Source organism: Folsomia candida, unplaced genomic scaffold (genome assembly GCF_002217175.1).
Source record: "Folsomia candida strain VU population unplaced genomic scaffold, ASM221717v1 Fcan01_Sc011, whole genome shotgun sequence".
In the NCBI taxonomy this organism is placed as follows: Eukaryota; Metazoa; Arthropoda; class Collembola; order Entomobryomorpha; family Isotomidae; genus Folsomia; species Folsomia candida.
In genome coordinates this window covers 2,402,572-2,474,660 of record NW_019091203.1, presented here as the reverse complement: position 1 = coordinate 2,474,660, position 72,089 = coordinate 2,402,572, and the positions used below count along the sequence as shown (strand labels likewise).

Here is a 72,089-nt window from a genome sequence, read left to right as displayed (position 1 = left end):
TAAGGCATATGTGTAGGAACGTGTGTTTGTGCGTATTCATATTTATATGCATTTTTATCTAGTAAATCCTTAAATCCTCCCTTTAACTTGATTCATGCAGTGTGAAAATGGATCTATATTTTGATTCTAAAATGTAATTTTTTATGTGCATTTTTGAACGTGATTCTAAGTCGATTTTCAACTTAAATCATCGAATTTAGCCTAAAACCAGTGACCTAAAATACATTGACAAAATTTACGTCGCTTCTAACAGACAGTGCATGCATCCATCCATGCATCACAACAATGGATTTCTTCATTTTCAAAATTTACTTAATAAACACGTACATATGAAAGTACTTAGATACAGTTAATAAAAGTATTATTTGGACAGAGATGAGCAGGTTTTTCAAATGCTCATATTTTTACGGTTTCTTAGAAAGTTGGCCTAATTATTCATTTGACTTGACCCATATGTATGTGGTTATTTAAATCCATAAGCCTTTGATCAATATTTATTTCGAGACGGAAAATTTTAAGCATTTTCCAAGTAAAAGTGAAAAACTCACATCAAAGTATTATTTGGACACCGAGATGCTTTTGCAAATTCGCCACAATAATATACCCATCAATATTAAAATTTGAATGAATAATGCAAGAGATGTGTAAATCTTTACTCCAGCAGCTTTTCGCGCCTATATTCTCGGTTAGAGATCACCTGCAATCATCATTCCTAAAATACTGCGAGCCATTAGTAAATGTGGGGAAATTATTATCTCAAACCACCAAAACTATCTTCCAGAACCCATAATTGATGATAAAATTATTCACAACTGTAGTCCACAGTAATGTTTTGTCTCAAATTGCAAAGAAACCAGTAGAATTACCAGACAACCTGGAGATGCCCAGCCCACAAATCAAATATCGTTATGATTTCTACATGTTTCGAAACACTACCAAGAATTTCTGCACCAAAATTGGACCAAAACCTTCAATTTTTATGTGGAATAATAGTTTGCGATCAAAAAATCTTCAATCGAATCAAAAATCCAGGCTTTAAAGGCCGAACAGCAATAAAGAGCAAATTTATTTTAAGCTTTCTAAACTTTTTCTTCACTACGAATCTAACCACTCAAAGATTTTTCTTCACTACGAATCTAACCACTCAAAGATTTTAAAAAACTCTCTACCATTTAGTCAATCTCTCCGTATTAAAAAAATATGCTCTGAAGATGCAGAATGTCAAACTCAACTTAATGTTTTATATGAAAAATTTATACATAGAGGTTACCCGTTAAAAGTACTACTCGATGTAAAAAATAAAATAGACAACATTCCACGACGACAAATTTTAAAACCAAAAACCCAACTTGTAATCAGCTCATTATCTAAAAATAACCCAAACGTACTGTTACAATACCCCGATATAGTCATAAAAGATATAGATATCTCGAACAATGTTTACCTGGTCATGCCGTTTTATAAGAATATGTATGATTTTAAACAAACTATGATAAAATGTATATTGAATGAGAGGGACACAAGTTGTAATCCTGTCCATGCTAAAATTATATCTGAAATGAACTTTGTATTGGCATTTAAGAAAATCAACTCACTTGAACAATTCTGTAGATCCCGAAAGCAAGCAAGTCCAGTCAAATGAATTTAGTGAAAAAAGTGAAAAATGTAATTTAAAATCAACCATCATTAACAGAACGGTAATTACAACTTCAAATTTGCATTTGTAATTATATTTGTACATATGTAACAATAACTTTTCGTAACATTAACTCCTCAAAATAATTCCTAGCGACATCAATTAACAATTAAAAATCTAATTACAAATTCAGTTACGAATTCAATTAAAATTTATGTATTTTTATAAAGAAATTTTTATTTTTATGTACTAATTTAGACAAAAATATTTGTATTCTTTTAGCCTGATGAAGATAAAGCTAACTACGAAACCGGTCGCGTCTATTAAATAAACGGATTTGTCACAATGGTTGGATTTGTGTTCCCTTATTTATTCAAAGTATTCTTAACCTGTCCTAACCATAAAGGCCCCCAAAGTATGCAGAAAACCAAACGAGGAGTTGAATGTGCCAGGCGTCCGACTAAATTTGCATCAGCCCGGAGTTTCAGTTATGAGGTGTGGTTCGAAATCACGGTCGGGGACATGTTAGGTCCAAATAATCGACAGACTCGTGTCGAAAGAAGTCTACATGAGGATTCTAGGTTGAAAACTTGTCAAATATGCCACAACTTGTACAGAAATGAAGCTTTCATTTATGCTTTTTGTTCGTTTACATTTACCTATTCCGGATTTGTTGACTACCCTGACTTCACTTTTCCATTTTCAGACAGCAAATGGGCATTAGATGGTCCATACTATATTTCGGAATAATGCTCTGAGTAAAAATTGATTCTGGAAGACGGTTTTGGTGGTCGGAGATAATAATTTCCCCGAATTAATTATAGCTCGGAGTATTTTAGGAATGTTGATTGCAGGTGATCTCTAAACGAAAATAAAGGCGCGAAAAGCTTCTGAAGTAAAGGTTTAAACATGACCTTGCATTATTCATTCAAATTTTTATGTGATGGGTAGTGTATTGTGGCGAATTTTCAAAAGAATCTCGGTGTCCAAATAATACTTTGATGTGAGTTTTTGACTTCTGCTTGGAGAATGCTTAAAATTTTCCTTCTCAAAATAAATATTGATCAAAGGCTTATGGATTTAGATAATCACATACTTGTGTGTCAAGTCAAAAGAATAATTAAGCCAACTTTCTTAGAAATCATAAAAATATGAGCATTTGAAAAACCTGCTCATCACTGTCCAAATAACACTTTTATTAACTGTACATATGTCATATAAGATAAAAAATCGCTCGGAGATAAAAATGATGATAAAATATTGTTTTCGAGTTGTCGCACTAGCCAACCAGACTTAATTAAATAAATTTATACATAATGTAGTCACGTACTCCATGAAAACCAATTTTCTGAGCTGATAGAAATATGTATACACCATCTTAAATGAAAGTTTATAAATGAATACAAATGATTAAATACATCCAAGTTTCCATAGTTTAAATATGAAATTGATATTGCAAAAAACTATTAATTTTGACGGACTCATAAGACTGAAAATATTTAACATTTAGTCATGGAGATACTATCATCAATTCCATAAAGATAGTGTGTCTGTTCCTAATCTTAAGCATCTACTTAATTTTACATTTAATCATAGTTTTATCTAACTCGAAGCAGTACGTATACTGATACATATTTCTGATTAAATAGGTAAGTTACAATTAAATTTTTAAGTTCTGAAGAAAACCTTATGAACCCGCTGTTTCCGTCCGTTTTTCTGGATTTGGTATTTCTACATGTACTTATCAGTAGATACGTATTTATTATGGCACCTATTTAAGGAATACCTTAGCAACTTTAAATTCTGGCAATAAAATATAATAAATATGAAATATTTAAATTTCCATGAGGAATAAGGTAATAAAAATAGACAAATTGTGCCATGTAACCTTTTAGAATTTCTAGGGCCACACTTTTTTCACATAAACAGTACTGTTCATGTGAAACAGGAACTACGTACATAGTTCCTGTTTCGGGCAATGTGAAGTTACCTTCATACAATTTTATTGCATTCATTTTATTACAACGTCAAACCATCTTGTTTATTATTCACGAGGGCAATATCAGGTCTAAAACTGGTCAATATTTTCTTCATTATTTTAAAATGAACAAGTCTAAATTGTGTTTTGCTTGGTCTGCATTACAAAAAAATCTAAAAACGAAAAGAATGGATAAGCAAATTTTATCATATTTCCTTCACCCTTCCCTCTTAAGTGGGAGCACCTTAGATTCCCTGTCTTTTAATCAAAATCTGTACAAGTGGGCGTGGAAACGTCCTCTCGAATACAATCAAGTCCAAGAAAAATTCGAATTCAACCATAAACAAAGATATGTCTGGCGTCTTACGGAATTCATTTTTAATCCAGTCATAATTCTTGGCTTGTTCGTTTTTCTGCTGTCCGGACATTTTGATTCCAATTTAGAGACAACTTCCAATCTGTTCTTATCGTTGATGTACATTATCGCGATCGTGTACACCTTATCGGGATTATGCGTATCGATTGGCGAATCGTCATTTGGGACTGACGTACCGGCAGGATTTAAAAGAATGCTGGACTTGGAGGTGGACTTGAGATCTGGTATGTTCCACCTGTTTAGAAATTACTGTGTACCATTTCAGAATCAACAAAAACAAAAAGCGACAAAAACCTCGTTGTATATAATCCTGCAGAATATTTCTATAAGCTTTGTTCTGCAGGACTAATTTGCATAACTTTGCTTAGTTTTGCAAAGTTTTCTGCACACGTAAAGCTGTCTATAATTGTTTTAATCAGACACAAATTAAAATTAATAATTCGTTTGACACTTGCTAGAAATCCTGACCAAGTAGCTAATTAAGTATGAAAAGAGCTATGAACTACAAGTTGATCCAAAGGTCTAACAAAGTCGTTGTCATAAAAGCATCTGTTAGCTAATGGCTATTAGAAAATTTAACATTTAAAATTTAAACATCAATCTATTTAACCCAACCATTTCTATTTTATCTCTTCCATTTTTAGACATACTCTTCCTCCTCCAAAGACCTTCTCTTCCATCAACGACCAATCTTCTTATCTCTTTCGCCCTGCAAAACGCCGCCTTACTGCACATCTGCGCCGGTCCGGCCGCACCCTTTATGTTAATTTATTTAAGAGTTGATCCCTTAGATGTTATCTCTTTGACTTCAATCGTGCTAGGTTTCGATTCCCGCCTATTTCAAATATTAATCTTCATAACTAAATTCGTAATCTATTTCCTTATCGGGGTCGATATTGCGAGGAATATGTCTTACTTGATTCACTACCAGTTAATAATATTAACAAAATACGCCAATATTCTATCAATGTTAGGAAAAATTCCAAAAAAGGTGCGTAATTTTGGCGCATTTATTGAAAAATGGCAACATTTTTTCATAGTGTCACAAAACCTTGGGGGGGTTAATGATAACGCTATTTTCCTCATTATGTGGCACGCCCTAGTTTTGGAGGTTGTACTTCTATTCGTATCAATTTGGTTGTATCGTCACGTGCCCTTAATGATTTATCAGCTCGTGGTTACGACTGCGATAAATATTGCAACAATTATGAAAATATTCATCCCATTTTTCGCCAATTTGGGTGATAAGTCTACCTTGCTTTTGCACGAGTGGCGGGGAGTGCCGCATAATTCGAGGCATTTACAGAAAAAGTTTAGGTCCCTGAGACCAATCGTGTTTAAGGTGGCGTGTGACGATGTGGTTCTGTTTGTTATGGAGAAATCGTTGAAAACTTCGTATTTTAATGCGATTCTGAATTTTGTGATTACTGCGCTGCTAGCGTAAGTATTTTGCTAGAATTCCGGTGACTCTACCAGCTCCAGTGATCAGGTTTTTTTGGTGTTACTTTTTCGTGATGTAGTACCCAGGAGCTGGTGTTAGGTTATTTTCATGCGGTATCGTTTGATCACCGGCTGGTAGAGTCACTGGTTAACTTGAGGTAAGGTAAAGTTTATGCACGTACTTTTGATTATAATTAGTTTGTTTAACATGAAATTATGTAAGACTGGATTTATTTACTTTTTGAAGGATTAACATTTTTTTAGAAGTATCGCAATTATGAATAGTTAATAATTGGTTTCTATAAATAAATTTAGCCCAATACATTACCACTTCATTTATTGTACATTTCTTTATCAGAATTTTGTGGCCGAGTTGCCACCCACCGTTTAATCTGTGGGATTGCGAATACGTCTTCCACAAATTTGGAAAGTCTTGGGTATCCCATAAGAATCTCGGAATCAACACATTCTTCAAAAAATGCTAAATTGTGAGCGATATGTAAATCAGCCCAGGTGTATTTTTGTCCGAGTAAAAATTTTTCATTCGAGTCGGCCAAAATTTTCACAAATTTTGGAAAATAGTTGGGTACATGAACTTCCAAAAATTCCTGTTTCAATTTTGTTTTCTTGACTTGATCAACTTCACGAAAATAGGTGATTACAGAATCTAGAAAATCAATAGAGGTATTCATTACGAGTTCGTATTTTCCCTGCCCTTTCCAAAACACATTGCGCATTAATTGCTGCCCTTAGAAATTCCCAACTTAATTATCAAGCCAATCGTTTATGTGAACTTGCTAGCTCTGTTTATTTTCCAACGTTGATATAGGTGCAAACTCGTAATGAATACCCCCATTATTTTAATATTAATACAAACATTGCCAAAATTTCTAGACAAAAATAAGACTTCCCACATGCGCAGATGTTTACGAATTAGTAGATGTAATTTTCACCAAAATTTATTACTTACACCTTCTAAGATCCATCATTGCACTCACATACTCGTCACATTTCGCCGCATCCCACTCTGACGAACCGGCCAGGTGAAACTTTTCCCCTAAGAATTTGCAAATTGTGACCGATTCGGAAATTGTTTTACCGTTGACTTCCAGAATTGGGAGATGACCCCATGCATAATCTACAATTCAATGAACATTCAACATGTATTTACAAATATATTTATAATGGAAGTCTACCAGCGTTTGGCCCTCCGATGTTGACACAATTAGTGTTAATTAATAACCACACACTTAATTAATCTTAAATATGACCTTTGTTAGTTTTTTCTGTTTGCGAACACTGTAGAAATACTTTCTATTTTTTATCCAGCCCGAAATTCCTAATTTTTCAAAGTCGTAGGCGTACAAATTTAGGAATTGGTGATGATAATTTTTTACACGAGCTGAGACATTTGCCAATGCCCGGTAGTACACCATTTTGTACCCGTTCTTCAACAGTGAAGCAAATCCCGGATTGTCTTCCACCTTGGATGGGACGACGACCATACTAGTGAAGTAAGTCTCGTACACCGCCAAAGTTAAAATCATTGTCAGATGGATGACCCATTTTAGCCATGACTGCGTCCCAATTGCCTGCCTCAAGTGAATCCCAATCATGATAAATAAATTATTGATTAATGACATTTTTAAATTTCCCAGAAACTCGAATACTTCCATGTTATAATCGGATGCAGTAATTGCCATCGTGCAGGCCACCATGAAAAGCAAAAGTACGACCCAGACGTGCCATTTATATGGGGTGACCCATGCCCAAAATTGAATCGTACCAGGTTTTGAGGACCTTCCAAATTTGCAATATTTGAACCGTGATACGATAGCCTGTCTGAATTTAAGACTTCCTGTCGCGTTCCATTTTACCGTTCCGTTCATTAGTATCCTGTTTAAATGGAGTAGTCCACACTGATGGTCGGAAAATGATCGGATATTTCGGAACGTTACATTTAAGTTTGATGTCAGTACTTCTTGAACCATAAGGTATGGATGGCATGGGTTCTTGGGATTCCGCCAGATGGGGTATTGACATCCAGAAATGCGGTTCGTTCGAGGGGCGGGTGCCGTATAAATGTAGAAGAAGGTCTTTTTAGGGTCCAGCCTGTCCCGGAGGGTGAGATGATTTAATCGTACGATTTCCGACATTTTTGCATTTGCTATGAAACTAATCCAAGTTCTCCCGGAACAAAGATAACAATGAAAGCTCCACTCGATATTGGTAACTTTTCGATAAGATAAGGCAACAGCAAGGGAGAATATTCGGATAGAAATCGTTTTGTATTTGCACCCTGTTAATTTAGGAGGGGAAAATTGGCGTGGACGAAGCAGAATTACGGCAGACACGTAATCCGGACGATACGCGAATGTGCAGGTAAAAATGGCGGATTCAACTTTTTCCCAATCTGCGTTACTTTCTGGAGTAAAAACTACGTAAAGAGTGCACTTTGCGAGTGGTTCGCCCTTCTCCATTTTCTTGGGGTATCTATTAACTATCTTAATCTTGAGGACGGATTTTCTATTAGCCGCTAATAATTGGTCGACAAGTTCATTAAGAATTTTAGATTTGCGGCCGAAATGGTTCAAACTTAGCAAGCAAGGACCGAAATCTTTCAATTCCAGGGTTTGGCGTGCAGCAGTGATTGAGATCAGTATGAAGAGTGATAATATGGTAGAAGTATAGAGTTTGAAACTCATCTTGCAGGATATTCGATCTAAGGAAACTGGTGTTAAATCATTACTGACCGTAGTACAAATACTATTGTACCTACAAGATAAGACAGCATTATCCTTAAATGACGCTGTGGTGGTGAAAAATATTGCCACTCAGAAACACATTATTCCCAACCCTGAATTGAAAATTATTGTCAAACCAACGCCACCATGGGAGTACAGAGGATATACGAGAACCTCCCAGATTTCCAAACGGTGAACGTATGTAAGAAGAAAGACTACATTTTTAGCCCGTATTTTCAAGTTGCTAATTAAAAACTAAAACAACCCGGCAATTCCCGACATCATGCTGACTATACTAGCGACATTTCATGCTGTACCAGTATCCGAGGCTTAGTTTTCAAGGGTAAATTGCTAAATATACACGTATGTAAAAGTTATAGATTGACTTATCACTAATTTATGTATGAGCCGAGTTTCTCATAGATACCTAAGGCAACCAATACAAATACTTGTCATCCACATAACACATCAAAGAATCTGAAGCTTGCATGTTAACGTTAAAGAATAATATTCTTAGAATATTGTCTAATTTCGATAAGTAACATATTGCATTTAATTTCAATATATGGATTTATATAAGAATTTCGTGCATGTAAATTCCCTCATGTAGGGATACACTTACAATTCGATGACGCCAGCGGTCTCGCTCCGATTTTGATGAAACAACGATAATTCTGTAGCATTGGGTAAATAATTGAACACAGGTTTCGGGATTTTTTATAATGTTCAGTTTAAACAAAGTTATGATGGTATATTTAAGTGGCAATAATTGGTGGTACATAATTCGCATTTTTATCGTGACGTGTTTCTTTTTTTTGTTTTTGAGGAAGAAAAGTGCGAATTTTCGGCCACTAATACGATCATAACTTTGTTTAAACTGAGCATTATGAAAAATCGCGAAACATATGTTCAATTATTTACCTAATCAGAGCGAGACCGCTGCTGGCGTCGTCGCATTTTAAGTAAAACGTTGTTGAATCATGATCGAACGTGATACATATGTATGTAGATACATGTGCAATGTATGCTGGCTTATTTATTAACCCATAAGTTTGTCGGTTTCTTAAAATTCTCATTATATTTTTGTATGTACCACATAAGAAAAATTTCATCCTAAAACATGCAATTAACTATTAAACGTACTGAATAGTTTAATATAAGTCAAAATATATTCCTCCTCTCTCCCAATCCAGACAAGGTTCGATTGGTAAATAGATACACCCGTTAAATGTTTTTTATTGTTTCCAATACGGTTTCAATTGGGTCAAGTGGAAAGATGTTTTACAACAATAGTTTCTTGGTCTGGTGATTTTTCAGAAATGCATTAGAACAAAATAGGTCGGTTAGAATAATATGTAATGCTCTGAATCATTGTTAATACATTTATGTAAATATGTCACAATGGGATTATAGGTACATAGGTAGATATAGATATGGATGTGGGGGCGTGGCTCAATGCCGTGCCTTCGCCACAACTTGGGACGGTACTCCCAAATGAGACTTTTCGCATCGCTTGTGCCCTCCGTCTTGGATGTGACGTCTGCCACTCCCATAAATGTCCATGCGGAGCTACGGTCACATCAAGAGGCTACCATGGCCTAAGCTGCAAGAGTAGTGCGGGGCGTCATTCCCGCCATGCCGCAGCAAATGACGTGATTTGGCGAGCTCTTCGTTCCGCCGGAGCCCCCACTATTAAAGAGCCAGCCGGTTGCTCCCGGCCAGACGGGAAGCGCCCTGACGGACTGACATTGGTTCCTTGGGCAAGAGGGCGGCCCCTGGTATGGGACTTTACGTGTGTCGACACTTTTGGACCGTCTTACCTCCCCCAAACCTGTGTTCATCCTGGTGCAGCAGCCGAGAGGGCGGAGGACAGGAAGACAAAAAGCTACGAAGACCTTCTGGACAGATTCCTCTTTGTTCCCGTAGCCCTAGAAACAACTGGAGTATGGGGCAAGGAGGGCTTGTCCCTTACCAAAGAAATAGGGACAAAGTGAGTACTTCAACTCGCACGCTAACATTGACCAAATCATAGCTGTGCGTCCTCAAAAAAATTTCCGGGACTAATTTACACGTCATATTTCCATGAGCATTATCCAACTCCAACTTGGTACTTTCCAATTCCTGATTTCCTGAATGATATGCCGTATCCGTCATGACTTTCAGGCTTCGATTGCGCATGACTTGCATTTTGTCTTTCAGGTTTCCAACATTGTATAAATATCTCTTATTTTGTATCCAACCAGAAATTCCTAATTTGTCAAAGTCGTACCAATAGATATTTAAGAATTTATTGCGAGATTTTGCTACGTCACCCGAACCATTTCCTAGCGCTCGGTGAAACACGATTTTGTACCCGCTCTTCAACAACGAAACAAAACCCGGGTTGTCTTCAACCTTTGATGGAACGATGACCATGCTGGTGAAGTAGGTCTCATATACCGCCAGAGTTAAAATCATGGTGAGATGGATTACCAATTTTAGCTGGGATTGCGTCCCGCTTGCCTGTCTGAAGTTAATCCCGATCATAATAAATAAATTCGTGATTATGGACAGTTTTAAATTTCCTGAAAATTTCAAGCCAGATTCGGATGTAGAAATTGTCATCGTGGAGACCACCATGACCAGGAAAAGAACGAACCACACGTTCCATTTGTATGGAGTGACCCACGCCCAAAATTGGATTTTACCAGGTGTCTCAGACTTCCCAAATTTGCAATATCTAAACCGTGACACAAGAGCCCGTCTGAATTTGATACTTCCCGCCACATTCTGCGGTACTGAAACTTATGGGAAACTTCAAGTTTCTTAGCAAAAATAGCATTGCAATTCTGAACATGACGGTGACAGTGTTGGTTCTATCGGCGTCGTGACATGCGATCCACAAGTTCTAGGCCTTTCTTCAAGGATAAATTGCTAAATATATATGAAGTAAAGGGTATGGATTGACTTATCACTAATTTATGTATGAGTCGAGTCTCTTGCAGGTAAGTAAGGAAACTAATACTTGTCATCCATATACATAACACTACAAAGAGTATCAAGCAGGCATGTCACTGTTGAAGAACATGATTCCATTTATATAAGTAGCATTCTCCTTTAAATTTAAATATATGGATTTATATAATAATTTGTTGTGTGAAAATTTCCACATAAACTAGTTCTCTAAGCACAATTGTATTGATTCATCACCGAATGATTATTAATAAAGTAATAACAGGATTTACCATATATTTAGCAATGAGCAGCACCGTTGTGAGAATCAAAATTAATTTCAATATATGTATGCATTTATATAAGAATTTCGTGCCTGTAAATTCCCGCATGAAGGTATACGCTTAGCAAAATGTTGAATCTTCATCAAACGTAATGCATATGTAGATACATAACAAATCCTGGCTTATTTAACAACCCGTAAGTTTGAAGGTTTCTTAAAATTCGCATTATATTTTTGAATGTATCACATCAGAAAAATTTCATCCTAAAACAGGTAATTAACGATTACACATACAGAATAGTTTAGTATAGGTCATTATATATTCTTCTGCGCTCACCATCGAAAGTTCGGTTGGTACACACGTTGAATGCTTTTTTTACTATTTCCAATACGGTTTCAATGAGGTCAAGTATTTAGAAAGATGTTTTATATGTAACAATACTTTCTTGTTCTGTGCAAATGGTGATTTTTTGTAAAACTCACCACAACTAAATAGGTTTGTTAGACTAATATATCATTCCTTGAATCTAATGCATTTACCTACTTAAATATTTATATCGCGATTTTACTATAGGTCGGTAGGGAGCAATATGGTGTAAAGAAAAGGTACTAACAAGGTAGATAAATTTATTAATGCTCCAATCATGTGGCCACGGTCTTTATTACAATCATATATCAAAGAAGTTTCACATATTTGTTCTATGCGTAAACTAACGTTCAATCTGTTTTTTTGTAAGTTAAATTTCAAATAGCTTGGATCTGTGTATCTTCTCTTATATACATAATTTCATTGCTTAAATACTTGAACAAGCGTGTTTCCTTCAGATAATATTCTTACACACTTTTCCCCGATAAAGATTACTATGGCTACCCCCAAACAACCCCCACAGATGAGAAACAAGGTCCCCAAATTATCAAGTCGTATGAGGTCTTCCCATCGTAGAATTTCCGTTCTATCCACGAATAATCTTCGTCGACGTAATAACCTCCTCGTGGCACGCTTATTTTTCCCAATGTTAGGTATATGTATGCCTACGTAGATATGTATATGTAATTAGTTATGAATCTGTACATCACTCCATCTTTAACTCTCCACTAATAAATACTCTCCTCTGTCTCCTCTCACTGCGTACCACTTATTTATGTATAATCATATATACATAACATTGGTGGACCGTAGAGTACTTTCTTTCGCTCCTCCCACTCACAATGGATTTTAAAATTTTCAAAATTCTTCGCAAGACATATCACCTACCAAATTTGCTACGACTGCGACGACTAAGCAGCTTGACCACCGCCCCTTAGAGCTTGTCATTTTGCTTCCGATAGGGAAACTTCCCAAATCTCTCTTCTCAAAACCTTGCGTAAACTATGTGATTTTCCTGTGAAACTTTTTTTTGTGAATTTTCGTCATCTGGTCTGTAAATTGGATTATCCTCCCGGATGCTATCAGGTCTGTAAATTGGTTCTAAACCACCCTGAAAATATTCCCCCATTCTTAAAATTTCCAAATCTCCAGTCCAAAATTTACATTTCATAATTCGAGCAAATATGCTAAATTCAAAATTCCGTTATTTGTTTTAAACACGTCAAAAAAATATATGCAAAATTGTCCTTCAAAATTGTTAAAAAATCGTAAAAATACTGTAAAAAAAATTCCCTTTAATTTCTGAAAAATTTTGATCAAAATTCGTTCAAAATTTATCAAACTTTCTGCAAAATATTTGCAAAAATGTCATTTTTATTCATTTCGTCTGGAAAATTGTCCCAATTCTTTATCAAATTTTGTTGCAAAAATGTAATCTGATTCACCTTGTCTCAAAATTCTGCTGAACTTTTATGCTCGATCTGCGTTGTCACCACTTTCCCAGGCTGAGAATGAAATATAACGCCTTGAGATTAATGTTTGTAATGAGCAACGTCTACATATTATTTGCGTGTTCAAGTATGGAAATCCACATTGTACATAGTTCCCCTTTTTTAACGAGTCACGGTTATGGGTCACCCACACAAAACCCTGCGTCTTCGAGTTGTCCGGTTATGGGTCACCCAGAGAAAACCCTCACAAGTCTGCGTATTTATGTATCTCCGATGTCCCGATGGACCACATACCACGACCATAAAAATGTATTTTTCTTTGTTCATCGTTTTGTCCCAATCTGCAAGTTTTACCACCACCACGCCTGAGATGACACAATTCCACCACCGATTGCGAGCCATACCATCTTCTCAAGTTCCAGCCCTGCAAAATTACTGCGTCATTCGATATGTGTATTAAATTGTTCAATGTTATTCATGCAAAAATCTTTGTTCATGTTTATTTTTCGGAGTCATTTCGTATTTCATTTTCCATTTTTCCATGAATCCTAAATATGTATGTATGTATGTCCAACAAAAATTCAAATTTCTCACTAAAATTGCCAAAAAAAAATTGCTGAAATTGTTAGTTTGCAAACCTACACACTCTTTCAGACTATTTTTCAGGAGAAAAATTTTTTCGTGAGAGGGTAGTGTTAGGTATATGTATGCCTACGTAGATATGTATATGTAATTAGTTATGAAAATGTACTAACTCCAGCCTTAACTCTCTTCCAATAAATACTCTCCTCTGTCTCCTCTCACTGTGTACCACTTATTTATGTATAATCATATATACATAACACCAATTAACAAATTGTTCGACATTCTCGTCCAGAAATTGGAAAACCCGCCTTCACGTATGCCCCCAAGCAGATTAACTACTTCTACTCGTATGCTGACATGGGCTAAATCATAGCTGTGCGTTCTAAGAAAAATTTCTGGAACCAATTTACACGTCATATTTCCGTGGGAGTTGTCCATCTCGAAAATTGTATTTAGCAGCTCTTGGATATCTGAATGTTCTGAGGTGTCGGTCATAACTTTCAGGCTTAGATTCTGCATCACATCCATTTTTTCTTTCTGGTTTCGAACATTGTACAGATACTTCTTATTTTTTATCCAGTCAGAAATTCCTAATTTTTCAAAGTCCTACGCGTACATATTTAAAAATTTATTGCTAGATGCATTAACGGAGCCATTTCCAAGCGCCCGATAAAACACAATTTTGTATCCGTTCTTTAACAATGAAACAAAACCCGGGTTGTCTTCTACCTTTGATGGAACTACGACCATACTAGTGAAGTAGGTTTCATACACCGCCAAGGTTAAAATCATGGTGAGATGCATAACCCATTTTAGCCCGGACTGCGTCCCACTCGCCTGCCTAAAGTAGATCCCGATAATTATGAATAAATTTGTGAATAAGGTTATTTTTACATTTTCGGCTACTCCCGTGTTAGATGCGGATGCAGTAATTGCCATCGTGGAGACCACCATAACCAGGATAAGCATGACCCAGACGTGCAACTTGTAAGGTGTTACCTAAGCCCAAAATTGGATTTTACCAGACTGTAAAGATTTTCCAAATTTGCAATATCTAAACCGAGATACGATAGCTTGTCTTAATTTGAGACTTCCTGTTGCGTTCCGCACTACTGCGCCACTTGTAAGTATCACGTTTAAATGTAGTAATCCACAAATATTGTCTGACGATTTCTTGATATTTCGGAACGTTACATTTAATTGGGATGTAAGTACGTCTTGAACCATCTGGTTTGGATGACATGGTTTCTTCGGGATCCACCAGATGGAATACTGACATTCAATAATTCGCTTCCTTGGAGGTGCGGGAACGGTCTCAATGTAAAAGAAAGTCTTTTCCTGGTCAAACTTGTCCCTGAGTGTAAGATGATTTAGCCGCACAAAGTCAGACATTTTTCCCTTTGCCGCAACACCAATCCAACTTTTACCCGAACAAAAATAGCAATAAAAGCTCCACTCGATATTCGTAATTTTGCGATGATATGATAAGGTAACCGCGAGGGAAAATATCCGAATCGAAATCCTTTTGTATGCACAGCCGGTTAATTTTGGTTTTGAAAATTGACGTAGTCGGAACAGGATTATGGACGACGCGTAATCTGAACGATAAGCGAATGTGCTGGCCAAAATTGACTTTTCAATTTTCATCCAACCTGCGTTATTTTTTCGAATGAAAATTACGTATAGAGTGCACTTTGCGAGTGGTTCTGCCTCTTCGATTTTAGGGGGATATAGGCTAAAAATACTAATCTTCAAAATAGATAGCCTATTGGCTCCTAATACTTGGTCGATAAGGTCGTTAAAGATTTGAGATTTGTTACCGAAATGGTTCAGACTTATTAAACAAGGAGCAAAATCTTCGAAGCCTAGTATTTGACGTGCATCCGTTATGGAAATAAATAACAAAAGTAGTAATGTGGTAAACATATCAAATTTGTAACACATTTTGCCGGATATATTGATAAAATATTAGAAAACTAATCATTACCGGCCGGAGTACATGTATTACTCTACTTTCAATCTGATAATGAGCATTATCTTTTACAATATTGTGGTAGTCAAAAATTTGCCAATCAGAAGCACAATCCTACCAATTGGGTACGAATTTACTACTACATAAATCAGTAAGTTTCTGATATGTGACTTCTAGATTTCTAGCTGTGAACGTTTCAGGAAAATTGGCATATTTTGTCCGATTTTTAAAGTTGCTTAATAAAAATCGCCCTGCAATTCTCAACAGTGTTAGTTCTACCGGCGTAGTGTCATGCGATCCCCAAGTTCTAGGACTTTCTTCAAGGATAAATTGCTAAATATAGACGTAAATCTTATGGATTGACTTATCACTAATTTATGTATGAGTCGAGTTTCTTGCAGTAAGGCAACCAATACATTCTTATCACCCATATACATAACACTACAAAAAATATGAAGCATGCATGCATGTCACGGTTTAAGAACATGATTTCATTTATATAAGTAACATTCTCCTTTTAATTTAAATATATGCATTTATATAATAATTTGTTGGGTGGAAATTTCCACATAAATGTACGCTCTAAGCACAGTTGTATTGAATCATCACCGAATGGGTATTAATAAAGTAATGACGGGCACTGCCATATAGTAATGAGCTGCACCGTTGTGATAATGAAAATTCATCACTCAGTAACATAATATTACCAGTCGCGGAGGAAGTTGTTACCAAATCTAAATATACCAGAACGAGATTTATTTGTAACTTCACCATATTTTTACAGCGTAGAATAAGCAGATTCCATAATATCTTTATTTTTGAAAAAAAGTGCTTGTAACGAGTTTTAATATAGCATACATATTTGCATAAAATCGTGTCTTGTGTGTACACAAATGTCCATGTATGATTTTATATATGTATGAAATTACCCATAACCGCATTGAACTTGATGGATACACGTGTGTAGTACAACGGCAGAATAAGTACATATCTTAGCATTATCATTGTCTTGAAAATAAATATATAATTGTATATAACATGCATACTTTGATGATAAAAGATAACAGGTCCTAATTTACCTAAAATACATCAGTACTTGTTACAATTTGCCAACTTCTTAAGGTTGTTACTATTGCAATTATTTACTTGTGTAAATATTTGCACAATTGTGTTTATTCCACATAATATTGATTACACACTTCTCCCCAATAAAAACTGCTACTGCTATCCCCAAACAACCCCCACAGATGAGAAACAAGCTCCCAAAATTATTAAGCCGTATGAGATCCGCCCATCTCAAAATTTCCGTTTCATCTACGAATATTCTTCGTCGACGCAGCACCATCCTCGTAATCCGCTCATTTTTTCTAATCAATAAATTACTCCACGTCCTCATCCAGAAATTAGTAAGCCCACCTTCACGAATGCTTCCCAGCAAAGCAAGTACTTCAACTCGTACACTGATATGGATCAAATCATAGCTGTGCGTTCTCAAAAAAATTTCCGGAACCAATTTACACGTCATATTCCCATGCGAATTATCCATCTCCAAAATTGAATTGACCCATTCTCGATTATCTGAATGATGCGACGCGTCCATCATTACTTTCAAGCTTTGATTGTACATCGCCTCCTTTTTTTCGTTTAGGTTTCGCACGTGGTAAAAATACTTCCTATTATTTATCCAGCCAATAATCCCCAATTTTTTAAAATCGTACGCGTAGATATTTAGGAACTTGTTGTGAGAATTGTTTATGCCAATCGAGCCATTTCCTACCTCACGATAAGAACCGATTCTGTACCCGCTCTTCAGCAATGAAACAAAACCCGGGTTGTCTTCAATCTTGATTGGCACCACGACCATACTTGTGAAGTAGGTCTCGTACACCGCCAAGGTTAAAATCATGGTGAGATGGATGACCCATTTTAAACCGGACTTTGTCCCGCTCGCTTGCCTCAATATAATCCCGATCATAATAAATAAATTTGCAATTACGGACATTTTCGAATTTCTTGGAAAGTCGTTTTCCATTTTAGATTCGGATGCACTAATTGCCATGGTGGAGGCCACCATGACCAGGATAAGTACTACCCAGGCATGTTTTTTGTAGGGAGAAAGCCACGCCCAAAATTGGATTTGACCAGATTTTACAGACGTTCTAAATTTACAGTATTTGAACCGTGATACGATAGCCTGTCTGAAATTGAGACTTCCTGTTGCATTCCTTATTAGTGATTCTGATTCTTTTGTTATTAACGTGTTTAAATTGAGTAATCCACACTGGCCGTCAGAAAATTTCCGGATATATAGGAATTTATAGGATATATAGATATTTCCGGATATATACGTTTAGGAGTAGAAGGTCACTACTTGTCGGGCCCCGATTTCGATCTCCTTTGGATATGTTGTAGTACTACATGAGTGTAGAAAAAGTGAAGGAGGGTTAGACTCCATGAGCCCATTTACGCCCGCCACACCCCCTCAAAGGCGCCCAAACCCCCAGAGTTGCCGCACTAAAATCCTCGCCAAAAATCGAGTTTTGGTCAGATTTTCAAGAAATTTACATTTTTGTGATCCCAGATAGTTGCTCTATCATATCCAATAGCAGACTCAACTTTTTTGAAATTTTCAATATTTTCGAAGATTTTCTGACCAAGGGTATGTATTGAAAAAATTCGTGTGGCGGGCGTGTGGCGGGCGTAAATGGGCTCATGGAGTCTAACCCTCCTTCACTTATTCTAGACTCATGTAGTACTACAACATATCCAAAGGAGATCGAAATCGGGGCCCGACAAGTAGTGACCTTCTACTCCTTAGTTGGGATGTCAGCACGTCTTGAACCATTTGGTTTGGATGACATGGGTTTATTGGGATCCGCCAGATGGAATATTGGCATCCAGAAACTCGTCGAATTGTTGATGTCGGTGTGGCATGAATGTGAAAGAAGGACTTTTTAGGGTCTAGCCTGTCTCTAAGGGTGAGATGATTTAATTGTACAAATACCGAAATTTTTAATTTTCCTAAAAAATCAATCCAGGTTTTTCTAGAACAAAAATGGCAGTAAAAGCTCCACCCGATATTCGTAACTTTGCCGTTGGATAAGGTAACAGAAAGGGAAAATATTCGGCCAACGTCTGAGGCTTATTCTTCAAGGGCAAATTGCTAAATATATATGTATTGATTGACTTATCACTAATTTATGTATGAGTCGAGTTTCCTATAAAGTAAGACGACCAATACTTGTCATCCATGCAATCCACCGAAGAATGTGAAGTTTTCATGTCACCTTTAGGAACTTGATCCCATTTGCGTAAAGAACATTCTCCTTTTAATTTCAGTATATGCATTTATATAAGAATTTGTTGCGTGTAAATTTGCACCTGAACGTACATACAGTTTTAGCAAAATAGTGTTGAATCATTACCGACCAGACTGAATATTTGCATAGCTTCACCGGGACTGTGATAGCTAGCATTACCGGATATTCATGAAATACTGAGGGTATTCATTGAGGGATTTCACGTCAAGTTCATAACCTACGTAACTGGTTAGGTTTGTAAGTTTACACACTCTTGGCGTGAGTTGACTTTGCAATCATGTTGGTAAACATTTTTTAGTAAAGAAATATCGTATATGAAACGCCATCAAAATGTTGCCTTTACTGTTGCTTTACCTAACTTTACCCTAGCTTACACCAAATGAAATGCAATTATCTTAATCTTTTTTTGCTGAAATATCAGTTTTTCAGGAATTATAAACCCATTTCATTGGTTTTTTCATAAAGTCATTGACGCGACACAATCACAAAAAATTTATAATGGGCAATAAAAGACAATTTCAACTTTCAACCCAAAATGAAAATATCAAACACCTTATTTACGAACCAAGCACATGCTTTTGAAGTGGGTAAATGTCGGAAGGGTTCATAAATCGATTTTTCTTAGAAATGTGTCTAAAAGTTCCCAAAAGTTTGTAAAAAGTTTACAAACCTTGCGCAGTTACCATGGTTACAAACTTTGACGTGAATGAGTTCCCTCAATATAAGTAAATAAATTATTTTCATTAGGTAATATTACGTTCCAATAAGATATTGGGTCAAGACGCCGAACTACTCTCATACTACCTTGAACCCACATGGAAATGCGGACTGGACCATGTGCTAAAGTTTGCCAAAACTTATCTCCTTCTGCACAATATACATATGTATGTATGTCAAGAATCAACTTCAACTCGTATTCTCTCCAGTAATAACAGGCTCTCTTTTTTTGTTGCATATGGTTTTGCCTTCAATTTTTTATCATGATTAATACAAACTCATGGACAATGCAGGGTCATTCAGTATGTGGCTTCAGATCACATTATCCCAGGCTATCCATCCAAATCGTGTGAATACACAGATACTTTTTTAAAATGTATTATTGTTAATTTGTGTATTAATAATTCATTGATATAGTTGATCTGGAAATTTGAATGCTTCTGGCGAAATATGTGGGCCAAATTCATACGTATGTATTTAGATAATGAATGAAGAACAAGGTCAGCAGTAATTTTTATAATTCCCAAATGAAAAAGTTAATGCCAGTTTATTTGAAATTAAAATCTGGAATTTCGGATTTTCATTTAGTTCAATTTAACTATATATGAATATATGCATATATAGTTAAATTTACCCGGGTATTTGGCCTGAACCGGGTAAGTGCATGACCTTAGACTATACGCATTTTGCAGAACAAGGCCGTAGCTAATTTTTAAAATTAGTCAGATGAAAGAGTTAGTGCAGGTTTTTGAGAAATTTAAATAGGAAGTTTCGGATTTTCATATTCATTATGTACAGTCAATGGAACAAGTATTGGCAACACCCACACAAGCTAAATAAAATTGGTGTGAGTGTTTCAGAGGCCAAAAAGTGTTGGCACCCTCTAACTTAAAAAATCATTGAGCAATGAAACGACAATTTTACAGCGACGAAGTGCTTCTAGTATTACGTGGCACGTCCCCTCGAAGCAATAAGAGCAGAAATAGGCTGTGGAATTTATTCGACAAGTTCCTATATAACGTTTTTTTATATGGTTGCCCACAGAAACCCCACTTCATTAGGGTCAATTTGGTATATCACTCTTAAATTTCAAAAATGGATAAGGGTAGAAGAAGCTTGTTTGAAAGGGAGCTGTTAGCAAAACGAGTGATGGAGTTCTACAACACGACAGCCAACCGAGACTCCAAGGTGACCTGGAACTTTTTTAAGCAGGAAGGAATTCCAAGTTCAAATGTGTATTCCTACATAAACAAGTTCAAGGATTCCGAAAATGTGCAATTCAAGAAGCCAGCTGGTCGTCCGGCGAAGCTAGCGACCACTCGAGTGAAAAATAGAATTGAAAAAATTTTCAAAACCAAGCCATCAACGTCAGTAGCTGTAGCTGCCAGGAAAGTCAAAATTTCCAAAAGCTACCTGGGGGAAATTAAGGTCCATAAATTAGGAATCAAAGCAAGGACCAAAAAACCTGCACCAAATTACAAGCCCGTACAAGAAAGTCGGATCAAGGATTGCTGTCAAAAATTGTTGAAGAAAATGCGTGGAAAAGTAGTGATCCTGGATGACGAAACGTATGTTCCGGTTGACCCTTCAAATCTTCCAGGGCGTCATTTTTTTCATAGCTCGGATCCCTCTGAAGTGGCTTATGAAGAAAAAGTACGAAAAAAAGACAAATTTCCAAAGAAATATTGCATTTGGCAATGCATCTCCAGTCACGGACATGTATCAGACCCGGTAGTTCTCGAAGGGAATATCAATCAAGATATTTATCTGAAAAATTGCGTCAAGGCTGGATTGGAAGCATTTATTAATAGGTTTCACAAAAATGATAAAGTTTTGTTTTGGCCTGACCTCGCCACTTGTCACTATGCAAAGAAAGTGACCGAGTACCTCAGAAAGAAAAATATTGATTTCGTACCAAAATATATCAACCCACCTAATGTACCCCAACTCCGCCCAATCGAAAAATTCTGGGCACGTTCTAAGTCAGTATACTCCCGGCTTCAAGATGTGCCTGACACCTTTCGAAAATTCAAAGGACGATGGAAGAAAATCACCTCGGAAGTGGCAAAAACTTCGGGAAAAAATTTAATGAAAAATCTTCGCAAGAAAATCGAACTAGTCGCCAACGGGGGTGTGGCGGCCTTAGCTATTAATTAAATTATGTAGGTACGTATTTGGTATTATACATATGCAAAAAGTTTAAAATTCCGATAACTCATTGTGATTTTATGACCACATTTTCAGACCATTCCCATTCATTCCCGGACGTTCTTTAGCTTGTGTTGGTGTTGCCAATACTTGTTCCATTGACTGTACATACATACGTACTTTCACCCACATACATAGGTATTTCGCAAGAACCGTTCAAATTTCCAGATTTCAATAAATTATTAATAAAGAAATTAATAATAATAAATTTTAAAAACATATATTCACACAATTTGGATGGAGAGTCAAGATACAGAATGACTCTGCATTGTCCATGAGTTTGTATTATTCATGATAAAAACTTGAATGCAAAACCATGCAACAAAAAAGAGTCTGTTATTACTGGAGAGAATACGAGCCGTTAATTCTTGATACACATATGCACATATATTGTGCAGAAGGAGATGTATTCATGCCCACAAGTTTTGGCAAACTTTAGCACATGGTCCGCATATCCATGTTCAAGGTTCAAGGTTGTATTTATGCGGCATTTATAAAACCACCCCCACCCCGACCCCCATCCACCCCCACAATTTTTATGGGGCAACGTGAGATACCTTGGGGCAAAGTGAGATTCTATTTCATATTGGGGTATCGTTCGTAATTAGCGAGCGAAGCGAGCAGGTTAGGTTAGATCAACTAGGTACGCGGAAAGCCTGGAAGGCTGAGCTAGCAAACCTAGCTAGCTAGGCTAGATAGAACCTAGGTAGCTTGGGTAGCTAGAACCTAGGTAGCTAGGCTAGATATAGCCTATATAGCCTAGGTAGCTAGGCTAGATAGAACCTAGGTAGCTAGGCTAGATAGAACCTAGGTAGCTAGGCTAGATAGAACCTAGGTAGCTAGGCTAGATATAGCCTATATAGCCTAGGTAGCTAGGCTAGATAGAACCTAGGTAGCTAGGCTAGATATAGCCTATATAGCCTAGGTAGCTAGGCTAGATAGAACCTAGGTAGCTAGGCTAGATAGAACCTAGGTAGCTCTGGGGGTGGATGGGGGTGGGGGTGGATTTGGGTGGGGGTGGGGTGGTTTTGTAAATGCCGGTATTTATGAGAGTAGTTCGGGTTCATGGCACAATATTTTATTGGAACGTGATATTAATGCAAACAATTAACTTTTATTGACTTCTCTACCTGGCAACCGGTCTTGCGTGTTTAAAAAGTAAAAATTGTTGTATATTTTTTTATATTTATTACAAAGTTTCTTCATATAAAAGAGAGTATATTGGAGGAGAATTGTAGTACCATTGTGCTGGATGGGGTAACAAGATAGATATAAATTTCGTTTAGTTTTGCTTGAATTTGGGTTGGCCAGAAACTCTACATACAATGTTAAATGCTCTGATAATCTTTACGATTTGTGTCATACTCCTAATCTACTACTTGGTAAAGTGTGACAATGGTAAAGCAGAGCCTCCAGGTAATTACGAACTTTTTTAATTAAGAATTTATTTAATGAAATGAAAGTTGTATATCTATTTGATTTTTTTTGGCTCAGGACCTAAACCGTTAGCATTTCTAGGGAATTTTCTAGACTTGGCGAGAGCGTCAGGAAATGTACTTGAAGTATTTGGGAAACTGGCTGAAAAATATGGGGAAATTTACACGTAGAAAATGGGTTCGAAAAAATTTGGTACGTTGAAAATCAAGGGAAAGCAGTACATTGTTTAGAATTATTCATACATGTTCAAAAAATATTTATTCATTCAAAGTTCATTCATTCATAATTTGTAAAAAATATTAATTAATTATTCAACATTTATTCATTATTCATTTCGTTCAAAATTCACAGCATTAAATATATAAATTTTTCAACTTTCCCTTCATATTAAGCATTAAGAAAAAAATGAATGATGAAAAAAATATTCTTTCATTATTCATTCACAGGAATTGAATAGATACTCATTGAATATTTATTTATTAAAAAATCAGAATAAAATATTCATTCAATTTTTAAATATTGAATGAATAATTTATTCTTTCATCATTAAATGAATGAATGTGAACATGTATGGAATTATTAGTAGGATTGCTTCTAATTAACGAAAAAAATTGTTCCTAGTTGTGCTGACTTCGAGGGAAGCCATGCAATCGATTCTGTCAAACGAAGCAGCCTTAGGCCGTGACGTCACTGGCATCTTTGCAGATCGCTGTGGCCACCAGAATCTGGGAATTACCATGTCGGAGGGGGAAATTTGGGAGAAAACGAGAACCTGGACTTTTAAGACGTTAAGCAAACTAGGATGTGGAAATGCGCGCAATATGGAAAATTATATCCGAGTAGGACTGAATATTACTACACTGTAAATAATTCTGTACACTCTTAATAATCCGGTAAAGTCACGCAGGTAATGATTTCTCGGTAATAAATTTGGTAATAATATTTTACCACGTGGTAAAATTCGTTACCATGATGGTAAACGTTTATGACCAACCCATCACCACATGCATGGTACAACTTATCATTACTACCTTGGTAGAGTCATATACTTGTGCTTTTCGGTAATGATCATTACCAGATTATTTACAGTGTAATAGATATTACCAAAGTGGTGACTATATGTGACTCTATCGCCATGTTAATATATTACGTATCAGAGGTCAACGCCGCCGATTATGCGCCGCCGCGCCGCCAGACGCCCAACCGTTTTGACGCGCCGCCGCCGCCGCAAAAATCTGGTCGGCGCGCCGGCGCCAATATTCGGCCGCCGATTTACATTTAAATCTGATGAATTTTTTAATTTAGTGTATTTTGTAATATTTTTTTTAACGTTTTTAAAAATTTTAACAGTTTGTTAAGTTTAATTTTTGTGTAATTTTGAAACTTGATATTTTAAAAATTTTCGTATTGAAATTTACCAGATCACATTTACGATACCATCAAATTCAAGTTGACTACTAGACGTTCCAGGCAAGAAATAGGGGCAAAGACTTATTACCTAGTTTAAACAACTAAAATAGGGATGCATCATAAAATTATGTAAGAACTGTTACAACCAACTGCGTGAAATGAAAAAGCCGTGATCTTTGATACAGTTTTTATGACCACCTCTGGTAAAAATATAACATGTTCAATTTTTCTCTAAACCTGTCTAAAGTGCATGAAGAAACAGTTAATGAAAAGATACACTCTCCAAGAAATATTGCAAATTTTAGATTATTAGCAATATGCTAATTTAGCGTTTTTCAGATCCTTCCTATTTATCGTATATACGTTTAGTAATTTATGTAGGCGCCGCCGAAGAAATTTTATCACCGCGCCGCGGCGCGGCGCCGCCGACCAATATACATTTTCACGCCGCCGCCGCCGCGTAAACCGTCGGCGTTGACCTCTGTTACGTATGTGTTACCACCTAATAATAAGTAAATTTATTATCACGTACATCGGTAATACCTGCTACCATGGGGTGACACGTATAATCAGACTGATTACAATTGACCACTAGTCGATAACAAATTTATTACCATCATGGTAAAGTCGTATAGGTACCGCTGGTAATAGCGCTTGTTACCAGTTTATTTAGAGTGTACAGGGTGGTTTAAATGTCACGTTACAATAGAAAATTTTTCAATAGGAAAAATTTGTAAATTTCCGTTAGTTACGGATTTGGAATTGAGATTTTTATTAATTTTTATCAAAACTTATGGAACACTGATGACAAAATTCTTAAAATATTGAATTTCAGAGGCAAAATTTCCGTAACTAATTGAGATTTGCGAATTTTTCCTATTGAAAAAATTTCTATTGTAACATGACATTTAAACTAAATACAACTCGTTGTGCAGGATCTAAACATTTACCTAAATATTGCAGATGGCCTCTGAATCAATATTTGCACAGATTGACGACAGTATTATGGCCCGAGTTGACATTGAGGTGGACAAAATCTTTCAGAAATCCATCCTGTCCATGACGTGGTTAATGATTGTTGGCAAACTTTCACCCGAGGATGGTCCAGACATCGAGCTTTTGTCCGACAAGGGGAGAGCCTTCATGGAAAGTAGCTTTTTTGGGGCAGGCATCACTAACGTGTTCCCCATCTTGAGATTCATATTTCCCCATTGGCTGGGCTACAATGTGCAAATGGATTTTTTTACAACGTGCAATAAAATTGCAAAGGTGAGAACGATTTTTGAGATTCGAAAACGTATCGTTTTTCTAAACTTATGACAAAATCGTAAAAAAATTATGAAATTAAAATTCTTGAACCTGTTCGTAATAATTTTTATTATTTTCAGAATCTGTTCTTGGAAGGAAAGGCGAAACAGGATTTACACAGGACTCCAGAAGAGGCAAAAAATTTTGTGGATTTATTTTCACAAAATTGTAACAGTGATCCGAAAACCTTTAATTGTACAAAAATACAGATACATATTTAGTTATGTATGTATTTAGATAATTGATGGTAAATATTTAGCTTACTTAACTTAAATTTTTTCAGGTGAAAACTTCCAACTAATTTTTCAAGACTTACTTCTTGGCAGCACGGATACGACGAGTTCCCACATGGAAGCTGCATTTTTACACCTTGTTACATTTCCAGAAATACAGGAAAAAATTTATCGTGAAATACTCCAGGTTTCAGGGGAAGGAAAACCTCTAAATTTTTCGGATAGGAACTCGTAATCAAAATAATTTACTAAATGTAAGTAAGCATTCTCACAGGTGTGATTTAATTTTACAAATTTTTGTTCAGTATGCCGTATATCCAAGCTTTTCTCCACGAGACGCATCGAATGTCACGAATTGCTCAAAATTTGGGGCCACGTCGAGTCTTGAGAGATCTGAAGTATAAAGAGTTTACAATCAAAAAGGTTGTCCAACAATATATATAAATGCTCTAACAGACCTCTAATTTCAAAAAGTGAAGATGATCCTTAATTCTAAAAATATCAATGTGCAAATTTTTAATTTTTAAACGACCTAGTGCAAAAAAAAGTGCAAAAAATATTATAAACCGACATGTATTTAAATATATAATCGAGCCAACACGATCTAAAAGAAAACTTATGCTTGCACCCATGTCCATTGACAGATTTTTTCATGCACTTAGGTCTTACTAAAATTATAAATCTGCACATGGGACTTCTTAGAATTAAAGGTCTTCTGAATTTAGGTCTTGTCAGAATGACGAGTTGCGTGTTTCTTAAATATGCATTTTTGATTTGGTTGTAAGATATATTTAATTGTGTAGGACACCGTGATTCTTCCAGATACTCGGTTATACTGTGAAGACAAAATAATTTGGCAAGATCCTGAAAATTTTAGACCCGAGCGGTTCAATAATTCTGATGGGGAACTTGTGAATACGGAAAAGATGATTACATTTTCATTTGGTAAGTACTGTTACAGTTAACTAATTGCGAATCAAATTACCCGTAAAGTAAGTTGGATGCTCATTAAGCTGGGGGTAATTGATAACCTAATACCTACATTTGGGACACTGATGTGAAATACCATATGAATTTTTCACAGTCGTAACATGTTAAAATTTCGCAAGATTCGCAATTGCAGAAATATTAAATATTTCTGCAATTAGTATTTATTTGCATTTACAGGTAAACGAGCTTGTCCAGGGGAAAGGCAGGCCAATATTTTGTCCTTTCTTCTACTGACTTCGATACTCCAAAGGTACAAGTTAAGCCTTCCCGAAGGTGAAACTAAACCCAGGCTGGACATGAAACTTGGTTTTTCGCAAAGGCCATACCCCTTCAAGATTCGATGCACTTGGAGGAAGGAATTCGTGAGGGATTATTTGCAGTAACGAAATCGTTAATTATATTAACATAAGCTTAATAACTATGGGAAAATACAGTATGTAACAAAATTGTACATTCAACGACAAATTTTTTATTTCCAATGAAAGATAAAATGAAGGATAAAAAAAACTTATGTCTGGTGATTGTTAGTATTGCACAAAAGTTTCGTCACATTTGATTCCTGCATTCATTTTTTGTAGGTCATAATTGACGGTGTCCATACTAAATAGGTAAGCTTCGGCAGCTGGATTTTAGATTTCTGAATTTCCATCAAAAATTATTCACATGGCATGAAATTAGTGTAATAGAAGAAAAAGTTTGAAAAAAGTTGCCCCCGACCATCCGCTATGGCCATTTTTGTGAGTTTGGGTAGGGGTCCGTAGTACAGAGATTTCTCCGTCATCTTTTGAGTTAGGAAGGTGAAATTTCGGAATCCACACCCTCTTGAGTGTCTCTAGGCGGGATTTTTCGGCGTTAAGGTCTCATGCCCAAGATGACCTTAAAACAGGTCACTTTTCGCCACCTCGATTTTCCCATGTTGTTATAAGTACAACGTCAAGTCTCACATAGCCCCATAAATGGGGTACCGTGAGAAAGGTCTCGGCAAGTGGATTAAGAATATATATAGTTTGTGGGGTCTGTTAGCACCCCCTGAGTATTTTGGCGCCGATGAGTATTATTGACTTTTCGTCGGTATTTTGCTATGTTAAGTCTCAATCTACTGCTGTGTTAAATTTTGTATACCAAAACTTGTAACATTCTTTGGTTTTTGGGAAATCAGGGGGTGTTCCCAGACCCCACAAAGTATATATATTCTGAATCCACTTGCCAAGACCTTTCTAACGATACCCCATTTATGGGGCTACGTGAGACTTGACATTGCACTTATAAAAAGATGGGAAAATCGAGGTGGCTAACAGTGACCCGTTTTAAGGTCATTTTCCACCTAAGACCTAAACGCCGAAAAATGCCGCCTAGAGACACTCAAGACGGTGTAGAATTCGAAACTTCAGCTTCCTAAGTCCAAAGATGACGCAGAAATCTCTGTACTACGAACCCTCCCCAAAACCATAAAAATTACCATAGCGGATGGTTGGGGCAACTTTTTTTCAAAATTTTTCTTCAATTACTCTAATTTCATGGCCTAGGACCTATTTTGGATGGAAATTCAAAAATAAAAAATCCAGCTGCCAAAGCTTACCTATTTAGTATGGACACCGTCAATTACGTGACACTTAACTTAACCGACCAGTTCATAAATTTATATATCCACATACATCTGTACGAATCTTGGCCGTCATCCATTTCAATATATGTACATAAACATGAATGGTAGGGTGAGTTGTAAATGCGTATATCTTTTCCGTACTTTCAACCCCTCAGCCGTGGCAACCCTTTCACAATATATTAGATGGTGACTTTTCCCCCTGCGTACTCTCGTGACTCACTCGGATTTGTTTGATCCAAGTCAATGCACTGGAAAATACGTCAGTATGTACTTATGATTCAGCTGTACCCCAGTATACATTTCTACTTCCTTTGAGATAGCTGACCGGAAGTAAATAAACCTACAGAATACATAGATAGCCATGCAGGACGGCGAGTTGTTGGTAATCCAATTGCTCAAGACATGTCACACTTGTTATGAGACAGAAGAGTTTGTGAGTAAAATTGGAAAAAAGGTTTATCACCTGGTTTGCTTGCTTCACTACATCCCAGAACAAAAGGTACGTTCATAAATATTTAATTCCATATTATTAAAACGAATGCGAACAGTGTAGAACTTGGTGCTAAGTTGTTACCAAATTTAAAAATTTTCCACTTTCACTTGATCATTTTAAGACGGCAGTTTTAATATCGTTAAGAGATATATTCAATAACACCATGTTTTTTCGCACTACAACGAGTTTTAAGTTTAATGGATTAAAATTTTCGTAATTTTTTGTACATGAAGAATCCGTAATAATACTGGGGGGGGTGCATTTGTAGTTTTCGAGATCGGTGCCAAAATGTACGAATTTTTTGCAAAGTTTGAATTTTGCCTCAAACTCATCCAAATTTGGTTTAATATGACTGGAAATGATTTATAAATTTATTTTGAACCAGAACTTGACAAATTCTGACCCCACTTTTCCAACTTGTGTCATTTACTATCGATACTGCTAACGATTAAATACCTATTTTGTATTTTCATCACTGGGTGCAGTACGTCATTGCAAATTCCACCGTTTTCTCAGACCAAGAGAGCAACGTGGGCGAGAAGGTTCAAGTTATCACTATTGACGGCGTGGGAATTGCCAAGCACGGAGCACATTGTTCCATCCGGTGTGATAACGGTGGCCATGGAAAGTTTTATTTGCAGCCCTTAAACGTAAGCTATAGATACAAATACCTATATTATTCATATTCAAATATCTACGTATGCTGTGATTTGAGTGGTTTACTATATTTGCCGCGACACATTGAGACTGGAATATTTTCAAAGCAAAATATAATTGCACGAAATCGGGATACAATTCTTTCAAGTTCTGACTCACAATGGAGGTCTCCCAGCGTATGCCCTCCGATCTGGACCAAACTAGTGTCAAATGATCACAAATATAATCAGGATGAAATTTGCAAATAGAACTATCTGCCAATCCTCAAGTTTAACGGAGATATTTGCATAAAAATGGGAGAAGATGCACCCCCAAGGCTGGCATATTTTACATTTTCCCAATTTACTGTGCATTTTTTCCGCTCTTTATGCAAATATCTCTGCGAAATCTGGCAGATAGTTCCATTTCGTATTAATTATATTTGTGATCGATTGACGCTAGTTTGGTTCAAATCTGTGTGCATACGTTGGGAGACCCCCATTGTCAGAGCAACAAAATTTAATTACAAGTTGTAGAGTGTGGTTACAAAAGATGGAAGCGCGTTTGCAAAGTTAGGATGGTGTGATTTTGTTTTTTATCTGTCACGCGAAAATAAATATAAAATGGAAAAAAATAATCATTAAATATTTTCTTATGGACGAAAAAAATTAAAATAACACCAAGTTTGTAAGCCTAAAAATTATCGATTTTTAGATGCATTAAAATCTCCATATTGTAAAAAACTCACTTAAACTCACTAAAAAACTTAAAAAGGAGGATTAACAGGTTTCAAAATATCCGTTTGAATAAATGGAAGAAATGAAAGTTGAGACATAACAATTCAAACTCAAAACCCGCATATTATACCACCTTAAAATAACAGTAACAAATTACGATTGTAGCTGGTCATCAGTATATTTTACATCCTCCTCTAAATCCAGTTTTTTGATTGCATTCGAAGTTATCACTACGAAAATTTCAATTTTTGACCAATCAAACAGCGGATTGGGAGTAGGAGTTGAGTTAAAGTTGACTTGAATAATGGGGCCAGTGATATATGTTAGTTCTCGAATCATAATTTGTGATTGTTCCAGGGTTACCGTGTTTTTATTAACAAGGAAAAAATTAATGGTCAAAGAAGGCTCAGATTTGGCGACACAATTTTCTTTGGATACATACCTCATGGGCCAGGCATGCAAGGAAGGAGACGGGGACGTAATGCAGGTAGTAAGATTGCCCCGATTTAATTTTTATAAGGTTCTCTAAACTATTTCATTTCTATTAGTGCTTGGATATCACAACCATCACATGACCCTCCTATTTAAGGTTGAATTTTTTAAACATTATTTTATGAAAAAAAAACGCATTCTCATAAACTTAAGCTTTTCTCTAACCGATTGTGCAGAAACGACAACTCATGGAAACTTACATCTTCCGGAGCACTTACATCTCTCGGAGCTTAAAAATACACCGGGGAAATCCTTACACACCTAATCCTGTCATCATTAAACATATTTCTCGTTATTTAGCCGTCCCAGATTTAAAATGTGCGCGTCTCACTTGCAAACTCTGGAACACAGTGGTCGGTCTTATCTTGAGAAAGCGAACACATGCAAGTTTTCATATTTCTGAATTTTACAATGTTCCAACCCAGTCGTTGAGATTCTTCTCTTATGTAGCAGATCGAGTCAACTTACCGAACTTGTACATATTTGTTGAGAGCTTTATCGATCCAAAAACGGAGACTAGATTTTTACAAAATTTTGTATCCTTTGTTGCCCTCAAGGAACATAAATTTACAAAACTTACCCTCCACACCGACATCAACTTGTGTAATGGGAATATGCTCTTTAAAATTTTAGAATTCCTCGCCCCAAACTTAGTCGAGCTCTGTGTAGGTTTATACCTTAGGTCGGAAGAGAATGGAGGTAATGTAACCCTGCCAATGATAACTAACCTTCAATTCCCATTATTGAGGCGCCTAGCAATTTCCGTGTCGTACACAGATGATCCACCCAATGACTCTAATTATCCCTTAATTAAAAGGTGGACCTACGAGTTGATCTCCGTCCTGGCATACAATTCCAACTTGGTGTCGGTGGAGTCACAAGCTGGCCTCATTTTGCACTCAATGGTGGCAATCCCTGTATCACGATGGGCTTGCCTAAACGAAATTATCCTGTCCGCAGTGGGCGAGGGCGACTTGGAAATTCTTGCCCGGTGGCCATACCCCTTGAAGAAATTGAGTCTGGGTGAACTACTTGGAATAATGAAGCCAATATCTTACTCCACCTACGACCCACTTCAGCCCGAAGGTGAACTTGCAACCACTTGTAATAGCGTTATAGCCAAATTTAAGGACATGTTACGGAAAATGTCTGTAACTTTGGAAGAGTTGCAGTTTAAATTAGACGCCCCCTTGTCCCGCACGGGTCCATTTGTATTTATCCGAATCCCCGTAATGCGGTCATTAAGGAAATTAAATATTGAAGCTGATGCAAGGCTTTCGTATGAGGATGGCGAGGGAATTCCTCAAGTAGGCATCAAGTTCTGCGTGGAAAATTGTGGCAGTGAGGAAGAAAGAGATAGTGTCATTTATGCAGAGCAGTTCCCATCTTTGCAGAGTTTAGGACTAAGGCTTAATTTGGGCAGAGGTACGGCTCCACTGTTGGAACAGTTTTTTCCTCAGAATTCAGTTATTTTTAAATCATTGGTGCAACTAGAGATAACCGATGGATTAAGGGATATTGAGGATAAACAGTTTCCCATAATTATGGCAAGGGCTGCAGTAATGTTTCCTAACGTGCATGCCAATCTTCTGGAGAGAGTGAGGATAGAAAATTGCATATAAATAATATGCAGGTCTTGGTTGGTATTAACCATTTGAACGTATTTATTTATGTCTTCTATCCTAAATATCTAATAATTGTTTATTATTACTATTAGCACATAATTATTAGCTCATATTATGAGTGTATGGCAGATTGCACATAATGTTCATACATAGTGGGGAACCCTCAAGTGTTACTGAGATGAAGCTCCATAGACGATTTCCATGAGCTATTGCCGGTGCAAAACATTTTGTTTTATTTCATTGTGTTTTAGCTCAAACACCTGTTCACCTGGATTAAACAATTCGATTTGGTCAGTTTTTTAAATTTTAATGACCCCCTCCTTCTAATGGCATGAGCGAAAGCACTATTTTTTCGACAAAAGTTGTCAACTTTCTCCCTCCATTATGAGGCAACCAAACGCCCCGTGCTGGAAAACTTCGCATGAACATTCCCAAGAGCACACTTTAGGGTCTTTCTGAAACGCTAAGCCCTACCGTCCTCCATGACCTGAAAATGTCATGAGGTCAACTTGCAAAGTTGACTCATCCATCACCATTATTGAAATAGCTCTCATTTCATTAATACTGGACAGATTTTCTTCATATTTGGCAAAACCTGATCTGAGATTGTGTCCGAGACTGTATGTCACCCCGAAATTTTGCAGATTATAAGTTTGAAATTTTACAAGTGAATGTTATCCTCATGCCAATCTTCGCGTTTCGCAGATTGAGTAACATACACAATTTAAGAAAAAAGTTTGCGAGATTTTGCGAGACTTGTGTTGTGCGTCTCCAATATTAGTACGGATTATTCATGTACATAAAATTACACACATTTTAAGCTATCTACTGAACTTGAAAAGCGTACGGGCACGAAAAACCACGATCTCATTGTACATATATCTATTTTAATAAAGTTATGTAAGTTATGCATTTGTATAATAAACATGAGGTAATTGTGTTGTACATATTCCTGCTATTCCTTCTTCCCTATGAATTGCGCCATAAGAATATGACTTCCTGGAAATTGTTATCTCATACAATATTGACCTTTTTTCTTACGCCGCCTTTTATACAGGATTGCAGATGTCCAAGGCTAAATAATGGCGTTCCGCTTCTAACTTTATTGTGTGCACTTTCATACCCACGAACTTTATTGCCATACATAATTTCTCCGCATAATGGGGTCCGCCTTTTAATGCAACGGTTTTTAACCCCTCGCATTCAACTAACAATGCACATGTCAGACATGTTTCGCACGGATCTTCTTAAAACTAGCACTAAAATATCAGGGAACTAAACACAAACAATAGTTAATATCACTTTTGAGCACTTCTGCAGAATTCGCGAAATGGCGAAGGTTTTAAGTTGGCGAAAACGCGTATTTTCATCATGCGAAACTATACGGAATTCACCTCTCCGCTTTCCGATTTTCTTCGTCAGGTCATCCGTTTTCACCTTGACTCAAAATTGAATTAATTAATTTCCAAACCAAGTTCTTATCCGATTTTTAATCTGTGGCTTTTAGATAATTTTTTAACACCTCTTAATATTTTAAATGGATTCAGCTTCTTATACGTCGAAATTATTTTTCAAAATTGGTTCAGTATATTGGATTCGATATTTTTATTTCTTTCGCGTTGCGTGTCTTTAAAGATTTTGATGACCAAAATCTCATGAATTTGTGCCTATCACACATAGGAAACTTGGCATATTTGTTTTTTATGGTCAAATAAGTTTACAAATAAAAATATGCAGTGTGAAAGAAATTTAAAGAAAATCGAATCCACTATTTTGAATACCAATTCTTTAAAAAAAATTCCACTGATGACAACTTAATTTTTGTTTTAAATATTAAGAGGTGTTAAAAAATTATGTAGAAGCCAATATAAAAAACCGGATTAGAACTTGATTTTGAAATTAATTAGTTCAATTTTGAGTGAAGGTGAAAACGGATGACCTAACGAAGAAAAGCGCACGAGAAAATCGGAAAGCGGAGAGGTGAACTCCGTATAGTTTCGCATGGTGAAAATACGCGTTTTCGCCAACTTAAAACCTTCGCCATTTCGCGAATTCTGCAGAAGTGCTCAAATGTGATACTAACTATTGCTTGTGTTTAGTTCCTTGATATTTTAGTGCTAGTTTTAAGAAGATCCGTGCGAAACATGTCTGACATGTGCATTGTAAGGAGGAGAGAATCTCTACATGTCTCTCTCAGATCTTGATGTCTTTTGCATATGTGGTAGCCATATGCGAATGTATGCTAGCCCTAATGTGGTTTGATGCTAAGGCCACATTTTCATCTGCCACACCCCCCCAAAGGTGTGAAAACCACAGAAATTGTCAACTTAAAAAAATCCGCCAAAAATCCAATTTTGCTCGAATTTTGATAAAATTTAAATATTCGTGATCCCCAATACATGTGTGATCATATCGAGTAGCAATCTAAGCATTTTTAAAATTTGGAATTTTTTTGAATAATTCATAAGCAGTGGAATATCTAAAAATTTTGAAAATTTTAAAAAAGTCGAGATTGCTGCTGGATATGATCACACAAGTATCTGGGATCACAAAAATGTAACTTTCATCAAAATCCGCAAAATTGGAATTTTGGAGGATTTCTTAAGTTAGCAATTTTTGTGGTTTTTGAAAGTAAAAATGATCTCGCTGAAAGATATTTTTAGACTGATGGTGATTTTTATTAAACAACTTGGTTTTAAGGTTTTGACAGTACATAGGAGACATTCATACATATGTAATAATATGTGGTCAGAAGTGACCATACAAACTACGCAGAGTTATGCTCAAACGAAGTGTCCCTTCTAATGAGGTATAAAAACAAAAGGACCCTTTTAATCCCTTGTCCTGGGAAAAAGGTTGGAAAATGCTCAGTCCTCATAAAAGTCGACAAACTTAAAAATTGATAAATATGGAAAACTTTGTTAACATGCATATTTTAACATCCTCCCTCAATTTTTAAAGTTCAATATCGGCAGTTTCCACTGGATTTGCCCTAACCGAAATTACATTTGGCCGGCTTTTCAGAAAAAGGAAAACACAAAGACTGGCTTGAGCAACTATTATTAGTATGCAAAGGGTTAAGATCCATTCCATTGTTGACCAGGCTGGTTCATTGCTTGTGTGGTAGTGGATTGACCCTCCTTCGTCAGTGGAACCATTGATCATCAGACTGGTCCAGTTGAAACTAGGCTGCAAGTGCCAGTTGGCTTTCATCGTGAATAGTGGGTCGACTACCTCTTGGTGAACAAGGCTGGATTCAGTTCCTGAAAATTCAATATCATGTATTTTAAAATTAGCATTCATTGGAAGGATGAACACGCTAGCAGGGCATTGTTGCAGCTTCCTCTCAATGGTAATATTGGACCCAGGGCAGTAGATATGATATTGTCCATGGTGTAGTTTGATTTGTACAAAATCCCATGGTTCAGCAAGGTTCTTGTCATAACAGTGGTCTATGTCAAAGTGATTGGAGTTCTTTGTTTTCGCTGTTTGCGTGCATCCTCGAGTGGGCGAAACAATTAGGTCGGGGGTTGTAGGCTCCTTAACATTGATGGAGTATACGCAGTCATCTTTCGTAGAAAGGATGGCATTATGGGGTCCCTTGTACTTTAGAACGCAGGTTTCATTCTTCCTTTCAACTTTGAGACCGAAGGAGTCTGCCTCGATGAGTTGCAAATCTTTGTTAATTTCAGTTGCTGTGAAGTCCACATACAGCTTGGTTCTGTCATCTGATATTTCGCACTTTTGAGATTGTGCGAAGCTGACTATCATGAGGCGACTGGTAAGGTAGGCAATTGCGAAATTGGTGTCAATGGATTTGAGTTCGTCGTGATCAAGCTGATGTAGCTGAAGCTGTTCTAGTGTAGCATTTAGGCTAACCTTAAGCTTCTCAATCTCTCTTTCCGATATTTCCACGCGACGTTCCAATTCATCCAGCATCTCTCTTTGTTCCGCTACTGTTCCTTGCAAAGCAGAGATTCTTCCAGTTTGAACAAACGAATTGATTGCTCCACCAACTGATAAGCCGGCTACAAGGACAGTCACACCAATTATTACTCCAACTGCAAGTAATGGGAGGACTCTCTTCACGTATTTCCAAGTCCCATTTTTCTTATGACTTTCAATCTCATCTTGCATTGCCTTTATCCATTCTTCCTTCTCTTTAGACTCAACGGCTTCTTTATAAGTTGAAGGTTCTTTGTCTGCATAAATGGCATGAGCTTGATATCTATCTGGTTTCTTAATTTTAGCTCTGTCTCTTAAATTGCGAGTGGTTCCTGATTTTTTACTTGTTTCAGGCAAGACAACACGTGTCGTCCCTTGCGATGGAATGCGAGCCGTGTAGTCTCCTTTTTCAGTTTTAACTTGGACTTCTAATTCGTCACCCATTTTCTCGTTGTCAGGTTGTACTGGCTGTGGGTCAACTTGATCAGGCTGTGGGTCCTCGGGATCGTATTTCTCCTCGTCCGTCCATTCTGCATCATCTTGTGCATCATCTTGTGCATCATCTTTTGCATCATCTTTTTCAGATTTGGATTCATCAGGTTCATCTCTTTCTTCTTCGCCATGTATCATTACTGTCGGTTCAAAAGCTTCTTCGTGGAAAGATACATTTCTTGCCTCAACCACTTGTCCGGACTCAGGGTCGTAAAGACGATATTTCTTGCTCTCTGATGCATACCCACACAGGATAAGTCGCTCTCCCTTTGCTCCCCAGACCGTCCTTTTCTGGGCTGGTATATGTGCAAATGCTACGCTACCAAAGACTCTCAAATGACGGAGTGAAGGTTTCTTGCCAAATATTGCCTCAAATGCGGTTATATTTGGACTTTGCTTGTCCAGTATTCGGTTGTGGACGTAGACGGTGGTGGCAACGGCTTCAGCCCATAAAGATTCGGGTAATTTAGCTGCCAGCAGAATAGTTCGAGCACAGTCTTTTAAAGTTCTTATTTCACGTTCGGACCTCCCATTCATTTCTGGATTGTAGCTGACGGTTGTTTCATGAATTATTCCCCGGTCTCTGAAGTATGATGCCAAAGTAGAATTACAGAATTCTCCACCATTGTCTGAACGGCATATCTTGACCTTTCTTCCTGTTTGATTTTCCATAAATTCAATGTAGCATTTGATACGATCCTTGGCTTCGTCTTTGCTCTTGAGAAAATATACAGTGCGGAAGCCAGTAGCATCGTCTTTCAAGAGTAAGAAATATTGAGCTCCTCCCAGGGATGCAACAGACATTTTTCCGGCTAAGTCCATATGGACCATTTCTCCTGGTTTTATCGTTGCATTTCTTGTTGCGGCTGGAAATGGCTTTCGAGATTGCTTCCCAATCTCACAGTCTTCACACATAATTTTATGTAACACGGCCTCCAGGTCAATTCCACGAACTGCGTCTTTCTTGATGGAGTCCACCACATAGTTCATATTAATGTGTGTCAAGCGTTGATGCCATAGTTTAGCATTAGTCACGGGATGCATGTATGCAATTATGCAGCAATAATTTGTGAAGTGGGACGAAACTTCATGACATACATATCATTCTTGAACTCGGCAATTGGCCCCTTAAACCGTCCATCCTGATAAAATGTTGCTCCATTCTTGTCACGGATGATGGAGTACCCTTTCTTAGCCATTGATCCCTCAGAAAAAAGGTTGACAGCCCCTTGTATGTACAACACGTTATCTATGGTGCATTCCTCCCATATGCCGTTGATGTAAGCGTCAAGTGTCACTGTCCCTTTTCCTAGTGCTTGTGTAGCCCTTTTGTCCGTTAGGAAGACTGACTTGGGAGTGTCAAACTCTTCATATCTTGTAAACCATGCCTTATCTCCACAGACATGCTGGTTAGCTCCAGAATCGCTTAGCCACACTTGTTCAGTCACGGGTGCTTGCATGGGGGTTTGTATTGCATTTAGCATGAACGCTTTCCCAGGGCTTCTATTGGCTTGTGCGGGATTATCTGAAGGTTTATTGCTCTGATTTTGTGGATTACTCCTGCATTCCCTTTTCCAGTGGCCCTTTTTCCCACACCCATGGCAGGTTGTTGCCTTTTTCAACTCTTCAATGCTCTGTTTCTTCTTGCCTTTCTTCTGGTCATGGGTCAAGAATGCCTTTGCTGCATCTTGATTGGTTGCTGCTGGTTTGGATTCCTTCCTCTCCAACTCCTCCTTCTTCAGACGGGCAAGTAGCATTATCATGCTCTGGTCCTTATCCGGAACGCTGTCCCATGCCTTTTTGAAGGCATTATACTCCTCGTCGGGGAGACTTGAGACAACCTTTGTGATAATGGATGCTTCAGGCATGACGACTCCCATTTCATTTAGTCTTCTGCCCAGCTCTTCCACCTCTGCAAATGCTTCAATGACTGACTCTTGCCAATTTTGTAATTGAAGAATCTAGCCATGGTATGTTGCTTGTTAAGCGAGCTTGAATCTGAATTGATGCTTTTCAGCTTGTCAAACATTGCTTTTGATGTAGCGCAGTCATAAATATGATTTGTTTGAGTGGCACTGAGAGTGGGGACAATGATGGATTGTGCTTGTATATCCTTCTTATCCCATGCTGGCTGTTGTGCTTCATCTGCAGGTCGTTGGGTAGTGCCGTTGACCACTTCCCACAGGGACAAAACTTTGTTAACATGCATATTTTAACAGTTTTCGCATCATTGAGGGGGCATGGCCGGCGTAAATGTGGCCATGGCATCAAACTACAATAGGGTTATCTTATCAAATATCCAAGGGGCATCAAAATTTGAGAAGGGCATGTAGAGCGTCTCTCCTCGTAAACAAAAGCGACAGTAACAAAGGATTCTTTGGGTAGACTTCTGACTTGTAACTTTTTTCAACCTTTTCTTTTAATGCAATAGAACCAACCATTACGGATCGCTTCAGTGAAGACCAATAAAACCGGTATATCAATACTCGTGTAAAAAAGGCAGCGTAATTTTGGGTAAACCAAGGCTGGAATGTGGTGTCAGCTTTCCCATCAGCTTTAGCGACCCACATATTTCCATCTGCCCAGCAAGTAAGACTATTTAAGGCTTTGTCTCACGAGACGAGGAGAAATTGGTGTTGGGGTATTTTCCCAGTCTCAACCTTCCCTCTAGCTTTGCAGAATACATTGAATCACCCATCTGGAAACTTCGCATCGACCCTGTGGGGGTGGCGGGGGAGGAGTCGACATCAAGGTTCATAATGGTGGAATGTGTTGCATTTTTCCAAAAAATTGAAAAAACAAAAAAGCAAAAATTTGAAAAAATACAATCAAACGAACAAAGAAAAATGCAACACATTCCACTATTATGAACCCTGATGTCGACTCCCCCCAGGGTCGATACGAAGTTTTGACATTGGTGATTCAATGTATTCTGCAAAGCTGGAGGGAAGGTTGAGACTGGGAAAATGCCCCAACACCGATTTCTCCTCCTCTCGTCAGGGACACGGTTAAGTTGCCTTTATTCAACCACACGACCACATTATCACACCGACAGTCACCAAGGCACGAACCTCAAACAGCACGGGGATAACTTTTTACTTACCAGTCACCCAGATTTTACGAGGTTGAGATCGAAAATTTGGTAAAACTAGTGCAAAGTTCTGGAAATTTATGTGTTTGTGCAACCAGTTTAAAGTAGAGAACAAACTTTGGTCACGAAATAAGGATTGATAAATATTTCCCTACTCTGTAATCAAGTCAACGACGATATTTTCACTGGCACATTGTTTGCGTAAGTATCTGAATATTTTCATAAATAATTTTATCTATTCTGGGGAAATCAGCAGGTCGTTCATCGAATTATCAATATGAAATCTAAAATAAAAGTTAAATCTGCAAGCATCTACACGCTCAAATATATTACGTACAGTTTTATATCAAATTTAGAGGCAGAGACGTGAGATTTTTAGCATAAGCACCAAACGTCAAAGGACAAGACGATTTCAAATATGCACGCTGTAGTTCACACCCTTCAAGGTCAAACGGTCATGAAATGTCATCTAAAATATAGTTTGTATACATATGCCAATTTGAACTTAAATTAAACCCGAATTCAATGGTGACCTCCATTTTAACCTTAAAGTTCACAAAAGGTGACATAATGGCCATTGAGAGTTAAATTTGATAAATTGGTCATAATTGTTGAAAAAACATTCGGCATTTAAATTTTAAGAGATTTGAACGGAAAAACACAATATTATGGTGTTCAGGTTGAGGACACCACACTACTTTCACCCCTTGGTTACATTCGCTTTGATAAACATAAAACGCGAAAATCGATATAACTTTTTAACGGTGAAACATTTTGTAAATATCTTGGCGGTATCATGAACTAATAATCAGTAGACACAAACAACCACACCCACTTCCTGCCAAGGGGATGTGGAATTGAGGCAAAATGAGAAAACATGCTAGTTTCATCCCTTGGTTACATGCGTTTGTAGCTGTCTTTCTATTTTCGCATCCCATTTTTATATACATACTCATTTCGTAATTTTATATTTATTTCAATAATACTTTACTGCCTTCTTTCAGATAACGGAATTCTGTGTAGAAAATGAACCCACCCAACAAACAATGGACTATCGAATCCCTGCATCCGTCGCAGATGGCTGACGAAGACAAAGAGAAGCTAGCGGACATGGAAGGCCAGTTTTCTAAGTGGGACGTGGATCCCAAATGGGCCAATTTGTTAAGGTACATATTTTGTTTACTCTATGATTTTGTTCGTTTAATAACATATTGATTGAGTTGTTACGACTGACATTCATGAAGCATAACAGACAAACTATACATATGTACAACCTTAAGAAAATCTGGTTTAAATATTTTCGACATGGACACATTTGCACCCGGTGTAAAATTTCCTAAAGCTGGGGCAAAATGACGCAAAGTATATCAGAGGTCGACGCCGACAAATTTTCATCAGCGTAGGGAGCGCGGCGCGCCGTCGCAATGCTAAAGGAGTAGGAACTCTAATTTGTCGGCTGCTGCGGCGCGTAAAATAAACCGGCGTTCGGTGACGCGGCGGCGTACGATCGGCGGCGTCGACCTCTGAAGTTTATGTGGTTACACCGTAAACGTTTTCCTAAAATTTTTTAACTACTGTTCGTCCACTATTAATAGTCGCAATTTCTTGGAAAATTTTCTGAGAGGTTATTTGGTTGCTAATTGAAAAATAAATAATCTGCCAGGTAACCTTTCATAATTTTTTGCGACTAATAATACTGGATGAACAGTAGGCATAATTATTTATGATCTCCAAGCCACATTTTCACAACTACATATAATAAATTAACTTTCCTTTATATATTTTAACTAACAGCCAATTTAAGAAGGACTCCATCGTTTCCTGCGGTAACTGCGGCCTTAATGAGACCGAGCTTGGCGGCGGGGTGAAACTGAAACGATGCTCAAGGTGCAAGCTGATCGGTTACTGTTCCGCCTCGTGTCAAAGAGAAGACTGGGAAAGTAAACACCGACAAACCTGCTGTGTTCCCCGTCTCTCCGGTGAGGCCCAAGTACAATACGACGCCGCTTTGAACAACCTCTGTCAAACATTTGGCCAGCAGTTGGACTCCAGAAAAGGGAAGCAACCACAAAATGCACCTGAAACGAAGGTAATAGCACTGAACCTTATCATTTACACTCTAAGAAACCCGGTAACAAAGTTATTACCAGGCGGAGTATCTATGTGACTCTACGGCATGGTAATTAATGTATTATTGAGTGGTAGAAAATTAGTTACCAACTGGGAATATTTTCAAATTTCGCGACCGGGGTTATTACCGGTTTAGTAACAAAATGTCTACCACTCAGTAATTAATTAATTACCATGCGGTAGAGTCACATAGATATTCTGCCTGGTAATTACTTAGTTACCGGGTTTCTTAGAGTGTATATTATTCAATTTTGCACGTAATAACGAAATCATGTAACAGAATTGCATAAGGACCATTTTATAATATGTTCTAGATAATGCACGCAATTCAAATACAGGATGCAACCCATCCAAGGTCGACGGTGAACCCTGATTTGTTACGAATGCACAGACTTAAGGATCCAACTTGGAAAGTTATTTGTCTGACAATTACAGTATGCCGGAGCTATCCCAGGTATTGATTAATAGTACTCTCCCTGCATAGGTAGCTTCACATGTGCATCGGGTACAATTGGTTATTGCTTTGAATGCACTTTCATCCCACATAAAACCCAACAGCATGAGGGCTATCCATATATTATGTCATCAAAAATTCAACGTAAACATTAAGGGATAGGGAATTTTAACATGAGACAGGTAGGAAGACCTAAACCATCCACCCACTAAAATTATGACGTAATATATGGACGAGATTTGACTTAAATTAAATTAATAAAATTTATAATTTAACGCGCCACTTATTTAGCTGAAATTAACCACTTGATAAGATGAGACCTCCCACCGGCTGAACTTCCCACTATTTATGATGAACCACTTAATTAGCTAGTGGTTGCCACTTAATTAGATTAGGATTGATCAATACAAACTTATTATTCTAACAGTCGGTTTTTACATGAAAATTAATACGCGTCCAATACCAAATGCTGATACTTCTATCTTTCCGATGCATAAATCACACTATAATTATTTGTATTTACCCCTTAGATGGGTTAACATCGGGCTCACACCGGAAGTCAAACCCTACACGCTTCCGCTCGCAATTCTTCTCGAACGGCGTAACCCTGACGCCAAAGTAATTTGGATCCTCGACCCAACCAACGCACATTTTCACGAGGACCCCACAATTCCATGGAAGTCGAAAATATTCGTAGATGTCGGAGAGGAGCTGATGGCAAATGTGGGCTACATGACGACGTGCGTATGTTCTTCCGGTAAAGGTCAAACCTGCACCTGCGCGGAGGGCTGGAGGATTGACTTCATTCGATGTAAAGAACTGCCCCTCCACAAATGTAGTTATCCCGCAATCGTCGACCTGGAATACCCAAAAGATGCCGGGACATCCTTGATTTATCATTTTAAACAATTTTTAAATAACGAAGGATTCCTGGAAGGACAGAAGGAGGCTGTGCAAACTTACTTTACGGGGGACATATTAGATCAAACGTATAACGAAGTGATGGCAACCGTCGGGAAGGATAAGAAGGGCAATGGCGCGGCGAAGATACCGGTGTTCGAGTATGTGAAAAGTTCAAATATTTACTACATTCAAATTTGTCAAATCAACACCGCCGATGTCAATGTATGACTTAACCGCCTTGGTTACAATTTTGATTCCGAGTGGTAATGAAATTTTTCCGTCGGGTCGTAACATTATAACTAGCGGTATAAACGTCATCATAACTCGGATTCAACATTTTAACCAAGGCGGTTAAGTCATATATTTATTGACACGAGCGGATTTGACAAATTTTTGTTTGGAGTGTAATTTAATTTCTCTCCAAAATCACTTTAGTGACCCTCCTAATAACGCAGTTGTCACCTCTTAAAGTGATAGATTTTCCCTGATGTTAATTTTAATAAGATTATAAGCTCTTTTGAACAACTTTTAATGTTTTTAATTAAAAATATAGATCAGCCAAATTGTCATCCGTTGACAACTGCGCCATGTGTGGAAAGCACAATGCCGGATTGAAGGCAGGGCTGAAACGATGCGCCCGATGCAAGAAGGTCCGATACTGTTCGTATGACTGTCAGAAGTGGGATTGGCGAAGACACAAAAGCTCCTGCATTCCAGCCCCGGCAAATTTGGGGGATGGCGTGGGTCTCCTGCCACCCGTAACTGTTGGTTATAATGACGGGATTACCTTCGAATATAGAGGAATGGAGAAAATACCCAAATTACAGAAACGCAAAGCGAAAAATTAAATTATTTGTGTGGCAGGAAATCAGGTCTAGATACAATTGTTCGCAAATAATTGTAACGTCCTTCCACCGTATGTACAAAATGTTGATGATTATTTGCCTTAATTTTAAATATTTTTCCAGGCAAAACCTCGGTTTTAAAAAATTTCATAATTTTTCGAATTTTTACGCGAATTCAAAAATTTGAATCTCTTCAGAATGACTTATCTGACTTATCAAAAATTCCATTGTCGTGAAATTCGAATTTTAGAATTTTTTGGTTGCTTTTGAAATTTTGCAAATGTACGAACCCCTACATATAGAGTTTTATATTTTCTAAAAATTTGCAATTGGATTTTTAATACATCAAGTACATGTATTTGAACAGACATGTTTTCGAATTTTTGAATTCGTGCTCAAATTCTAAAAGTTGTGGAATATTTTAAAATCGAGGTTTTGGCTGGAAAAATGTTTAACGCGCGCGCTCAATTTAGCGCATTATGAAAAATGCAAAAATACAGGTATATAGGCTTATTTTTTGTGCTGAACAAAATAAAAGTTCTCTCAATAAAATCTGACTTGTACAAGTGGAAGACTTGCATTGTGAGTGGATATCACCAAAATTTTGTCATCATTTCCTAAAAGTGACCATTGTTTTTGTGTACTCTTCATTAGATTAAATGCTATTTTATTATTATTTCGACATTTCGACATATTCAGTTGTTTCATTATTAACAATTTTTAATAATTATCGAGATCTTGATAAATCTATAATCTATGTATGGAATTTTTATCCCAATAAAATCTAATGCATTCACGGTTGAATAAACAGTAATTATAGTATGGTAGCCTTCTATTAAAAAATCAAATTCATATAGAAAAGATAAGTGTATATAATTTTGCCTTGTAATAAAATAAATTTAAATGATGAACCGTATTAGAACTCAATAAAATTATTACATCTATATTAGAATTTAAGAATGTAACTCTGCCAGATGACGTCTGGTGCATATTTCATCACAAACACGTTCTTTATTTATTTCATTATTTATTTTTTCATAAATACTCTGACAATGCGACGGTGTGAGGTGGTTATCGCCGATATCCACCGGACTGATTTTACATTGTTCACCTTCAAAAATAAGTGGACCCGTATTTTTTCGTTTTCCTGAATGGGCATGTTTACGCCCTTGGCGGAGTTTTCAAAAAAAAATTCAACCAAAATTCGGATTTTTAAAAACGCTGTAACTTTTCGAATTTTAACCCGATTTCAAAAAATAAACCCAATTTGTGTTCAGGAATACATCCCTGAAAATATAAAAATTCATTTTTTTAAATTTTAAAAATTTGATATTTTCATGCTATTTCTGAATTTTTATAAACCCAAAAAACGATAATTTTTTGAAAATTCAAAGTTTTTTAAAGCTGAATTTTTATATTTTCAGGCATGTAATTATGTAATTATGTAATTCTGAACAAAAAATGGGTTTATTTTTTGAAATTGGGTTAAAATTCGAAAAGTTACAGCGTTTTTAAAAATCCGAATTTCGGCTGATTTTTTTTTTGAAAATTCCGCCAAGGGCGTAAACATGCCCATTCAGGAAAACGAAAAAATATGGGTTTACTTATTTTTTAACGTGAACAATTTAAAATTAGTCCGGTGGATATCGGCGATAACCACCTCACACCTCCCCATTGTGAGTTACAATTGGTGCCAAACCATATGAGAGGAAAAATTGCTAAATATAAATATGTATACGTTAAGGTTATGGATTGACTTATGATTAATTTATGTATGAGTCTGAGTCAAGTTTCTTGCAGGTAAGTAAGCAGACAAATCCTTGTCATCCATGTACAAATGACTGCGATGAATATGAAGCTTCCATGCCACTGTCATGAACGTCATCCCATTTATTTACATAAGTAGCATTCTCCTTTTAATTAAGATATGTGTATTTATATAAGAACATGCTGACTGGAAATTTCCACATGAACGTACACTTTAATCAAGATGGTGTTGAATCATCACCGAACGGAGTTACTAAGGTAACAATGGGCATTATCGTATACTTTTGAACTGCACCGCTATGGTATAATGAAAATTTACTCATCAGAATCGGGAGGAAGTTATTCTCAAATATGTACCAGCACGAGGTGTATTTGTGCCTTCACATTTTTAAAAGCGTAGGATTAAATTCTCAAAGAATTATGTTACTTCTCAAAAGGGCATCATTATTTTTAGGAGTTTAAGGAGGTTTTTTGTACTATATGTAAAATTACGCATAACTTGATTGAATTTGATGACCATGCATATGTGTGACCACTGCTGAATAAATATAGCATTCTCATTATTTTTAAAATAAATATGTAATATTCGTACTCTGGTAATAACAGATCACACATCCTGGCTTAGCTAAAATACATACGCAATTGTCACAATTTACCTATTTCTTAAAATTGTTTCTATACGTATCAGCCTTATTTACTTCAATAATTGTACAATTCTATTTATTACGCATAACATAAATTACAAATCTTCTCCCCAATCAAAACTGCTACTACTACCACCAATTTAGAAATGCGAGCAAAATTCCGTAAAATAAACTCACAACGGAGGTCTCCCAACGAATGCTCCCAGATTTGGACCAAACTAGCGTCAATCGATCGCAAATATAATTAGTATGAAATTTGCAAATGAAACTATCTACCAATGCGCGGTTTTGGTGGAGATATTTGCATCCAACGCGGGACAAATACGCAGCAAATTTGGAAAGTGAAAAATTTGCCAGCCTTCTGGTACGTTTTCTCCTCTGTTTATGCAAATATTTTCCATAAACTTGAGCATTGGCAGATTGTGCCATTTTCAAATTTCGTACTAATTATATTTGTGATCAATTGACACTAATTTGGTTAAAATCTGTGAGCATACGTTGGGAGACTCCCATTGGCAGCCAGCTTGTATTTGATCTAAAACTTAAATCAGAAGGATTTGTGATGATTCTCTTACATACATATATAACTTCCTTATTTAAACACTTGAACTTCAATAGTATTTGGTACAGATAATATGCTTACGCACTTTTCCCCCACAAAAACTACTACCCCTATCCCCAAACAACTTCCACAGATGAGAAACAAGCTGCCCAAATTATTAAGCTGTATTAAATCCTCCCATTTCAAAATTTCCGTTTCGTCCACGAATATTCTTCGTCGACGCAGCATTCTCCTTGTAACCCGCTTGTTTCTTCTGACAAACAAATTGCTCCATGTTCTCACCCAGAAATTGTAAATCCCACCATCGCGAATGCCCCCAAGAAAATTAATTACTTCAACCCGCACGCTGATATGGGCCAAATCATAGCTGTGCGTCCTCAAAAAAGTTTCCGGAACAAATTTACACGTCATATTCCCATATGAGTTTTCCATATCTAAGATTGAACTGCTCAATTCTTGGTTATCTGAATGATGCGACGCATCGGTCATGACTTTCAGGCTTCGATTATACATCACATCTTTTTTCTCTTTCTGGTTTGGAACATGGTATAAATGGTTCTTATTTTGCATCCAACCCAAAATCCCTAGTTTCTTAAAATCGTAGGCGTAAATATTGAGGAATTTGTTATGAGAATTTGTTATGCTAATTGAGCCATTTCCTACGGCACGGTAAAAAGCGATTTTGTACCCGCTCTTCAGCAATGAAACAAACCCCGGGTTGTTTTCAATCTTGACCGGAACCACGACCATACTCGTGAAGTAGGTCTCGTACACCGCTAAGGTTAAAATCATGGTGAGATGAATGACCCATTTTAGCCCGGACTGCGTCCCGCTCACCTGTCTCAATATAATCCCGATCATAATAAACAAATTCGTGATTAAAGACATTTTTAAATTGCTCAGAAACACGAATACTTCCGTGTTATAGTCGAATGTAGTAATTGCCATTGTGGAGGCCACCATGACCAGGAATAGTACGATCCAGACAGGCCACCTGTATGGAGTTATCCACGCCCAAAATTGCATTTTCCCTGATTTCGCAGACTTCCTAAATTCGCAATATCTGAACCGTGATACGATAGCCTGTTTGAGGTTGAGACTTCCGGTCGCATTCCGTACTGCTGAACCGCTTGGCAATATCGTGTTTAAATTGAGTTAGCCACATTTAATATCAGAGAAGCTCGTAATACGTCGGAACGTAGCATTTAATTGGGATGATAGAAAGTCTTGAACCATCTGGTTTGGATGACAAGGGTTCTTGGGGATCCTCCAGATGGCGTATTCACATCCAGAAAATCGTCGAAATATCGTGGGCGTGGTGTGGACATTAAAGACGCTCTTTTTAGGGTCAAGCCTGTCTCTAAAGGTTAGATGATTTATTCGTACAATTTCCGACATTTTTGCCTCCGCCTGGACACGAATCCAAGTGTTTCCAGAACAAAGATAACAATGAAAGCTCCAGTCGATATTCGTAGCTTTGCAATTAGATAAGATAACCGCGAGAGAAAATATTCGGACTGAGATCATTTTGTATTTACACCCTGCTAATTTTGGAGGGGAAGATTGCCCTGGACGGAGCAGAATTATCGAGGACGCATAATCCGAACGATACGCGAATGTGCTGGTAAAAATGGACTTTTCGATTTTCGCCCAGTCTACCTTACTTTTTAGAACGAAAATAACGTAAATAGTGCATTTTTCGAGTGGTTCGGTCTCTTCTATTTTACTGGGATATTTAGTAACAATTCTAATCATCAAGACGGACAGCCTATTAGCTTCCAGGACTTGGTCTACCAGATCGCCAAGGATTTGAGGTTTGGGCCCGAAATGGTTCAAACTTATTAAACAAGGGCCAAAATCTTGCAAGTCCAGGGTATAACGTGCATCAGTTATGTAGATAAGTAAGAACAGTACTAATATCGTGGGAATATTGAATTTGTAACTCATTTTTCAAGATTTATTCGTTTTGAACACTGGTGTCAAACCACTACTAACTGAAGTACATACGGAAATGACCCAACCTACACAGTATTAATCAGCGTTACGGGTAAGTAATGTTGTCGCTATGAAAAATTTACCACTGCCACCAATAATGCAGGAGATTATTACCAAAGCAATACCAGTACGGAGAATAAATGTTCATAAATGTATATACTTTATGTAACTGTACCAATGTGATGTGTAGAGCATATTTGTCGGAAAGTTATTAAGCCCGACGTTTGAAGTTGGCTTGTAAAAACTAAAATAGCCCCACAATTCCAGACATGACGGTCATAGTACTGGTTACATATACTAGTGACATATCATGCAATACCTGAGTACGCGGCTTACCTCTTCTTCAAGGATAAATTGCTAAATATACACGTAAAGGTTATGGATAGACTTATCAATTGCTAAATAATGCATAAGTGGAGTTTACCATAAGTAAGGGGACCAATGCCCGTCACCCATAACTATAACATTGCAAAGAATATGGAACTTTCATGTCACTTTTTAAGAACATGATCCTACTTACATAAGCAATATTCTCCATTTAATTTCAATATATGCATTTATATAAGTTGTTGCATGTAAATTCCTACTGTACGTTTATAAGTGAACACTCTTAACAAAATGGTGCTGAATCATATATGTATGACTTCACTGGCACGATAGCAAAGGACATTATCGTATATTCATGAATTGCACTGGTGTAGCAATGGAAATTTACCAATCTGCATCAAACTATGTACATATTACCAATTCGAGAAAAAGTTATTCTCAAATATTTGCCTGCACGGTGTGCATGTGATGAGTCTTCACCACATTTTCTACAGTGCACAATAAACGGATTCCGTCATAGCTTTATTTTGGAAAATTATTCCTAATAAGCTCATATTCCTTTTAGTACATGCATGAACCATGTAGCATGGAAAAATACGAAATTAATATTTCAGTTTTTCATCTTCAACAATTTTCGCCATCAGGTACTTTCATGATAATTTGTTTTCGCATTTTGGCGAAAATTTATATTCGCTGTACATAACCCGATTTAATATGCTGTACATAGGGACATATTTGCGTATGCGTCTAACAGAATGTCTTATCCTTCTTGCACCGTGAGGTTTACATATGTACCACGTGCCGGTTTTTTTATTTAATTAGCTTCCTCAACTTGCATTTGGAAAATCCAAGATTGATTTCACAATAATTTAATAAGCGGTTTGACTTGACTACAAATTGATGCTCGTGCAACTTTACCCTGTCTGCAATTAAATGAGCAATAAAAACTAAACGGATGATGTGCTGATAAATAAATACATACGTATTAAGTAGTCGGTCGTTTGAGAAGCGAGTTAATAGTTTTTATCAGACTGCACGCAGCTTTTTTATAAGTTTCTTATTTATGTATTTATGTATGTACATTAAGGAAAATGTTTTAGATCTCTTAAAGTAAATACGTATTTCTCACAATGAGGAAATTTATCTACTTGAAAATAATCCACTTAGTTAAACGTAATTAATTACTTTTATGGGGTGGTGTACTAATTTTCGTGTGATATGTATGGTAGTTTCCAGTTGAAGAACGACCACACGTGTAAATATTTCCCCACAAAAAAATTGACTGGAATTTTATTTGTAAACTAATTGAAAACATTACGATTCCAATAATTTGCGTTAAATTACAGAAGTATTAAACGAGTCGAAAGCGAACTTTAGTTTCAAATGGAGGTCTCCCAGCGTATCCTCCCAGCTTGCGTAACTCAATTAATGAGTGACACAAGCTTTAAAATCAGTATTAAATTTGCAATGAACACGACCTCCTAATGCGCATATTTGTCAGAGATATTGGAATCCAAATAGGAGAAAACAAGAAGCAGTTTGGAAAGTGTCAAGTTAGTCAAATTTAAATAGGATACATTTTCTCCACTTTGGGTGCGAGCAAACATATCTGCCAATAAACGTGCCGATTGAAAGATCGTGTTTTTCAAAATTGCAAATTAATTAAGCTTGAAACTCTGTAATTTGGTCAAAATCTGTAAGCCCACGTTGGGAGACCTCCATTACCAGTGTACTTTACTATTACGTGATAAACTATTAATTAAAAGCATCCACTTCATGACACGAGATACCTGCTCCTCACAAACTGCTACATACATACATACACATGCACACTATGGGAAACATTTTTTATCGAGCTACACACTTGCATACCTGTTCTCTCCGTACGAATAAAAGCCTCACCAACGCAATCATGTGCACCTTTCCATGTGAAAAATCGTAGCACGGACTCATTTACCCTACAACAAGAATAATCCGTATGCAAATGTTCATCACCCAAGGTTAAGGAATGGAATAAATGTGTGTGCGTTTTGCTCCAATTCATTTTGGGTAGTATTGTTTTAGAAAACAACCAATTCTGCATCTTACCTTAGGTTATATTAATATTACCCTTGCAGCACTCAAAACCACTCCTGGTTCATACCTGGCGAAAAATATTTGCTGAAAACGAGTTTATTCTTTCATCATGGACAAACTGAGACCTTTATTGATCGGATTGTTCGCCCCTTTCTGGTTCTTTGCCCCTTTCGCGTTGTTGGGTTGGCTGCCGTTCTATATTTTTAGAACTTTCGTAAAGTTACTGGCACACTGGGTGAGTTATTCAAAATTGTTTTGAATGTAATTAGGATTAAGAAAATAAAATAATTTAGATAATTATTTTTTTACAAAATATTTGAAAAGCTGAAAAATAAGCGAAGTCTTGTAATATGAAAATGAAATTCATTAAATTTTTGAGAACACAATTGAATCAAGTATAAGAAAGAAATTGGACGCCGGAATACAAATTTTGACAGCTTTTCGGGGGAAATTTGGCCCAATAAAAGCTTAATGCATAGCGATTTCGGAACAAATCTATGCAGAATTATGGTCCCGAAGAATTTACAAATTTGAAATTGCAGGATTATGTTAACAAAATTATGCAGAATACAATATGCATTTAAAGTTTTTATCGATTTACGCATGATTCGACAATGATTTCTAGTCGGGGGAATTGAACTTTCATAAAACCTTCGATTATGAGTAAGGCTGGATTACAGTTCGAGTTCGGCTATGCCACTTTCACTATTTTATTACAGGAAGAAAATTATGAAAAAAATTTTGATTTTTTTTAATTATTTTTTTTTCAAAGTGGTTTAATTGTTTGTTTTCTATCTTTAGCTAAGGCCAGACCTGATTTCGATGCTCGCCCCAAAAGATGCGTTCTTCTCATCCGATAGAATCCATACCTGCACCAGGAACTCGCTAGTTGTAAGCATCGAGCTAAAGGGGCAAATAGATCCGAACCATATTCGGAAACTTTTAAACACGAAAATACTCCAGTCAAGGGATCAGAATGGAAATTTGTTGTACCCCGAAATCGGATGGAGCATGAGGCACTGGCTGGGGTTTCCTTTCTGGTCGCAGGCTTCCTTAATTGAGGATAATGTCCGGGTTTCAAGTGAAGGTGGGTACAAAATCCTATCTACACCCTAAAAATAATATTATCCTGCTAGAAAACGGATAATCAAACAGATATTGATTTCGTGATATTAAATTTGCTATCGCTTAGATTAAAATTACTCCGGTCTTCAAAAATTTGTTACCGATACAATTCGAAATTTTAATTCCAAGCTATTTTTACAGCGTGTTATTTACGTATCAATACTATTGTAGTACGATAAATATTTTGCTACCGCTTGGTAGTATTAAGGGGTGAAACCCCTTTATAAGATTGATATGTCCGTCCGTCTGTCCGTCTGTCTGTCCGCCTGTCCGTGCGATAACTCAAGAACAGTTTAACATATTGACTTGAAATTTTGAACATAAATACTTCATATGCAAACAAAGGTCAAGTTCGAAGGTGGACCCTGTAGGTCACCCCCTTCAGGGTCAAAAGGTCACCAAGAGGTCACGTAAGGGTCAAATTGCATGTACGTCAATTTGACATGAAATTTAACCCCGAATTCAATGGTGACCTCCGTATTGACCTCAAAGGTCACGAAAGGTCATTTAGAGGTCACTGAAAGGTCACTAAACGTTATATATGATACATATGTTAATTTTAACTGAAATTTAACCCCGAATTCAATGGTTACCTCCGTATTGACCTCAAAGGTCACCAAAGGTCATTTAGAGGTCACTGAAAGGTCACTAAACGTTATATATGATACATATGTCAATTTTAACTGAAATTTAACCCCGAATTCAATGGTGACCTTCATTTTGACCTCAAAGGTTAAATGACTGTTAAATGACTGTTTGTTAACTGTTAACTGACATCAAATGTTAAATTTTATACATGTGTCACCTCACAAATGTTATAAAGTTCTCGGTTTCACCCCTTCGTTATATGCGTTTAACGGTTTATTTTAATGCTGGATTGCTAAGAGTGTATCTATTAAAAAGTAAATACACTACAATTCCACATTAAATAAACTATGTGAACTACTTAAAATCAGAGCAGACTTTCTTTATCAAGCTAACATTACTCTGAATTTACATTTTTTATTATTTGTATTATTTTTATTTTTTACTTATTTATCCTACATTTGTACTTTTATTGGGGGTGCACATACTTTTTCAAAATATGATTTTTGTGAGTAATATCTCCAAAAATCACGATTTAAAGTAATCTTATTGATAATATTTTCGTCTAAAGATGTTGACCTGAAGCAACTCCAGGCACAATTGGCTGTTCAAGAATATCGCGAAAATGCTCCCTTATGGGAACTTGTCCTGCATACAAATTGCGTACTGCTCCGATGGCACCATTCCCTGTCGGATGGGTATGGAATGCTCCTGCTCCACGAGGAATTGAGGACGCTGGGCACTGCAAAAAAATTGCGACCTGTAGTACCATCAAGGAAATCTATTGGGACATCCTTCCTGCCCTATTTGGCACTGCCGTATGACCTGATTAAGCTATTTGTCGAATTACTTCTAACGGAGTGGTTCCCATTGGATAAAAAAGTACAAGAGTTATGATTAAGATTTAAAGTTTTAAATACTTTCAATGCCCGCCTCTCAGCGTGTGCTCTCTAATTTTGGCCAAATTCGTCGTCTCAGTAGTTCACAATTTAAGTTGAGGCAACAATTGCAAAGAACACCAGGACCAAGAGTTGGCGAAAAAATTGTACATCCAAAGAGAGCAAAATTCTCTCTAAAGTTTTCATTTTCAAAATTTACTCCGCATTTTTCCTCTTCGGATCCAAATATCTCTGTCAATCGTGACCATTGGGATATCGTGTCATTCTCAAATCTCACGTTAACTTAATTTGCGATAAATTGACACCAGTTTGGTCAAAATAGGAGAGTATTTATAAACTGGGAGACCTCAATTGTTAGTTGATTATGTAACTAATTAGTCACAATTTACTTGTGTATTTGTAGAGCTGGACAAAATTCAACGCAAAATCCAGCCCCCTTGAAACCTCTGCTCGTCTCTGCTCCCACACCAGTGAAGCCATCCCATTCAGCGTGATTCGCAAGCTGGGAGTTAAATTCGGCGTGAATGGGACGGCTGTTTTACATTCCGCAATTTTAGGCGGGTTAAGGACCTTCTTTCTCGCCAACGGGAGAAACATTCCGTCCTCCGTGGCCGTAGAGACACCCATTCCCGAGTCGGTGGAGAGGAAGAGAAGATTGGGAAATAATGTGTAAGTTCAGTGGGATAGCGTTATCTGCAATAATTGTATATTTGATTTGGTTGAGTACAAGTCCACCAATTATTATGTTCGAGGCATTAAAATTAAAGCAATTTTGATATAAAGCGTATATGTAAAAATGGCTTTAATCACAATGCCTCGACTCAGCGATGTATATAATTCAGCATTTGTACCGGTTTAAGCATTATTCTTAGTGAGGCAAATACCTAACAACGAAAAAATTACTAAGTATGCATTTGACCCACCCCAAAAAAGTGACCATCTGCGATATCTCAATCATTTTTCAACCGATTTTGATGAAATTTTGCACCGATTATTGTTACATAATATAGAAACGGGATCTGATCCGACTAAGGGATTACGTGATCTTGACCGAAATTATGGGCAAAAATGTAGCCTTAGAAACACATTGGTAATTATTGCTAGTTACTAGCAAACTTTATCAAAAGTTTGATATCCACGAATTGTAGGGCAGTTTATCCCGAAAATTTTAAGTATAAATATATCAAAATCCGTTAAGAATTGGCTTAGTTATTCCAATTTGAAGTTCAGAAATTCCTGCTCGTGCTACGAATCATTGCCATTGACAACGACGCAAGACTAATAAATTGAAAACAAATTACATTCAAAACTGTAAACAGCATAACTAATTGTTTCTGTAACATGCTTGGTAAACTGCGTGAAATTGTTGTTGGTTTTGCACCTCCAGATCAGGTCTTTTGGTGTTTAGTAATCTAGGCCGGACATTTTGACCAAAATGATATAAATCGGTTAAGAAATAACGGATTTATTCAATTTTAAACACCCAGAATTTAATAAAATTATTCCGGATCAAACTACTGAAAAGGGGTAGTGCAATGCAGTCATCCAATGGACAATCTAATTCCCCAATTAAAAGTTATAAATAAACAAGGTCCCTAAAAAGGGGAAATCTTAGTGAGGGAGTGCAATCACAACTAATAAATAAAATTAGATTGGAGAATTTTTGCATCACCGCTCTCGGTACCATTTTTATTACTGGAAGCATTAATCGTTTAAATAGAACACTTGCTCCCTCAAAAGGTTCGATGATTTTGCATAGAGTAGCCAAATTAATATATGAAGTTGAAATTTGTATATTTTTTTAAACAAATACGTAGCTCAGAATTATTTAGCCATTATATCTTACATATCTACCTCAGTTAATTTAACCCACTTCTCGTTCACTACACAGTAAAAATGTATTCCTTCCTCAATTTATTCAATAAAACTAAGAATTCATGCGTATGCAAAGAAAAATTTATACTGCATCCAGTAAAAATGGTATCGAGAGCGGTGATGCAAAAATTCTCCAATCTAATTTTATTTATTAGTTGTGATTGCACTCCCTCACTAAGATTTCCCCTTTTTAGGGACCTTGTTTATTTATATACTGACATTGCACATGTTTCTGAAGTACATATTTTCTTAAAACCAGCGCTAAAATATCAAGTTACTAAATGTGTAAAGGCAACAGTCAGTGTGGAACTTGATCACTTCTTTAAATGTCTGAGGAATGTGCATTGGGTTTACCATCAGAGCCTAGCTTGAGCGACGTGTAACCAAAAGTCGGTTTTCACGTGGAAAGATCATTCTGAGCTTTATTAACAAGCGACAAAATTTGGAACATGTAATTATTACTTTCCAAACGAAATTATTCAGCTTATTATTTTGTTAGACATGTATTCCGCCAAAGCATTTTCAAATAAGTAAGATTTTTAGGAATTTCTAAACTAACATTATGCACATGTCTCTCCAACCACAGAACTCTTCGCTGTTACTCGGCTCCCCTTGGAAGTCTAGATGCTCAAACTAGGCTTCGCTTAGTCCATTCAGGTATCCTGTCCATGAAGAGGTCCACTTTCCCCCTTGCAATGACATTGGCCGTGGCAGCGTTGGGTCACCTTCCTCGCACCTTGTTGAGATTTACCTTCGCCGCGAATGATAAGAGGCAACGGATTTTCATCTCCAATTTGGCCGGGTTTGAAGAGGCGACAGACTTCTGTGGCCATCAGGTCGAAAATATTTCCATGGCGGCGGGAATATATGTAGGAAATGCAGGTATTTACATATATGTAGGGCTTGTGATTAAGGAATGTCCATATATTATCTTATTAAAAAGCTGGATGAGTTGTTATTTTACATTTTTGAAAAGTTTGAGTTGAAAAAGCGTGTTTATCTGCAGGCATTGGGATTACGCTCATTTCGTCCGGGGGTGAATTACGAGTGACAGTACTAGCGGATAGAAATATACTCCATGACGATTTATGTGCGTTGCGGGTGACGGAAAACTTCATGGCAGAGCTGGACTTGTTACGAGCAGCGTGCCCAGACGGGAACAAGGATGACACTTTTACGATATGATACATATGATACGATACGATAAATGTGTGATACGATATGATTTTAGGGTATGATTAAGCAATTAATTTAAATGAAAGAATGTTGAAGAAATAATATATTTTTAGTAACTTGTGGAACTGAATTTCGAGTTTTTGCAACTAATTGTAAGCAATATACTTCTATGATAAATAATTAATAGCTCATTATGAAAATTTCTTAGTACTATTTTTATTTTTGTGTGTAACCCCATATGGAACATATGTAAATTTGTTACTTGATTTGAATTAATGCAAATATCTATCACACGATATATATCACGCTATTTTTTACGAAGTCTAATTTTCGATACCACTTCGCCTTATCAACAACTTTTGCAACAGCGCCTTTCATGGTCAATGTCAAGGTCATCTCCAATAAATATTTTGGCGTAGCTTATGCGTTTGCATTTTCTTTCAATAATTTAATGAACATTTTAACAATCTCAAGATATGTGTGAAATTAATTACGCATATGTAAATATGTACCTAATTAATTGAAACTTTAGTATTCGCATTGTTAAGAAAGTTAAAATGCCTGTTAAAATGCATTTTGAAGTTTTATTACATGATAAAATTAAAACAATATCAAAGCATTTACACTAAGCTCGATGAACATGCTGGACAATCTTACGTTTAAATATTCATTCACGGTTGTAAACACCGTCCCACCGACACCGGTTGGGATTTTAAACACCGATAACCTACCCACGTCTTTTAGGTAACCCTGTTTCACACCAGGTCGCATTCCTAACAAAATTCCCACGCCTTTAAACGATCTTAGCAACTTCTTTGCATTTTTGAAAGCCTCGCCCGATCTACTCAGCACCGTTTTTGCCAACATGAACACAAAAATGCCCCCAGATATTAAGGACACTAGCAAATACAAGGGTAACACATGTCCTAATCGAACCGAAACAAATGTAACCGATACCAGGGCAACGATCGTGACAAACATTTCCAACAACAAAGACACTTTAATGGTATCCTCCATGGCCTGGACAGCCATTTGTAGAATAACATAGTACGAAATATGTTGACGAAATAGCCCAGTGTGAATTCCTCGCATATTCACCGCCAAAATTTTCGCTATGAGCCTCACAATCGTGGTGGCAATACAGACACTAATATAGAGCGATCCAAACACGCATGCCATCACACGTTCGCTTCGTAAAGTGCGACCATCATGATCCAAAATCTTCCTACCACCAGGCAAAATTGTAGAAGGAGGGCGTTATTGAAGGTGGCGGCGCGAACAAGAAAGGCTATCAACGGGAACGTGGTCCTAATATATTCGACGATGTAGAACTGAGGATCGAATCCGAGCACCATTATGATCACAATCCCTACTGGCGTGAAGAGGTATCCGACCCAGACAGAAAGTTTGAGACCTAGCAAAATAAAGACGTCAAGCAGGGTTTCATTTTGACCCTTATAGTTTTGTTGTTTGGTAGCTGAAAATAAGATATATTTCGTTAATAACATTAGTTCATTTACAGGACATATAGAAATTCATGAGACGGGAGTATTTCTATGTACATATATCGAAACACCGCCGTTTTTAGCTTCTTCAAATATAAATATATACATTTTGGAAATTTCATCATGCCCCTCAACAAATTGGCATTGCCATACAATTTATGCCTCTCATAAAATGTGTTAAAAGGTTACCATTTTTTAAATCCACTTCAACCTGGAGCAGCTCATTCGCCCAGAAAATTGTGGCTTGCTTCCCTTCAAGTAGCCACAAGTAATAGACACAAGCGCCACAAATGGAAATAACCGTCATAAACGACCACGCCCAAATTCGTGCATCCATCGATGCCCTTGGCGATTGGGACCCAACGATTAAAATCCCCCACACACACGCGATCACAATTCCCACCAGGATCAAGAAGGGAAACATTGTTTGCACTGCGTGAAATATTCGCTTCACCTCCACCAGATGTAGCCGACCTTTCGTCACGTGGATATAAACTGGAGGTTTATATAGAAATGGATAATGGTCGACGAATAACTTTTGCAATAATAGTGCAAGGCCATAGTGGTCGTCCCTAATTCTTGCAAGGAAGGGATCCAACTTCTTTCTTAACTTATTTTTTGAAGCGAGAGTAACCGTAGCAAGTACGGAATATCCCACTGTTCGGAAATGCATTTTCGTTATAGAAATATTACAAGCTTTATCGTGTTTTCAACATACTGCGATGTACATATTATGGCAGCTTTTAAACCAATACTATTTAGAACAAATATTTAGAAAAACAAATAGTATTTATGTTGAAATGTGAGTAAGAAAGCAGCCAAATTTCGTCAATAATTTCATAAAATATTTAACTCATGCTCAAAGAAATATTAACGAGCAGAAGTTAAACAGGTGGGGCTACGATTTTTATTTATGCACACTTTTCTAAATAAATTTGACAACTATTCACATACTGCTAAAAATGTGTTGAAGTCACATACACAATATATATCTATCATGCTATGTATCTACTTGGGAGAATGTAAGCTCCTATCTGATTGGTAATACAGATAGTTTGGTTGTACATAAGTGGTAAATTTTCATTAAATATTCAAACCGTATTTTTATTACTTTAAGATAATTTCCATTATTATTTACTATGCCAACAAATTCATATTAACACTCCATCCTGCAATGATCCAAAATCACTATGCTAAGAACGCAGAAGTAACGGTATTAGATACTTAAAATGAGAAAGTGATTATATTTGCGAGAGAACTTAGTTCTTGAGTTGAACGTCACCACGTGAAGTAAGGATACATATTAGGAAAGGAATTTGCGTCATAGAAAAATCAATCTTATTGTGTGTTTTTAAAGAATTGCGAAGTACCTAATATGGCAAGTTTTAGGCGACTATCTAATTGAATTAAGTTTTAGATCGATGCTGAGCTTCTTCCAGAAAATTGGACGCTTAGATTAAACTTTTGACCAATTAGATAATTTGATTCGGAATATTAAAGTTGTCTGATGTTCTTTCAGAACGAGAAAAACAAATAATAATTATTTTAAAATGTGATTAATAAGGTAGCCAGGTTTTGTAAATAAGGTCATAAAATATTTAACTCTTACTCAAACGATATGAGAGAAATTAAATTAAGTAGAAATTAAGCAGTCTCACGATTTTAATGTTAATTGTCTAAATAAATACGACAACGTTACATACTGATGGCAATTTTATCTGCGAATATTTCTAACTTGCATGCATTCTACATTACTTATCCTGCCTTTGCCGTCTAAAATGGCAGAGTTTAGAAATAATTTAAACCGCAAAATTTAATTAACAAGGCCAATTGCCAAACGCGTCGTCAAATATAGCCTACATATTTAGATATTTAAATAAGTAGTTTTCAAAAGCGGCGAAATCAAACAAATGTTTTTCCAAAGCGGTGAATTCGAACAAATGTCTAAACCTCTTTGTAACATCGATTTCGTTAAGCATTAAACAGCAAGTTTTCGAATTAAGATAACTTTGAAAAGATATTGGATACTCTTATTTATTTATTACTTTTAGGGTTAAATACATTATTAACTTTTGATTTATTCTGGGCGACAGCATAATTTAATATGTCGAATTGGGTTGGATAATTCCGCATTGCGATCCCTCCCAGTCTGGAGATTAGGTCTAATATTCCTTTCCAGGCTTCGAAATTGATTTATTTCGTAAGTTATTACAACCCAATACTGTATTTTTCACAGTTGGACAAACTTACGTAATAAACTTGCGTAATTTATTTTCTATATCTTTATGCAATACAACAACGTCTGGTAGGCTATTACCATTTGTAAAAGCAATTCTATAATTATGAAAGGAAGAAGTATCTGAAATTCGAAGTAGATTCCAACTCATGCTTTAATAATTAGAGAATATGTAGGTCGTTCCACATATTTATGTACACTGAAAATATCCCGTCGATCCATAAGTAAGCAGATATTGAAAGTACGAAGTGACACAATCCATAATTTATTCTGGAATTCGAAATGTGAAATATGACAACATTTTTACGTATGCACACTTATGTACTAATAATTTTTCAATTCAAAACAAGTTATGTGGAATATACTGATTTTATTTTTTAATGCACCAATAATTTATGTATTAAATTATTTTAATTAACAAAAAATCAACTCCGGATTATTTCAACGTCAACTTTACCGGAAAAAAGATTCCGAGCAACAAACTTAATTTATAATTATTATGTAATTTCCAAAATACCAGAAAGACATATGCTCTAGATAATTATATATTTACTTAAACTAAATGCTTATTACCCCTAAAAAGAACACTTCTCCTCCACGTAATTAATCACATCATTGACAAATTCAAATTCACAGGCGTCTTCGAGATTTCCGTCACAATCAAATTTCTCTCCAAGCGCTAACAAGATTTTATGCACGGCCATAGAATCTGCGCCCAAGTCGTCGTAAAGAGACGCGTTGGGGGTGATAAGTTGGTCTGTGATCTTCAATACTTTACCAATGATGCGAGCAACGTCGCGTGTTAGGCCTTTCAGGTCGAAATCCTTCATAGCGCTGCTGGGGTAAACTGCGATTTCTCCGGTGTTAGGCAAGACGAGATGAGTTATTAATTCAGCTTCATCGTTTTTAATCAAATCCCCCAGATTTTTAAAGGTTCGCCCATTTCGGAATGAAAGTCCACCCAGTCCAACGATCTGCGGTTGAATGTGTCGCTGATGCATCTGGAAACATACAAATGCATTTGTTAATTTAGTAGATTCATATAAAAAGAGACATAAAAATCCACGCTTAAAAAAATACGTTTTCAAAATTCTATTAAATTTTAATTTAAATTTAAATTTTAAATTTAAATTCGGCAAGTTTTGGACGGCCTAAGTTCATGAAAACGCGCAAATGCAATCACAAGGAACCAATTCTGTTGGAAAACGTAGCATTTTTGCGAACTTACGGCGCCCAAAGCCTGTCGAATTTATCCCATCTGCGCAAGTTCCGCGCCATAGGTTGTTTACAAAGAATTGCTCTTCACACTGACTTGGCCAAAAAATTATCTGGCCTGAATATGGTTTGCGTCATCCAATGTCAGAGTTCATTTGTAACTCAAAAGGGTAAAATTATATCTAAGGTTGTGTACTTACCACGTGGTGCATTCCAGAATATTTCTTGGCTCCCAAACTCCAACGGCTACCGTTCGAATAACTCAGAGTTTCGAGTAGCAAGATTAGTATAAAAATGATCACTGAATAATTCCTTGTTTGCATCGTGGTAAATATTTTTTTTCAAAATTCAAACGGAAATGGAAACTATGTATGTATCATGAAAAATAAACTTTTAAATGGCTTCAAAAATTGGGAATGTGATTGGCTAAGAGGCAAAAAGAACAGTGAAGGGTTTACCACGAGGTGATTCGGTTTTTATGGGGACCCTTTTTTCTTAAAAAAAGGGTCGACTATGTACATCTCATACATACACATTTATGTATGTAGCCTCCAAATATTTTATGAAGATTTGTAGCAATTTATTTATTGATAAAATATTATATTTTTTACACGCGTCTACATTCAATTGTAAATTTTACACACTAAATTTACTTACACTCTTAGAAATTCGGTATTAAAATAATGAAGTATTCACGTATGACTCGATCAGGGTGGTATATATAAGCTGTGTTGTATAGTGATAGCTCCGTATTATATTTTTACCATATCGGTAGTAAATTTTTACCGGCGTGTATACATAATTTTAATATAAATCGAGGGCACGTGTAATCAACATCTACTGTTTTATACCAGATTTCTCGCTTATGCGAAATTAACATTAATCAAGTTTCATGCATTCTCCCGTGACATGAATGTGGTCAAATTGTGGCCCAGTATGTACACATGATCACTGGCCGACTCGCCCAATCTATTTTTATCCCTCTTCGTGGAAGGATTAACGAAATGTTCAAAAGGAATCAAGCACAGGTAGATTTTTGTGCATGTAAATTTTCAACATCGAACGTTTCACACTTCTCCGTATTGCTTTCTACATATTTATTACTTGTTCCCAAAAATACTTATGTATTTATGTCCAATAGATATCAAAATTATAATGAAACCATAATACATATTTGCCACATAAGTATTGTACATGTGGTATGAATAAACACCATTTGAAGCCAATGTTGGTCACAATTTGTGTCTCAAATTGACCGTTTTTTAATAAATTTATTTTGATCCAGTTAATTGCTTATATCGCAAAAAAACAGCATGTAAAGGAAAAGTACAACAAAAAGTAGAAAAAAATCCGATGGTATAGTGACCATAGCTAAATATGTAGCTTCACCGGTATGACGGCTACATGAGTCTTCCTGTTGAGGTGAAATTGCATATTTTTTTGCATAATACCCTTATTGCATAGTGTAATTTTGAATAATTCCCAATTATGTATATAAATGGAACCCTATATTTATTAGCATTCATACATTTAGCATTATACTTAATTGCTACATGCATAATCTTATGGAATGTGAAACCTGACAATTATTGGACAGAAGGGTTTTCGACAACGTATAACTGTTATGCTACTACTTTATTCTTATACACTGTTACAAATCTGGTATATCCAGGAAGGAATTGATTTCTAAGTGTTAAGCTCCCTACTGCACTAATTACAGGATGTTTACAGATTTTGTGGAAAGACAATTACATGGATTACTTGTGAACGCGTGATCCAATTTGGGCCAAATTTGGCACACACAATCTCGAAGGTCACGACCACATGTCCAAAGTTTCAAATTTCTATCTTCAAAGATGGCGCCCAACAGTTACCCCAAAGTGGACGAACCGTAAAAGCGGTTTCCGAAGCTAATCTGGCCGCGAAAAGTGCCCAAACGATAATCCAAAAATCTGGAATCCATCTTATCGTGTCCCCCACATATAATTGTATTCATTTTGTAAGAAAACGACAGTAACTAGTTTCATCCGACCAACGTATGCCACGAAATGCATACCCCTCAAAACGATGAATTCTGCCACCCTCAAGAACATTGATTGCAACGATGGCAATCAGAATCCTCCAACCAAGACAGGTCACAATGCAATCCCAGGTGTCTCCTGGACACGTTAATCTTATTTTATAGCACAATTTTAAAAAAACCTTGCAGAGGAAGGCGAAAGTCTACGCACTTAAATTTACCCATATTGTAAACAAAAAAAACTAACTGTCGGAGGCTGTTTGAAGGTCATGTTGGGAATAAAAATTTCGAATTTGTCGTCACATTGACCTGGGCACTCGGCTACCTTCAAAACGATAACAGGACAAAAATAATTTGCTGCAAAACGGACCGAAAGCAGATTTCAAACCATGGGTCTGAAAAGAAGGAAAAGTTGTCTGACTCATTCCTGGTGGTAGATGCAATGATGGACCGTGGAGTGCTAACGTTGGTACCTGTTGGGTCTAGTGCAAAAATAAATTCGAAGTACTTTATGGACAATGTTTTACATAAGTTGTTCGAGGTCAAAATTGCAAAGAAGCATTTTGAAGAACCCGACAAAGTTTGCATCCATAACGACGCGACATTTTTATATACGGCCGAAATTACCCAACCGGACGGCCAAGATTTAAAGGAAAACCCCGGAATGACCTCCACATCTTTTTCCGGGGTACATATTAAGTAACATGACAGCAGTCCGATGGATTTTTTGAGGCTTGGGTGCCTAGAACAAAGTATTTTCAATGACAGAGATAAAAAATGTCTGCTGCTTGGAAAACTCTTTCACCGATTCCTCTACTTTGAGGTCACTTTTTGAGCTCATTTTTAAAGATAAAAATTTGAAACTAGGTACATGTGTGACCGTGATCTTGAGGATTACGTGTTCGAAATTTGGGGCCAAAGAGGAATATAGGTTCCCAGTTTACCCATAAATTTGTCTTTCCACAAAATCTGTAAACACCCTCTGTATTCAAGTAATTGGATGATTAATTATTTGGTGACGTCGAGTTGAAAAAATACATAATTTGTAATTAATTGCATGGTCAATTAAAGGACCGGACCACAATAAAATGTGCGGATGTACTTAATAACAATTTTCCAATTCTATACAATTATAATAAACCGATTTTATTTCTTAAAAATGCAATAATAATTTATTCTTTTAGTAATAACATATCAACGCCTAATTCTTGCAACTCAAAATTTCACAGAGTGCATTAAAAAAGTATTTTAAGTAAAAAAAAACTACATCTTATTTACTAATTCTTAATTCTACAATTTAAAATTCGTTACTTAATCTCAATAATTTTCTTCCCTCAAGAGAACACTTCTCTTCCACGAAATTAACCACATCCTTGACAAACTCAAATTGACAGGCATCCTCGAGACTTCCGTCGCATTCGAATTGTTCCATTATCGCCAACAAGATTTTATGCACGGCTAGAGAATCCGCCCCCAAGTCGTGGACGAGGGAGTCGTTGAGGGTGATACGGTCCGCGTTGAGCTTTAGAACTTGACCAATGATATGAAAAAGGGTGATTAATATGCTCTTCTGCTCAACCGGATCAGTTTCATCGCTTTTTATTGAATCCCCAAAATTTTTAAGATTTCGCCCACTTCGGATCGAAAGTCCATGCATCTGATGGGGAATGTGTCGCTAAAACATAATTTTGCTTAATTAGAGTAATATAATCTTAAACATACAAATTCCAGTTTTGAAAAAAATCTAAACTCTTAACAATCATATTGAGCTTTTGCTAGGTGAATGCACTCAAAATTCTGGATTAAGCAAACTAAGCTAAATCCTATGAAACGTTAAGAATTTGATCGATTTTGCTCTGAATTTGATAAAGTTTACTTAAATAAAATTATTTATTTAAGTCAGAATTTTGAGTACATTTACTTTACAAAAGGTGACATTATTTTTAAGAGTGTCCTTACCACGCGAAGCTTCCCAGTAGGTCTTTCTACTACAAACCTTCCGGTCGAATAACTCAGGGTTGAGAGCAGCAGGACCATTGTAAAAAACAGCACTGCACAATTCCTTGCTTGCATCGTGGTTTATATATTTTGTTGTGAAATTTAATGAAATTGGAAACTATCTAGTAAAAATAAACTTGCAAAGCTGGCACTAAAAAAATGTGATCTGGTTAGCAACGAAGCCAATGGAACAGTGATGGGTTGAGTAAGGGTTGATTCTATTTTTATTGGGTCATCTTACCCTTTTCTTAACAAAACGCTCGACCACTTATTCCACTCCTTGTCCACGTGTATGTAGCCTCCAAATATTTCATGAACATGTCAAATTATTTGTAAACTAATTATTTTACTTGTTACCAATGCATAAATTATATTTCACACTATATTTTCTACAAAAATATGCCATTCAAATCATTAAAATTACATCAAGCGATATTCATATGTACATAATCCCTACAAACAGATACATACACCAAAGTGGTATCGACAAGTAATACGGTGTAAAAGTCATACCATACCTGAAGGAAATTTCTACGGACCGGAGTAATTTTGGATGGTAGCAACCGGTAGAAATTTGCCTTTGTACATAAATAGCGAGGAACCAGTACCCACCCGATCATATCAAATTTCTAACAGTGTAATAACTAGAGTTGCACATGTGAAATTATCAAATTATTAAATTAAAAATCCTCAAGTTGCATGCACACTCCCCGGTGGCAGGAAGGTCATCAAATTGCTAAAAATGAACAGTGGCCGACTCGCCCAATCTACATATTTCTGTCCTTCTTCCTGGAAAGATTAACTAAACGTTTAAGAGGAGCCAAGCACAGGTACATACATAGGTTGAAAGGTAAGTATTTGTTCATGTAATTTTTACCACCGAACGTTGTAATTTACCAGAATAATTTTTTTTATTCATTACAGGTTTTTATTATTCAAAAATAAGTCCGCTGCGAACCAATATTTCAATGGAACATATGTAAATACGGATATAAATACGTAAATGCATATGTACTCTCCATTCGCACACGGTAGAACTTTTACAGAAATTGAGATATATCAGAAACTACGGCACTGTCTGTCTCAAATTCTCTTAAATTATGCTAACGGGGTACTTTAGGTCACTAAATTGTGGTATTAAAATAATACCAGACAGTAAAAATTTTGATATTGCTGAAACTTTGGCAGAGTTATACATAAATGAATACCGTTCTGCATATAGAGTTTTAATTCCGGATTTGTATATAAGCGTGTTGCATTTCCATCGTTTAAGCAGTACCCGAATTCATGGTGACGTATTTATCAACCATTGACCACATCACCTTGACGTATTTTTGATAAGGTTAGTCATGTCAATTGCTGGCCTGCAGACCATCATTCGTTTATAATTAGTATTTATGTATGCATGCACAAAGTATTAGAGCTGATATTGATGAGTATATTGCATACACATACAGATAATGTTAGTCATACCAATTTTCTATCCTCCTGGGCTATTCAGGCATTTTTCAGTCATAATTATGGTATAGGTATGTATATGGACACGTATTTGAGCCGAAATTCACGCTGTAATTGCTTACTTATGATGTTTCATATTTTGCAAGTTGCAACTAATGGTATAAATTGGTTTTTTGGACACCAGTAACCATGAGGGAATGTGGACAGTGGCACCCCATCAATGTTGAAGGAATGGGATAAATATTGTATATTGGTATCTCTTAATTCAGCCAATTCAGACACGGTCTTATCCGTGCATATTTAGCACACCGGTCTGATTGCCACGAATCAAATTCCACTCCGAGATAAGATATCCTCTTTCGAGTGAAGCAATTCTAAATGTGTCATCATCAGCCTCGCCCAGTTATTTGTGCAAGTCAGGCCTTATTGAATAGTCATTCAAGACATTGCCTTATTTATTTAGAACACTCGGGAAAATTACTGAATTTCAAAAATATGGCGCAAGGTTCGGCACGCCCACAATTAGAGGACGTTCTCGAATGCACAATCTGCCTGGACGTTCCTGCCTCTCCCATCCATAATTGTGCCAATGGCCACATAATTTGTGGCATCTGCGTAGACAAAATTACAAAATGTGGTCAGTGTCAAGATGTCAATTTTCAAATATCTATCGTAACAGAGCGACTATCTCGCCAGGTTAGTTGAGAAGAAAAACATACGCGTAAATATTTAAAAATTCAATATTTTTGTACATAATTCCGTCATAAATTTTCACACAGCTTGATTTTAAAATCAAATGTCCCAATTTTGAGTCTGGTTGTGTTCGACCAATTTCGGCAGCGGAAATGAAACCTCATCTTGCTAAGTGTTATTACCGGTTAGTTTTGTACACTCTAGATAATTTTGTGACAAGACTACCTATTTCCGATGGGGGTATTACATATGCAATTAAGCAACAATTAAGTAACAATATCGTGACAAGTTTGTGAGGGTGAAAAATTGCCTTCGGTGTTGGTACATTTTTCTTAACTGACAATGGAGGCGCAAACCATGTTCAGCGCAGATTATTCCTTTACCATGTTAGTTTGAAGGAGCAAGTCTTTCTAAACAACATTTGGTTCGGCACTTGCGCAGATGCGCAAAATTCAGCACGTTATGGGGGCCGCAAGTTCGCGAAAACGCATGATTTTTCATGCGATGTCCAGCGCGAGCTCAAATTTTTTCTATCTCTCTCGCTCGCAATTTCATTCCCACGCGAGGACACTGACCCCGCAACCCTCCACAATTGTAATTTTCCATCAATAACTCTGAATTGTTATATTTTTAACTAAAATTTTCAATTTTGTACCTTTTTCTCTTTGATAGGATGTTGATTTCATAATTACACCATATAGTAGCCAATTAAACTTTTCATGATTTTTTTATAAAACACGGAATATTTATTTCAACCAGTATCCAAATTTTGAGTTTTTTAAGAAAAATTCCTCTACGACAATAGAGTATTGATGAATAAGTTTTTCTTATTTTTGCAAAAGAATTTCTGCAATTTGTTGTTCCTCTTCCATCGGGTCTGTATCTTCACAGCCAACAGTATCTTGAACAACGAGGAACAACTATTTGACAACAGATAGGGTATTGATGCTTTCCATTATGAGATAAAATGTTAAAAAATTACGAAATTTGGTGAAATAATTCCAAAATGTAAAATTTCGGCATTACATATTTATGAAAAATTCGCGAGGAGAGTTTCGGGATCAATGTCCTCGCGTGTGAGTGAGAAAGCGAGCGAGAAAGACAGAAAAAGCTGAGCTCGCGCTGGACCTTGCATGAAAAATCATGTTTTTTCGCGAACATGCGGCGCCCATTACGTGATGAATTTTGCGCATCTGCGCAAGTCCGAACCAAATGTAGTTTCTAAAGACTTTCTCTTTCAAACAAAGTTGGTCACAAAATAATCTGGGCTGAACATGGTTTGCGCCTAGATAGTGAGCATTAAAAGCAAAGGCTGAGTTGGATTTTGCCTCCGTGTAAATGCTACCCGTCGGTTATTAGTTATTACGGAACCGGTAGAAGGAATTGCATTGTATCTCAGCCGGTAACAACTGTGTCACAAAATCATGGAGAGTTTAGTCAATAATAGTATAAACAAATGTATATGCAATGAAATAATTAACTGTAGCCGTTAATCCACAGCGATATAGAATGTGAAAACCGGAATGAAAATATATCTGACAAAGTAAAGGTTCCATTAAAAGAATACGGGAATCATTTAGTAGAGCATCACGAGTGTGTCCGGAGTACAAAATTTTTCCATGTTTTGCCCTACAAACTCTATGGTAATTGCAACATACTATTAGAATTAGGCATATCACACATTCTAATTCGTAATTACATGCAGATAATCTCCCATTTCACCCTGTAATGTTCTCACAAGATGGGAATACTTTTCTCCTCAACGGCCACACAGATAGCAATCAATTAGTCTATTTCTGGGTAACGGTATTAGGAGATATTGAGGACGCAGAAAAGTATTTGTATCAGCTGGTCATTTCGAAAACAATCGAACGGGATAGGAAGGTTTGTGCAACTACAATACTACACTACTACAATATTTATCCAAATCTACTTAATAAGTCGCCAATTGAACTGCAAATGCCATGGTAAAGTTGTAATTTTAAATTTTTAGATAAAGACGTCGACTACGATGCCCGTCCTTGCGTATCACGACCGGCCAAAATATATTCCAGGTTTACCATTCTATGTGGCTCTTCCAGCACAAACTTTGATGGAGTTTTGCATTCCGCTCAAAGCTGAAGGGTACCCATATGAGCATAAATTTGATTGTGAAGTTTATTTGAAAAAAGATACAGTTCCGACCTGATTCAACTGCGCATTTGGGCAGAAACTTATGACTCTACTGTGTACAAGAAACAATAAACCAGAAGTAACATTTTCCAAAACAAATTTTGTGTATTCTTATTTATTTAATTAGTTAGCCAAGTTTACAGTCAACATTACTCGAGTATATTCGTACTTTTGGTGGCTCACAGTTTACGTAACTATCAAAAAACATATTTACCAGTTAGTTACCGTGTTTAAATTAAACAAACAAAAACCTCATTTCACAGTACGGAAAATCTAGAGAAATGAATTACATCTGGATAATGGTATGTCATAGCCAAATCGTAATATTGCATGTTTAATTAGGGGATTTAATTATTGTTGGTATCCGTGGCATCGTAAAATAATTTATTAGTACAAACGAAGGGACAGGTGGGTCTACACTCTTCCGTAATTTTCGGCATAGCTAAATTATAAAATTTGTGCAACTTACCAAGGAGTGAACAGTGGCGGGGCTAGGATATTTTCAGACGTGGGCACCAGAAAAAAATATGAAAAATTACAGTATGTGATTAATGCTAAGATTTTTAATTTCAAATTAAAATGCCACTTTTCTCAAGAACAGGGAGATATTTATGTCAAAATTATTTTTATATCAATTATTCCTACGTCCCAATTATCGTACGATCTTCTAACAATGAGAAGGTGTTAGATGTTTATTTCCGATTTTGACCAGACTAATTTTAAATTTTTCCGACTCAGAAATAGGCGAACTATTTTTTTATACCTTCTTCAATGCATGTAAATATTTTTGCCATTCGAGCAGTTTTTAAATACATTTTTTTAGCCTTTTAGAATTTTATTTTATTTTAATTTATTTTTTTTAGAATAATTTAAAAATTATTCAAGTCACTGTAAATTTTCCTGTGTTAATCTGATTTCAAAAAGAA

The 72,089-nt window shown here is 36.6% G+C and overlaps 7 protein-coding genes across 8 annotated transcripts; 4 read left to right on the top strand and 3 right to left on the bottom strand.

The window, feature by feature from the left end:
- The first annotated feature begins 29,278 nt into the window (after positions 1-29,278).
- Positions 29,279-33,752, top strand: LOC118437077. Its single transcript, XM_035855860.1, has 5 exons — positions 29,279-29,491; positions 29,971-30,135; positions 31,216-31,345; positions 31,407-31,447; positions 31,527-33,752. Exons 1-5 carry the CDS (start codon positions 29,354-29,356, stop codon positions 32,970-32,972), a joined length of 1,920 nt encoding a protein of 639 aa, XP_035711753.1. The 5' UTR covers positions 29,279-29,353; the 3' UTR covers positions 32,973-33,752.
- A 2,178-nt stretch (positions 33,753-35,930) lies between these two features.
- On the bottom strand, positions 35,931-38,402 carry LOC110855167. Its single transcript, XM_022103588.1, has one exon. The coding sequence runs from the start codon at positions 38,400-38,402 to the stop codon at positions 35,931-35,933; it is 2,472 nt and encodes an 823-aa protein (XP_021959280.1).
- Positions 38,403-40,418: 2,016 nt separating this feature from the next.
- On the top strand, positions 40,419-45,404 carry LOC118436905. 2 transcript variants are annotated; one of them, XR_004835766.1, is made up of 7 exons: positions 40,419-40,704; positions 41,508-41,669; positions 42,298-42,592; positions 42,948-43,087; positions 43,618-44,148; positions 44,544-44,906; positions 45,309-45,404. XR_004835766.1 is itself a non-coding variant. In XM_035855568.1 (6 exons), the coding sequence occupies exons 2-6, from the start codon at positions 41,530-41,532 to the stop codon at positions 44,836-44,838; spliced, it is 1,401 nt and encodes a 466-aa protein (XP_035711461.1). In that variant the 5' UTR covers positions 40,419-40,704; positions 41,508-41,529; the 3' UTR covers positions 44,839-45,404. The 2 variants fall into 2 exon arrangements, 1 of the variants encoding a protein (XP_035711461.1); XM_035855568.1 differs by having other exon boundaries at positions 44,544-45,404.
- Positions 45,405-53,014: 7,610 nt separating this feature from the next.
- LOC118437083 lies at positions 53,015-58,284 on the top strand. The gene is made up of 5 exons (XM_035855871.1): positions 53,015-53,293; positions 54,488-54,798; positions 55,219-55,484; positions 57,277-57,572; positions 57,697-58,284. Exons 1-5 carry the CDS (start codon positions 53,029-53,031, stop codon positions 57,873-57,875), a joined length of 1,317 nt encoding a protein of 438 aa, XP_035711764.1. The 5' UTR covers positions 53,015-53,028; the 3' UTR covers positions 57,876-58,284.
- Positions 58,285-61,967: 3,683 nt separating this feature from the next.
- LOC110855066 lies at positions 61,968-63,278 on the bottom strand. The gene is made up of 2 exons (XM_022103497.2): positions 63,023-63,278; positions 61,968-62,608 (listed from the first exon to the last, which is right to left on the bottom strand). Exons 1-2 carry the CDS (start codon positions 63,143-63,145, stop codon positions 62,183-62,185), a joined length of 549 nt encoding a protein of 182 aa, XP_021959189.1. The 5' UTR covers positions 63,146-63,278; the 3' UTR covers positions 61,968-62,182.
- Positions 63,279-66,029: 2,751 nt separating this feature from the next.
- On the bottom strand, positions 66,030-67,109 carry LOC110855166. Its single transcript, XM_035855699.1, has 2 exons — positions 66,802-67,109; positions 66,030-66,517 (listed from the first exon to the last, which is right to left on the bottom strand). The coding sequence occupies exons 1-2, from the start codon at positions 66,913-66,915 to the stop codon at positions 66,140-66,142; spliced, it is 492 nt and encodes a 163-aa protein (XP_035711592.1). The 5' UTR covers positions 66,916-67,109; the 3' UTR covers positions 66,030-66,139.
- A 1,541-nt stretch (positions 67,110-68,650) lies between these two features.
- LOC110855026 (E3 ubiquitin-protein ligase sina) lies at positions 68,651-71,262 on the top strand. The gene is made up of 5 exons (XM_022103461.2): positions 68,651-68,994; positions 69,078-69,175; positions 70,492-70,634; positions 70,697-70,875; positions 70,985-71,262. Exons 1-5 carry the CDS (start codon positions 68,677-68,679, stop codon positions 71,177-71,179), a joined length of 933 nt encoding a protein of 310 aa, XP_021959153.2. The 5' UTR covers positions 68,651-68,676; the 3' UTR covers positions 71,180-71,262.
- Positions 71,263-72,089: the final 827 nt, after the last annotated feature.

Coding starts and splice junctions, on each gene's coding strand:
- LOC110855026 (XM_022103461.2), top strand. CDS start 68,677: ATGTGTCATCATCAGCCTCGCCCAGTTATTTGTGCAAGTCAGGCCTTA. Junction 69,176..70,491: donor CTTGCTAAGTGTTATTACCG/GTTAGTTTTGTA, acceptor GTTAATCCACAG/CGATATAGAATGTGAAAACC. Junction 70,635..70,696: donor TTTGCCCTACAAACTCTATG/GTAATTGCAACA, acceptor AATTACATGCAG/ATAATCTCCCATTTCACCCT.
- LOC118437077 (XM_035855860.1), top strand. CDS start 29,354: ATGCAGGACGGCGAGTTGTTGGTAATCCAATTGCTCAAGACATGTCAC. Junction 29,492..29,970: donor ACTACATCCCAGAACAAAAG/GTACGTTCATAA, acceptor CACTGGGTGCAG/TACGTCATTGCAAATTCCAC. Junction 31,346..31,406: donor GAGACGGGGACGTAATGCAG/GTAGTAAGATTG, acceptor CATTTCTATTAG/TGCTTGGATATCACAACCAT.
- LOC110855167 (XM_022103588.1), bottom strand. CDS start 38,402: ATGAACTATGTGGTGGACTCCATCAAGAAAGACGCAGTTCGTGGAATT.
- LOC118436905 (XM_035855568.1), top strand. CDS start 41,530: ATGAACCCACCCAACAAACAATGGACTATCGAATCCCTGCATCCGTCG. Junction 41,670..42,297: donor AAATGGGCCAATTTGTTAAG/GTACATATTTTG, acceptor TTTAACTAACAG/CCAATTTAAGAAGGACTCCA. Junction 43,088..43,617: donor GTATGCCGGAGCTATCCCAG/GTATTGATTAAT, acceptor TTTACCCCTTAG/ATGGGTTAACATCGGGCTCA.
- LOC110855066 (XM_022103497.2), bottom strand. CDS start 63,145: ATGCAAACAAGGAATTATTCAGTGATCATTTTTATACTAATCTTGCTA. Junction 62,609..63,022: donor ATTCTGGAATGCACCACGTG/GTAAGTACACAA, acceptor GTATGTTTCCAG/ATGCATCAGCGACACATTCA.
- LOC110855166 (XM_035855699.1), bottom strand. CDS start 66,915: ATGCAAGCAAGGAATTGTGCAGTGCTGTTTTTTACAATGGTCCTGCTG. Junction 66,518..66,801: donor CTACTGGGAAGCTTCGCGTG/GTAAGGACACTC, acceptor ATTATGTTTTAG/CGACACATTCCCCATCAGAT.
- LOC118437083 (XM_035855871.1), top strand. CDS start 53,029: ATGCTCGCCCCAAAAGATGCGTTCTTCTCATCCGATAGAATCCATACC. Junction 54,799..55,218: donor GGTTCCCATTGGATAAAAAA/GTACAAGAGTTA, acceptor GTGTATTTGTAG/AGCTGGACAAAATTCAACGC. Junction 57,573..57,696: donor AATATATGTAGGAAATGCAG/GTATTTACATAT, acceptor GTTTATCTGCAG/GCATTGGGATTACGCTCATT.